At 38.8% G+C, this 72,089-nt stretch overlaps 3 protein-coding genes across 5 annotated transcripts in view; 2 read left to right on the forward strand and 1 right to left on the reverse strand.

Annotated features, from left to right (window-relative positions):
- Positions 1-12,600: 12,600 nt before the first annotated feature.
- DHRS7 (dehydrogenase/reductase 7) lies at positions 12,601-30,419 on the forward strand. Its single transcript, XM_027572222.2, has 7 exons — positions 12,601-12,855; positions 17,566-17,718; positions 21,333-21,439; positions 22,090-22,329; positions 25,298-25,420; positions 26,664-26,879; positions 30,194-30,419. Exons 1-7 carry the CDS (start codon positions 12,723-12,725, stop codon positions 30,239-30,241), a joined length of 1,020 nt encoding a protein of 339 aa, XP_027428023.1. The 5' UTR covers positions 12,601-12,722; the 3' UTR covers positions 30,242-30,419.
- LOC118357105 (ATP synthase subunit d, mitochondrial-like) lies at positions 24,523-25,184 on the forward strand. Its single transcript, XM_035728236.1, has one exon. The coding sequence runs from the start codon at positions 24,547-24,549 to the stop codon at positions 25,030-25,032; it is 486 nt and encodes a 161-aa protein (XP_035584129.1). The 5' UTR covers positions 24,523-24,546; the 3' UTR covers positions 25,033-25,184.
- Positions 30,420-38,235: 7,816 nt separating the features above from the next.
- The window catches only part of PCNX4 (pecanex 4), a 36,417-nt gene continuing 2,563 nt past the window's right edge, over positions 38,236-72,089 (reverse strand). Inside the window, exons 2-12 of one of the 3 annotated variants that reach the window (XM_027570611.2) lie at positions 67,880-68,624; positions 62,124-62,303; positions 61,522-62,036; positions 61,179-61,279; positions 60,939-61,061; positions 55,795-56,155; positions 53,130-53,233; positions 47,979-49,015; positions 47,399-47,585; positions 38,902-38,980; positions 38,236-38,666 (exon numbers count right to left, since the gene is read on the reverse strand). In XM_027570611.2, the coding sequence (XP_027426412.1) occupies positions 38,659-38,666; positions 38,902-38,980; positions 47,399-47,585; positions 47,979-49,015; positions 53,130-53,233; positions 55,795-56,155; positions 60,939-61,061; positions 61,179-61,279; positions 61,522-62,036; positions 62,124-62,303; positions 67,880-68,577 (3,393 nt within the window). In that variant the 5' untranslated portion in view covers positions 68,578-68,624 and the 3' untranslated portion in view covers positions 38,236-38,658. Of the gene's footprint in view, positions 38,981-47,398; positions 47,586-47,978; positions 49,016-53,129; positions 53,234-55,794; positions 56,156-60,938; positions 61,062-61,178; positions 61,280-61,521; positions 62,037-62,123; positions 62,304-66,874; positions 68,625-72,089 lie in introns of those variants that run through there. The other 2 variants (XM_027570610.2, XM_027570612.1) reach the window with 2 other exon arrangements.

The following is a 72,089-nucleotide window of genomic DNA, read 5'->3' on the forward strand; positions in this document are numbered from 1 at the left end:
AGAAATTTGAGGCTGCTTGTTTTTTTTAATTTAATTTTTAGACTCAAAGGTATGAATCTGCATTATTCTCCCCAGGGCGGCCTCAGGAGTGTGCAGACCGGGCACAGGAAGACACCCCCACCCCCCTCACCCCCCCACCCCTGCCGCCATCTGAAAATACAACTCCTCATTGACAGGTCAGCATGGCAGATTCATTTCTTTAAGCTCTGGTGTTTTTTCACCCTTCCAGAGTCTCCAGGAGGAATTCACAGGCCCTTTGGAGAAGCTTGCTGAGACTGGCACCTTAAACATCACCAGTTGTGATCTGCTAACACCCTGGTAGGAACAAAGGGGGCTCAAGATGAACATAGAAGAAGTGCAGGTAGGAAAGACAAAATGCCCATTTCTTAATTTTCCCTGAGGGCATTGCTTGATTTCCAAAATGGGACAAAAACCTCGGGAGGCTTTGTTTATTATATCATTTTATTTAACAAATACCCGTGTAGTGCCTGCTAGATCTTAGACACCATTCTGTGCATTTTACAAATCTCGCTCATTTGTTCCTCATGACTACCTTAAAAAGTAGGCACTTTTGATTATTTCCAGTGGAAAGATGAAGAAACAGGCACACACCTTGAGGGGCCCAAGGGGCCCCAAGCGGAGAGCTGAGATTTTGGATCCAAGTCCAGATACGGCTCCAGAGTACCCACTCTGACCTACTCCACCCTACTCATATACAAACCACAGATTTTTTCAGCTCTCTTGGAAAGCTTTGGTATTAGGTGATACGGATGAGGAGAGAGGTCAGTTTAATGGAACAGCTAGCCCCCAGAATTCAGCTTTCAGGTGGAGAATGTATAATGTTTACAGAAGACTCAGGAGACTTAGTCTGTTTTGTATAACATTTAGAGAGCTACAGCAACTCCTGCCTTTGTATTCATCTTTGAATGGAGATTTTGATGTTGATCAGATAACAGTTCTAATTTTCATATAAAAGAGAGGTTGAACTCCCCCAGGAGGCAATTGGGCATCAGCTTGATAGCCTGTGAAGGAAACCACTTTTTGTTCATTTGAAAGCTAGAGAATAGTGGGATGGGAGAAAAAAAGAGGATTCGAACTATTTTGTGGAATCTGAAACTTCTCTTAGCATCATGGGGATTGTCTTGGTCTGTGCTGTGAAGGTGGCATGACCCCTCTCTATGAAGGAGGTGAGTTATTCACTATTTCCAACCATACAATTGCTTCATTATGTCCACACCCACACTTTTCTGTTTACAACCAAAGAAAAGGCCCATTGTTGATGCCAAATCACTACCTGAAACAAGCATATCATAATTCACCTAAAATATCTCAGACTGTTCTGGGGAACAGTGGATTTTATTTGATGCTGGAAAGCAATTTTCAATCATCCTTTTCTTAAGAAAATAGTGTTAAATCTTTCTAGGTTTTAAAACGACCTAGATATTTAAATGTGCTAAATCTTTGAAGGAATTACAAATAATCCTCCACGACCCTCAAAATTTGTGTTTTACTTTTTAAAATATTATGTGTTTTTGCATATTTTTATCCACAGAAGTTTATCCACAGAAACCTGGGTTTCTGGCCTTTGAAAGCTACAGAAGACTGAGGCGGTTGTAAGCCATCGTTCAGAGGTCATTCCATTCCAACGTCTCAACGGAGAGCGATTTTGGTCCCCCAGGGGACGTTTCTTTGGCTGTAAACAGAGAACAGGGATGTTTTTACAGGCATTTGGTGGGTTGTGGGTAGAATGGTGCTAAAGATCCTACACTGCACCAGGCAGTTCCCTACAACAAAGAATATTGAGACCACAGTGTTAATAGTGCTGGGATCGAGAAATCCTTCAATAGAGATTTTCCAAACCTTATTTGTAGGACTTTTTACATAGACCCTTCATTTTACATTGCTTGCCTTATAAGCCCCTTGTATCCACAGCTGGTCAGTCCATCTCAGAACTTTCCAGCTTGTGATGGGTGCCTAGGACCATCAGGAACCCCATCTTCCCAGAGGGTCAGAGAAGCACTATTTCAGGGCTTAGGCTTCCAAACTGCACTAAAAACAATTTTGCAAACTTGCCCAAGAGCCTCACTTTCATGTATAGCTTAGAAAAAAAATATTTGCAAAGTTCTAGTCTTGGAATGAACTTTCAGAAGGTACCTGCTAGAAAACTGGCTACTGCCTCGATCACATTCCTCAGTTCACATCATTGGGATAACAGTTGTGTCTGTGTTGTTCAACTTCATGCCCTCTAGCTCCTGGGAGTATTAAAGAAGAAGTCACTGAGAGTAGGGTGTTCTGTTGGCAGAGTACAAAGTTTCAAGCAGTGGTGGTATGATGATGGGCTTTGGAGCCAAGTGTCATCACCTTTGTGGTCTTCCTGGCTCTAATTCTCAGTATATTCATCTGAAGATACCAACTTGTAGAGATTTGTTTGAATGACATGAGTTTATCCAAATCATGTGTTCCAGTGTCTGAGCACATAGTAGACGTTCAGTGAATGCTGATTCTCTTCTCCCTACCTATTTTTCTTAGGGAGAACTCCCCCCTTCTTCTCCTAGCTCATCAGAATGAAATGACCACCCATTTCACATGGAGCTTTGTGTCCCCTCTGGTAGATGCAGACCTCAGGGGGTGACCGCAGGGCTTGAGGAGCAGACAGTATCTTTATGCAACACAGACTCAAACCAGCATGCCCCGCTTGGTTAATGAAGTGTGGCCTGGGTTTCAGGCCCCACCTGCCCCTCAGTTGGCATCCTGTGCAGGGCACAACTTAAACTATTTTATACAGTCTCCTTTTTAGAACTCCCCTGACTGCAAAGAGCACACATTTTCCTCCACCCCTGATTCTGTGAGCAAACACAGCTGGGTCAAGTTCGAAGGGTGGGCTTCCAGAGGCAGGCCTGTCTCATCTCCATGTTTGACAGGTATGAGGCAGGTGGCTGCTCAGCAAATCTTGCCTAACTGCTGGGGTCTAGAAATCTAATCATGAGGGGAAGGAATAGGAAGCCTGATTTTGGCTCTCTGGGCCACATGAATGCCTCTATCTGGCTCCTAACTCTATTACTCTGTAGAAGAAAGAGGTAAGATTAGCATTTCAGAAACTCCAACAGCATATTATTAATCCATGAATCTATCTTTGCATTTATCACACAGATGTTTTTCAGCACGTTCATATGGCAGGTGCAATGCTAGAACTTGGGGGTATAACTTTGAAGAAGACACAATTTCCTCTCTAAAAGTACCCATAGCCCAGTGGGGAAGAGAAACAAGTCACAACAACATGGTATAACTAATTCTTTAATAGAGGTAAATATGGGGCACTTTGGAAACATGGGACCAGATCAAGAACTTAACTCAGCCTGAGAGGAGGAGAAAAATCCAGGCTCTTCTCAGGAGAAGTGACATCTAAACTGAGTCTTGAAGGCAGAGAAGGAGTCTTTCAAGTACATGAGGAGGTGAGCAGGAGAAGGGCATCTAGGGTGATGTTCAAGTGTCTGGCCTGGACAGTGAGGTGAATAATGGCGGCCGTAATTAGGAGAGAGGAGGGAGAAGGAGAAAAGTTTTAGACATGTTGCTTGGAAATAATGGCCTGTGTGTCACCTGGAGGTTGTCTAGTAACTGGGTGGATATAGGAGTTTGGAAGGAAGAGAAACAGAGAAAAGTATGTTTTTACTGAAAACCTAACATATGCCAGATACTGTGTTAAGTGATTTACATGCTTTATTTCACCCATTTTTGTCAGGTTCTGTGAGTTACGTATTATTGGCTCCACCTTACAGACAAGGAAAGCAAGGTCTTTTCAAAGCCACATAATGGCAAAGCTGCAGCTTGAATCCGGGCCATCTAGGCCAAAGCCTGTGTTCTTTCCAGGATCTCTGGGAGAGAAGGTAGAAGTGGGGGGTTGGGAGTCTCTAACCCAGAAATGATGGCTCATTCTGCATCCACATTTGTCTTATTAAGATTGCATCCAGGTGTTCTTCTCACGGTAATTTATGGCATATAGTTTCATTTATATTAGGTATTCCTCTTTTTTCTTTTTCTTTTTTTGTAAGTGCTATTCAAGTAATATCTTTTTTTTTTTTTTTTTTTTTTTTAAATATAAGTGGAGCCCAATGCGGGGCTTGAACTCACAATCCTGAGATCAAGACCTGAGTTGAGATCACGAGTCAGATGCTTAACCAGCTGAGCCACCCAGATTCCCCAAGTCGTAATATCTTTTAATGACTGTTTATTGTTTTCTTATCTTATAAGTCAAAATTCGGGCCAGATTTCAGTGGGTTTTAATGCTACTACTATGTCAGGTATAACAGTTGGCTGGCTGACTCCCAACCAACCACAATTTAATCTCCCTGACAGGAACATAACATTTTCATAGCAGGAGAACCGATCATTCATTACAGCTGACTAAACTCAGTTTACGTTTTGTCTCAAGAAGATAAAAGTTTACCCCAGGAGTTAGAATTAGCATGCACTTTAGAAGAACTGCAACTGGTAATGTTACAAAGAAAGCATTTACTTGAGTTTATTTTTGAGGTTGCCAGTCCCCACTTACTGTGATGAGAATTCATTTTCTCTCTCTCCCCTTTACCTTTTTGTCTCTCTGATATTTTCTTTCTTTGTTGTTAACATGTATGAGTTCGTTTTTTAAACTTATAATTCTCAAAACTGGAATATGAAGTCTTTTTTTGAGGAACTTTTTATCTGACCATATTACTAGGCATGGAGGAATATCCGGACAGCTCGGATGTCCTAGTTTCCTTTCGTTTTTCATTGAAATTAAGAAAAAATATCAAAACTCCTATTTTAGTCATCTTGTGCACAATTTGCTGAGTAATAGACATAGATAATCCAATAGAGGGCAGTGCTGACTTATTCATGGATGCCTTCACTAGAAGAAGCAAAATTTAGTGCAAATTAAAAGCCTTAAAAATTTTTTTAATTAAAGTAGAGTTAAGACACACTATTATATTAATTCCAAGCGTACAACATAGTGATTGGATCAATCTATCCCTTATGCTGTGCTCACCACAAGTGCAGCTGTCATCTGTCCCCATACAGTGCTATTACAGTATAATTGACTGTATTCCCTAACCTTTGCCTTTTATCCCATGACTTCTTCACTCCATAACTGGAAGTCTGTACCCCCCACGCCCCTTCACCTATTTTGTCCATCCTCTGCCACCCCGCCCCCACCACTGGCAACCACCACTTTGTTCTCTGTATTTATGTGTCTGTTTCTGCTTTTTGTTCTTTGTTTATTCATTTTTTATTTTAGTTTTTTTTTTTTTTTTTATTTTTTAAAGGAAGCCTCTGACAGACAATAAGTAGTTTTATCTACGATGCTTTGAATTCAGCAAAAGTGCCTTTGTTATAAAGGAGAAGCATGGTCATCAGCTTTGCTGTCTGAACACTCAAGTTTCTGGACTGCCCCAGCCTAGGTACTGATGAAAAGGTACCTTTCTGAGTGCTGAGCCAAGACTAAGGTAGGCTAGACACTGTGTCCCACTCTCCCAGGCCCAGTCCCCATCAATGTTCCTTTATAGACTTTGGCATGAGGCTTGTGCTGGGGAAGGTGGTTCAGAGTGTCAGTCATGCCTGTTGTCCCTAACTGGTCCTCAGGCTGGTCTCTGGCTCCTACGAAGAGAAGAGTTTGAGGCTGGTAGGATCTGGTGGGGTTAAACAAGGCTTTGTGCAACCAAGCCAAGAGAACAATACATAAGGCTTGGGGGAGGGAGGAGACTCTTTCCTCCTTTCCTTGGGAAACCAGTGACTACCCTACAGAATGGCAACCTTGGAGAAAGAAGCCTTGACACGGGACTTGATGTTCTTGCAATAGTGGGTGGAAGCAGTGAGGTTTCCACAGCTGATTCTGTAGGAGTCAGTCATGGACAAATGGGAGTAGAGACAAAAGATTAGAAGAGATGAGTTGAGGTTGTTGCTGACATTCTGCTTTGTAATGTCAAAGCATTACGTGTGAATTTCCTCTTTGGGCCCACTCAACTGTAGATGGGAGACATCATTTTTTTTTATAAGTACCTCATCATATTTTTTAAATTGAGATATAACTGACATATTAGTTTCAAGTGCACAACATAATGATTAGATATTTGTATGTATTGCAAAATGATCACTGAAGTAACCCTAGTTAACGTCTAACACCATATAAGGTTACAATTTTTTTTGTGTGGTAAGAACATTTAAGATCTACTCTCTTACCAACTTTCAAATACACAATACAGTATTATTAACTATAGTCACTATGCTATACGTTACAACTCCATAACATTTATATAACTGGAAGTTTGTACCTTTTGACTACTTGCACCCATTTTGCCCACCTCACACCCCATGCCTCTGGTATCACCAATCTGTTCTCTGTATCTATGAATTGGATTTTATTTTTTAAGATTTCACATATAAGTAAGATCACATGGTATTTGTCTTTCTCTGTCTTTTTTCACTTAGCTAACGTCCATGAGTTCCATCCATGTTGTCACAAATGGCAAGATTTCATTCTTTTTATGGCCAAATAATATTCCATTGTATGTGTATACCACATTTTCTTGATCCACTTATCCATCAATGGACACTTAGGTTGCTTCCCAGTCTTGGCTATTATAGATGATGCTGCAATGAACATGGGAATGCATGTATCTTTTCAAGTTAGTGGTTTTGTTTCCTTTGGATAAATACTCAGAAGTGGAATTGCTGGATGGTAAGGTAGTTCTATTTTTTTTTTAATGAATCTCCGTATTGTTTTCCACATTGGCTACACTGACTTACCTACAACCAACAGTGCACAAGGGTTTCCTTTTCTCTACATCCTTATCAACACTTGTTATTTTTGTGTTATTGATAATAGCCATTCTAATAGGTGTGAGGTGATAGCTCATTGTGGTTTGATTTGTATTTCCCTGATGATTAGTGATGTTATGCACTTTTTCATGTACTTGTTAGCCATCTCTCCGTCTTCTTTGGAAATGTCTATTCAGATCCTCTGCCCATTTTTAATTGGATTATTTGTTTTGTTTTGTTGCTATTGAGTTGTATGAGCTCTATATATTTTGGATATTGTCCCCTTATCAGACTTGGAGCAAATTACACCACTGATTTATCTGGTTCTTCAGCTTACAGATAGCAGATCATGGGACTTCTTGGTCTCTATAATTGTATGAGACAATTCCTATTAGTAGATCTGTTACACACACACCCATAATTTATTGGTTCTGTTTCTCTGGAGCCCTAACACACCCTTCTTTCTTAGCATATCAATTATACTTTTTAAAAAAGATTTCATTTATTTGAGAGAGGGAGAGAGAGAGAGCCTGAGCAGAGGCGGAGCGACAGAAGGAGAGGAAGAAGCAGACTCCCCACTTAGCAGGGAGCCCAATGCAGGACTCGATCCCAGGACCCTGAGATCATGACCTGAGCCAAAGGCAGCCACTCAACCAACTAAGCCACACAGGTGCCCTCAATTATACTTTTTTTAATTATGTTATGTTAATCACCATACATTACAGCATCAGTTTTTGATGTAGTGTTCCATGTTTGTTTGCATATAACACCCACTGCTCCATTCAGTACATGCCCTCTTTAACACCCATCACCAGGCTAACCCATCCCCCCACCCTCCTCCCCTCTAGAACCCTCAGTTTGTTTCTCAGAGTCCATAGTCACTACTTTTTTAAAACTTTTTTAAGTGGTTGCCCTAGAATTTGCAACAGACATTTATAATTAATCCAAATTTACTCTCAAATAACACTATTTTGCTTCACAGGTAGTGCAACCATCTTATAATACCAAATTATTCCTACTTTAAAATACAGATTTACAGGAAGTTGCAAGAACGGTACAGAGAGGTCCTGTGTACTCGTCACTCCATGTTCCCCACTGGTAACATTTGACATAATTTTAGGACAATAACAGAACCAGGAAATTGTTATTAGCACAATTCATAGACCTTATTAAAATTTCACCAGTTTCACATATATGTATCTGTGTGCATGTGTGTGTAGTTCTATGCAATTTTATCACATGTGTAGTGTTGAGTAACTACCACCACTGACTAGCACGTTTATTGCTCTATGTAAGGGGGAGTCTGAAATGAGGCATTTAATGAGAGAGAAGGGAGCAGGGAGAGAGACAGAGAAGGAGAGGGACAGAGAGAGGGAGAGAGAAGAGAATAATACAGTGAATTGTTCATGTCTAAGAGACTCAAGATAATGTGGAAATCAGCTATCTAAAGAGACAATCAATTCAATGATATGCAGAACTACATGTGGCCAACAGGGCAGTGAAATTTCCCTAGTGAGGAACCCCATAAGATTACTTAAGATAAGGAAATAATTTACACGAGACACAAGACTATCCAAGTAAGACCACGTCTGCCTGCAGAATATGAGAAGAGTGAACAATAACCCGAATGCTTCTATAATGAGTACAGGCAAACAGATGCAGAGGAATGCGGGAATGCTTCCCTTAGGCAGGGAATAGATCAAAGAGCACGTGTCCACCATGGCCAGGCTGTTAAGATTTCTGTACAGGGGCACTGTGGGCTTTTGGGGCCAGACAATTCTCTGATGGGTATGCCTTTATATGCGGCCCAGATTTTTAGCACTCCTGGCCCACGGCTGCCCGGCACTATGAAAACAAAGCATATCCAACAAATTTCCAAAAGTATCTATGGGTTGTGATAATAACCCCAATCAAATACCACAAAAGTCTTTCTCTTCTACAGGAAGAATATTCTTCTCCCTGGCTTCCTCCGTCCCTGTTTCTACTCACTGGGGCCTTCTTTTTGTTTTTTTCTCCAGAGACTGCCGATAATAGAGGCTCTGGATTTTTAAAGTTATTTTTATATGTGCTTTTATTATGGGAAGTGACAGTTTTCTTACACATGACTGCCTTCCATCCTGGCTGATCTACCCTGAGTAGGGCTGAGCCCATACCATCAAAAGTGACCATTACCAAAAGGAGGGAAGGGGGTACCATTCTATCACAGCTGAAATTTAAAACTAAGGGTACCAATTAGACAAAAGGCCTTGGTTGGGACTTTATTCAAAGCATTTTAATGACACTCAGGGAATATTGATTTGTTAAAATCTAGTAACTCTTTTTCTGTCAACTTAAGAACTTCAGGGAGGGGGCGCCTGGGTGGCTCAGTCGGTGAAGTGTCTGCCTTCGGTTCAGGTCATGATCTCAGGGTCCTGGGATCGAGTCCTGCATCGGGCTCCCTGCTAAGCAAGGAGTCTGCTTCTCCCTCTACACTCCCCTCCTGTTCATGCTCTCTCTCTCCCCCCTCTCAAATAAATAAACAAAACCGTCAAGGAGGTTTAACTTTCAAGGAAAGGAGAATGCAATTCAATGTGGGCTTATCGTTTGTTGTATTAACACTAAGCTAAGGACTGCAGACTTCAAAAGAAGCATTAGCTTTGCTACTTGATCTCAAGGAGCTTAAAGTTTCATTGGGGTAATAATATGTTAACCCTGAAAATAATTAGATATGTCAGATATAGTTCCCAACAGAAGTAATTATAAAAGAGATGAGACTAGAGAAGAGGTGATTATGGCTCCGGAGAGCCACAAACATCTTTCTGGAGAAGGATTGGGAGTGGGGAGCTGGGGTGGAGGTTTGCAATAGGATTGGAAAGGGAGAAGGTAGAGCTGTTAAGGAAACTTAATTATTACAAGTAATATTCTTCAATGCATTTCAAGACAAAAGAAAGGGGAAGCTTGGTATGCAGACTGGAAGATAAAACAATGAGGAGGGGAGCTGATGTCTCACTTTCATCAGTGTTTTAAAGTTATATTTGGCTGGGCGCCTGGGTGGCTCAGTTGGTTAAGCGACTGCCTTCGGCTCAGGTCATGATCCTGGAGTCCCTGGATCGAGTCCCGCATCGGGCTCCCTGCTCAGCAGGGAGTCTGCTTCTCCCTCTGACCCTCCCCCCTCTCATGTGCTTTCTCTCTCATTCTCTCTCTCTCAAATAAAGGAATAAAATCTTAAAAAAAAAAAAATAAAGTTATATTTGGCTTATGCCAAGGAACAGCCTTTGACATCAGAACATACAGGTACTCCAGGTATTACAGAGGATGGAAGTTGTATTGCATCAATGCTAGAATGTTCCCCATTAGACTCTCCATTGTTCTCAGTCATGACCTAATTTCTATGCACTTTAACTGGGTCCCTAAGAGGCTTGTGGATCAAAAACCTTCATTTTTAAATTCTTAATTTTTAACACACATAGGTATTTAGGAGGAAACAATGAAATGTTTTGAAGCTCATTTCTAGTGGAAATGAATCAAGAATAGCATCGACATTTTGTGCAATTATATCGACAAATTTGTGCTTTGATTATATTCTGTTTTTATTGTGTCGTTTACTTTGGGGGGTAAATCATGGCTTGGGAACACGGATGTTAAGCACCGAACTAAGATTTGTTTTGCCAAAACAGAGAGTCAGCTAAGAGTAAGTTTGTGTGCTGTCAGAAGCACATTGTGAGGTGTTGAAATAGAGCATATGGTGCTAGTCTTCTTCTCTAATTGTGAAGGACCCTGTCTCGAGGGACCATTGCCTTGGCTTGTGGGACTTGTGTGATAGCCACTTGACTTCAGCACCGTCCTGGCTTCATGAAAAGACACAGAGACGTGAGTACAGGGAGCAGCCGATGCTCTTTCCAAATGGGAATGAAGAAGGGGCTGAACGGAGAGTGTTTCCCTCCTTGACTCTGGCAGTTAAGTTTCTCTGTTCATCTGGAAATAATGTAGCTTATATTTGAATCCACTTTTTAAAACGTTTGTACTTTTATAAATGGTTGAAATTCTGTCCATTCCTGAACGGACGAATTCAGGAGAGGCCAGGGCTCCACTGTTCTGCCTATTGTGCCCCATGGGCCTCTGGGGAGTCCCTTCATTTATTCATCTTTTCTTTGTTTTGCACACTTTGGATCCAGTTTTGAAGAGGCAATCCTGACGGATGCTACTGTGACAAGAACTTGCTGAGTATCTTCACCAAAGGGGGCAGATTCTGAGGCTGGATTTTTCTCACTGGTGAACAGAACAAATGAGGACAATTAGGCACTGCAAAGATATTTGCTATAACAGTTGTTTTTCTGATCATAGTGACTGATTCTTTAAACATATAATTAAATTCCAAAATAAAGTATGCTTCTATTCAGGTAAAAGGAAATTCATGATGTTGAAATTTGTTATGTTAACCTGTTTTCATTTTCCAATGCAAGAATTGCTAGTGAAGAGAAATTACCCTGTGGTTTTATTACAGTTTGTGTTATTAGTCCCAGCTCTCCATAAAAACAGCTCTGTTCCCCCTTTTACCCTCCCCAGAGCTAGAGTTTCTGATGGAGAAGCCAGGTACACATCTATGGGATGGTCTGTCTTGGGACACTAAATCTAATTCAATCCTCACATTTTACAGAAACAGGCTCAGAGGAAACTCCTGGAATTTTATCAATGGAATGAGACGCAGTGTGGTATCTTTAAGCACCATAGTTTAAAAGTCATTTATCATCAGAAAAAGAAAACCCCTATTGCAAAGGTCACAAAGTAAAGAGGGCAACTCTTGAGCAGTATTATACCAAGTTGCAATTGAGGTAAACAGACGGTCAAAATCAAAGTTTAGCTAGTGTAGGTCTTCCTTGGAGAATCAGACCCATACCACAACAGTACCTGATGCATCACAACTGAAACATTCTTACTGCTCTCCGTGCAAGGGTAATTCTATAGGCCCAGAATATAGAAGTTTACGAACAAAGTCCCTGTCTTTCAGGCTGGGCTCTAAGAAGTGATCATTATAAAGGAAACAATAAATAACAATTTAAAATGACAATTCTCATAATTACAAAAGAATGAATATAATTACTGTGTATGAGCTACTGTGCCCTTCACAGGCATCTTCTTATTTAAACCTCCCCATTCTTTGTGGGTACCTAAAGATAAAGAAATAATTTACTCAGGTTGCTGAGGGCACACCAGCTAGGCTCAGGTCTCCAATCCTGCTCCTCGAGCTAGTACTCATGGACCATCTGGACTGAAACTGCACTTTCCCGTCCAGGAACCAGGCAAGTGTCTTTTGCAACTGCTCTCCAAATCTAAATCAACAAGGTGCTAACTCAGTCAGGGTTCATTGGGTGTGGGTGGGGGTGAGAGGATGGCGTGGGTGGAAAATTGATAGTTTGTTCCCTTCATTTAAAGAAGGAAAGAACGCGATCACAGGTCGGAATATCTGTGCTCTTCCTTTTGACACAACCTGAGCCTTGAAACTATATGCCCTCAAAACAACTGTTAAAAGAATTGTTCTTGATATGACAAACCTTGTGGCTACTGTACTAACAGCAGTCCCGCGAGTCCTAAAGTCCTCCATGCCTTCTGTCCCTACAGCACCCCTTCAATAGGCTCAGACGCAGGCGAACCGAGCGCACCAGTTGCGGGGTTCTGGACACTGAGCGCGGCGTGCGGGGGATTCCCAACATCCTCCACGCAGCCCAGGGGGCGGCTCTCGCCGCTGGGTGGTGGAGGCGGGGGTGGAGGGGAGGCGGTGCGAAACTGGGCGCGCCCGGGCCGCCCCTCCCGCCTGCCCACTATCTGGGCGGAGCCGGGGCCGGGAGGCTCTCCAGCCCTGGGGGAGGCGGCCGAGCTGAGTCCTGCGCGCTGCTCCGCGGCTCCGACGCGGTCGGTCTTTCCTCCCGCGAAGCCGGGCGCGCGCGGCCGCGATGAGCTGGGAGTTGCTGCTGTGGCTGCTGGCGCTGTGCGCGCTCCTCGCGGTCGTGGTGCAGCTGGTGCGCTTCCTGCGGGCGGATGGCGACCTGACCCTGCTGTGGGCCGAATGGCAGGGGCGACGCCCAGGTGAGGACCGGCAGCCGCGCCTCTGATGGGGAGGCCGGGCTCCGTGCGGCCGTGCCCGCTGTTGCCGCATTCCTCCGGGTGGCGTGGAGCCTCCGCGCCTTTCCCTGGGGCTGCCCGTGGGGGAGGAAAAAGCCGGGGCCAGTGAGGCTGTCCTGCTCCTTGGTCTCTGGTGGAGGTCAGCGGAGGACTTGCTCGCTTGCCAAACTAGGAGGGCCCTGGAATGGGCGGGGCGCCCTCGGGATTCTTACCCTGCCTCCCAGGGGTTCTGCTGCGGAGTCCTCGGAGGGCACCACTGGGACAAACAGTGCCCGTCCCCTGAGGTTGTAAGGAAGGCTCTTTTTCAGAACTGGAGCCCGGTTTATTTACTTTCAGAAGTTGTTCCCTCTTCCCGAGTGGTGAAATAAAAGGAGTGTCCAGACTTACCTCCCCACTCACGTCCTGGGAAAAAAGTATCACCATAGAAAGAACTGGATTTTGCCTGGGGCGAGATCATTACTGGCATACTGAGGGGCATTCTGCCTCTCCCACTTTCATCAGTACCCTGGTTAAAATTGGGTGGTCGTTTCCTAAACACGTTCTTTGTGCTCAAGCCATGTGACACGACCTCTAGCCTTTACAGACACTTACAAAGTAGGCGTTGTTAATCTTATTTGCCCGATAGGGAACCGGTGTGCAGACATTAAATGACCTACCCAGAGCTAGGCTTTGGATCCATAAGCGCTAGGGGAAGTGGGGTTTCCCTGGACCTAGTTTCCTGTGTGAAAATACCCAAAGCATGTGAGGAAGTTTACTTGGAAGTGAGAGCTAGCCGTGGAGAAGATAGACTCCGCTTTCCAAAAGGGCCTGGGAGGCAGGGCAGCCGTATGGCTCCCAGGGGTGTCAAAACTGGTCTTGAGGACCAAAGAAAAATCTTAGATGGTACAGTGTTTTGTATCCCTCCGAAGCTCAACCCTACTGCACAGAATCTTATTCCTTAATATTTTCATTTGTCTCGTTGCATTTTCTGGGGGATAACATCTGGAGTGCTGACATTATTGAGTTGGTGGGAAATACACCTCTGCAAGGTCAACGCTACAAAGCTATGGCAAATAGGTGACTGATTGTCAGACCTTCTCTGGATCAGTCCTTCTCTTGTCTGATGGCTGCCTTGTGGCTACTTTGTGGATATTTCCATTTGATCCTGAGTGCTTTTGTAGTTAACTTGGACTAGAGATTACCTAAAAATAGTTTTTTTTAATTTAATTCTGCAAAAGTTATTTGGTCCATTAGTTATGTCAAGTGCTGAAGAGGAAAAATGTTGACAGTGTCTCACAGCTAGTTAAAGTTATTATCTTGGGGGAGTTTTTAGGAAAAATCACGAGAAAGACCACTGGGGGTTGGGAGGGTGATAATAAAACAAAGTTAAAGCCACATGGAGATACACTCAGGTTCCTAGAACAGTTTAGACTGGAAAGACGGGCAGACTCTATTAAGGTAAAAAATAAATATATTTTATAAATAAGTAAATCCTCCTTGTCTTCTCCATAGGTTTATTATTTTTGTCACCTTAGAAAATAGACAATATACTCACATGCTACAAAACTCAATGACACAAAAAGATATGTGGTGAAAAGCTGCCCCAGCCACCAAGTATGCCTCTCTGGAGGCAACCAACATTTCCCACCTTTTATGTATCCTTCTAGAGAAATTCTATGTGTTTCTAAGGACATATATCACATGGTGAAATTGAAGGGCGACTAACTTTAGATACCGCACATAGATCCAGAAAAGTCCATGGCACAAGTCCAGAGGAGGAAGACTCCAGCAGCAGCACACCAGAAGAAAACTTGGGCTTTAGTTGGCAGTAACCGCCGTGTGAGTGGACTCTGAAATGACTGCCAGAAAAGATTCAGCAAGCCTGGGAGGCATGTAGTTTGTGAAGCAAACATGGCAGTCCACAACCGATGTCTTCTGAATGGCTGCTCGTATGTGTTGGCCTCTGTGCTGGACCCTGGGACACCCCAGTGGCTGAGCCAGCCATTGTCCAGACCCCACGGGAGTCCTGGATCCTTCTCTGGCCAGTTCTCTTCAGTAGAAGCATTGGCCAGCTAGAGTTTGTGCAGAGGGGTATGAGCCAAAGAGTGAGGAAACCTTAAGCCATGTCATATGAGGGAAGGTCACAGACTTTGGAGGTGTTTATTTAGCCTTAGAGAAGCAAGAGATGAGAGGATTTGGGGAAGACATGTAAGCTGTCTTCAAATACACAAGGCATTATCGTGTGTAAGCCAGGCTTGACTTTTCCTTTCTGTTGCCACGAGGCAGAGCTGCTGCCAACAGCTATGGAGCAGCAGAAGTTAAAGGTATATCACAGTGTAAGAAAGAATCCTTGACCGCTTGAATGATTAGACTAGTCCAAGGAAGGGGGGGTGCTTTGGAGAGATCTAGCTTCTGCATCCTGTGAGGGAATTAAGTAGACGTTCGACAACTTGAGGAGAGAATTCTCAAACAAAGCGCTGGGGGTTGAACTGTTGTGAAGTTTCCTTCCAACTCTTGAGAATCTGCTTTCAGAGACTCTGTAGGGGAGGCCTTTATGTCTGCTAGATTCTGTGGAATTGGTAAACAAAACTTGGTGCTAAATACCCAAGTTTTCTTCTCCAGGGTGGGAAGAAGGGGGCCAGAACTGCAGGTGTACTGAGGTAAGCATGAGCTTAGGGGTTTTCATCGTTGGTTTTAAGTCATATTTGCTTAGGGGTGTAAACATGAAGAAATTTTCGTGAGCTGTATACTAGTTAGTAAATAGTTACAATTATATTCACTCTGTAGTCTGAGTATTGCAGAACTTTGGAACAATGAGCTGTCGATGAGTGAATACATGATTATCTGAATATACATTCTGCTCTTCCTGATGGAGTCCTCTGTTGTGCATTTCCATAGAAGTACATCATATGATAGGAAGGCATTGTAGCCTAGAAGCAGTATTTGGGATGTTTCCCACCTTAGTTCAGACATGTACATGAAACCTCTTTCCTGAAGACAAGTTGTATTTTCTTGAATGGCTAAGAAACAGTTGGGTTTTAAAAGATTGATCATATTAAAATGTGGGCACCATAGGCTAGTGGTCAGAGTGTGGCTTTGGAGCTAGATGTACCTGGGCTTATATCCCAGTTCTGCTAGGGTTGTGGGGTGCTTACTCAACAGTTACTGATGGAGTCCTTTCTATATTCCGGTCTCTGTGCTAGGCACTGGACAGTGAACAAGGCAGATAGGGTCCCAGCCTTAAGGGAATTTATAGTCTAGTTCGGTAAATTAATGCCTGTAATCCTCAAGTGTTCTAATGAGATAATGTGTTTAAGCACGTAGGAAGTAATAAAAAATATTAAGCCATTACAGTTAGGAACCCCATTGCCCCTGGCTGGAGAAATTAGGACACACAAGTTAGTGGGTGAATATTCTCTGTGTTGCTGCTGAAAAGTCTATTTGTTAAACACTTTTAGCAATAAGTAGTTGACATTTTCTTAAGCACTGAGTATGTGTCAGACACTGCTCTGGATACTTATTTTAACTCATTTTTCTCAACAATGCTATGAGGGAGGTTTTATTATTAACCCAATTTTCCAGTTGTGGAACATTAAGGCACCAAGTTTTCACAGGGGGGCATTTCCTTGCTATGTGTGATGGAGCCAGGATTTGAACCCTGGCAGTCTCCAGAGCTCATACTATTACCCCCGACAGTTAGGTTTTAGAATGGTTTGACTAAAACAGTAAACTGATTTCCCAATTTTAATTTTTATGATCTCAAATCAGAAGTGTGTGTTGTGATTCCTTTTTTACTGTTTTTTTTTTTTTTTTAAAGATTTTATTTACTTATTTGAGAGAGAGAGAGAGTAAGCACGAGCAGGCGTAGGGCCAGAGTGACAAGCCAACTAACTCCTCATGAGCAGGGGGCGAGGGGAGCCTGATGTGGGGCTTGATCCCAGGACCCTGAGATTATGACCTGAGCTGAAGTCAGATGTTTAACTGAGCCACCCCGGGGCCCCTACTGTTTTTGATGAATAACACATATTTTAATAAAGAAAGCACACAGGAGTGTTGTACCACAGTGACTCTCTAGGAATTCAGATAGATGGTGGCTATCATGTCTTATAGTGCAAGTGAGTTTTTATTGGAGAAAAGGAGAACCAATCACTCCTCATTGCTTTAGTGTTGTAACATTTTTACAGTTTTTTTTGTTTTTAAGATTTTATTTATCTATTTGAGAGAGAGAGAGCGAGAGCAGGGGCTGGGGACGGGGGCAGAGGGAGAGAGCTGAGCAGGCAGCCTGATGCGGGGCTCCATCCCAGGACCCTGGGATCATGACCTGAGCTGAAGTCAGACGCTTAACCAACTGAGCCACCCAGGCGTCCTTTTATTCACACTTTTTTAAAAAAATTAGGTAGGAGGTGTTTCTGAGGATATTTAAAAAATTTTTAAATCACTTTATTGAGGTATGATTAGCATGTTAAAAAAACCATACATATTTAATGTATACAACTCAGTGAGTTTGAGTTAAGTGTATATGTGAGAGCATCACCAGAATCAAGGCCATAAATACAAGATATTGAAAATTTTAAACTCTACACATGATGTCTTCATATTTAGTGGTATGGTTTAAGACTATCTTTTTGGTAATCTTTAATTACGGGTGTAATCCATAGCTTATTTCCTGCTCACTCCACACTTGTTTCCCACTAGAATGGGAGCTGACTGATATGGTGGTATGGGTGACTGGAGCATCGAGTGGGATCGGCGAGGAGCTGGCTTGCCAGCTGTCTAAACTGGGAGTCTCCCTTGTGCTGTCAGCCAGAAGAGTGCAGGAGCTGGAAAGGGTGAAAACAAGGTGCCTTGGTGAGTAAATCTAAAATGACCGCAGTGCTTCCTAGAAATAAACCAGAATCCAAATTCAAATACAATTTTGAGAATTTTAGAGGGAAGCATAGGATTTTCCCGGGCAGTCCGCTCTGGTTCCAAATGTTCCAAGTGCTCAGATCCCAATCCTCTTCCTTTGGGCATCTCTTCATTAGCTGCCCTTGGCTTATTCTTCTTTTTCTGATGCCTTTCTAATGCACTTTTTTTTTTTAAGTTTTAGTTTTATTTCCAGCCAGTTAACATACAGTGTAATATTAGTTTCAGGTGTACAATATAGTGGTTCAATGCTTCCTTACATCCCCTGGTGCTCATCGGGATAAGTGTACTTAATCCCATCACCTATTTCAACCCCTCCCCCAGCCACCTCCTCTCTGGTAACCATCAGTTTGTTGTCTAGAGTTCAGAGTCTGTTTCCTGGTTTGTCTTTCTCTCTCTATTTTTTCCCCTTGCTTGTTTGTTTCTTAAATTCCTCATATGAGTGAAATGTGGTATTTGTCTTTCTCTGACTGACTTACCTCGCTTAGCATTATACTCTCTAGCTCCATCCATGTCTTTGCAAATGACAAGATTTCATTCTTTTTAATGGCTGAGTAGTATTCCATTAATGGCTGAGATAGACATATATATATATCACATCTTCTTGATCCATTCATCAATCACTGGACACAGGTTGCTTCCATATATTGGCTATTGTAAATAATGCTGCTATAAACTTAGGGGTGCATGTATCCCTCTGAATTAGCGTTTTTGTATTCTTTGGTTAAATACCCAGTAGTGCAATGACTGGATTGAAGGTAGTTCTATTTTTAACTTTTTGAGGAACCTTCACACTGTTTTCCACAGTGGCTGCACCAGTTTGCATTCCCACCAACAGTGCACGAGTATCCTTTTTTCTCCATATCCTCACCAATATGTGTTGTTTCTTGTGTTGTTGATTTTAGCCATTCTGACAGGTGTGAGGTGATATCTCATTGTAGTTTTGATTTGCATTTCCCTCATGATAAGTGATCATGAGCATCTTTTCATGTGTCTGTTGGCTATCTGAATGTTTTCTTTGGAGAAATGTCTGTTCATCTTTTTCTGCCCATTTTTTTTTTAGGTTTCTATTTAAACTCCAGTTAGTTAACATGCAGTGTATTACTAGTTTCAGGTGTATAATTTACTGATTCAACACTTATATATACTTGGAGCTCATTACAGAACATGCCCTCCTTAATCCCCATCACCTATTCAACTCCCCCCCCCCCTTACCTCACTTCTGGTGGCCGTCAATTTGTTCTCTATAGTTAAAATTCTGCTTCTTGGTTTGCCTCTCTCTCTTTTTTCCCTATACCTGTTTCTTCGTGCTCACTTCAGCAGCACATATACCAAAATTGTTTTTTCTTAAATTCCACATATGAGTGAAATTATGTGGTATTTGTCCCTCTCTGACCGACTTCACTTAGCATAATACTCTAGCTCCACCCACGTCATAGCAAATTCGGCCCATTTTTAAATTGGGTTGTTTTTGGGGGGGTTGAGTTTTTGTAAGTTGTTTATATATTTTGGATACTAGGCTTTTATTGGAAATGTCATTTACAAATATCTTCTCCCATCCAGTATGTTGCCTTTTAGTTTTGTTGATTGTTTTCTTGGCTGTGCAGAAGCTTTTTATTTTGATGTAGGCCCAATAGCTTCTATTTCCCTTGCCTCCGGAGACATAGCTAGGAAAAAGTTACTACAGCTAATGTCAAAGAAGTTACTGCCTGTGTTCCTTATTAGGATTTTTTTTTTTTCTTTTTTAAGTAGGCTGCACGCCCAGCCTGGAGCCCAGCATGGGGCTTGAACTCAAGCAACCCTGAGATCAAGACCTGAGCTGAGATCAAGAGTTGGATGCTTAGCCAACTAAGCCACCCAGGCACCCCTTCCTTCTAGGATTTTGATGGTTTCCTGTCTCACATTTAGGTCTTTAATCCATTTTGAATTTATTTTTGTATATGGTCTAAGAAAGTAGTCCAGGTTTCATTCTTCTGCATGCTACTGTCCAGTTTTCCCCAGACCATTTGTTGAAGATTGTTGTCTTTTTCCCATTGGACATTCTTTCCTGCTTTGCAAAAGATCAATTGACCATATAATTGTGGGGTTATTTCTGGATGTTCTGTTCTGCTCCATTGATCCATGTGTGCCTTTCTACTTTTCTTTTGCACTGACTCTAGGTATTAGGGAGTGACCACCAATTCTTTTAGATGCTGGTGGGTTTTCAGTGACCACGTATCTTATATTTTTGTCTTAGAGAAAGAACGGTTTGGTTGTTATGGCATACATGTATGTAACCATAGAAGTTTAATGATGATCCTTCATTTTGCTAACATGTCAGATATTAAAGTCATATGGGATGCTATAAAATTTTTGTTATAAAAATGAAAGAATGGGAATTGAATTAGGTTTTAAAATGCAGCTTGAGGTAATATTCATATTCATATTAGAGCAACAGTGCTAATTTTTAATTTTTTTGGCCTGGGTTTTGGTGTAGTTATGTTCACATGAAAGCAGTCCTAAGTAATGAAGTGATTATTTCTCATGGGACATTTAGTACCTAAAATGAGATAATTTTGCGTTTGCAAGCAGACCATTTTTTTGGTCATCTCTCTACCTGTCATTCTTTAAACATTAACCACCCAAAAAAGGGAAGCCCGTAGCCAAGGCCAGAAGGACTCTTTCAGGACATCACTCACAGAGGCCTCTTGTGTTTTGCACGGGGACACTCCCTCCAGTGGTTGTTCCTCCTGTGGAGACTTGCAAGTCCTGTACTGGCAGAAACGAACCATGTCAGCATTTCTTGGCTGGAGTGAGGCTGATTGTTTTCCTTTCTTCTGTCATTGGTGCAGGCATTTCCATCTCTTTAAACAGTTCATGTTTCACAGTTTAGACTTTGCCTGTAAAACTTTTCTACCTCTTTTATTTTTCTCTCCTTGCTTGTTTTTCGTATTGGCATTACTTTCAGGGTTAGAGCCTTATTCTTCTGATGAACACTAATAGAAAGGGCCAGTCTAGCTCCCCGTGTTTCTTGATTGGGAATTTCAGGATTGTGTCCTTTTGCTTGTTTGCTTCCTGGAATCGTTTTCTCTGGAAGGAAGCTTCTATGTGTCATATGATTGGGGAACTCTGAATGTTTTACTAGTATAAAGCATTAATTGTTTTTATTTTTTAATGTATGTAAAAGAGCAACTATATTTTGTGCACCTATCATTAAGACAGATGTTCCTCTGTTCTTCTAAAGAAATAGCTCTAAAATTTCTGTTTTGTTTTTTTTTAGCTTGTAGCGTAATCTTGATTTCTTTTAGAGTCTGTTCCAATGTTACATTGTATATATTCACATTGAAGAGAGCCATCCTTCTTCCTGTGGACCCAGCCAGCATTTTGTCTGATAAGATGTTGCCTCATTACCACCAGTCCTCTTGGTCGCTGAGAGAGATTCTTCCACAAGTTCCCCCAGAAATGAGTTTGTTGCCAAGTCCAGTTGTAGGGTGGGTGTTAAACTTAATGCAAGTAGCAAGAAGCCTGATTGAACTATCTCATGACTTCTGTACTAATTTTTAAATGTCTTTATCTAGAGAATGGCAATTTAAAAGAAAAAGATATACTTGTTTTGCCGCTTGACCTGACTGACAGAAGTTCCCACGAAGCAGCTACCAAAGTGGTTCTCCAGGAGTTTGGTAAAGTAAGGAGCCATTTTGAATCAATAAGTCTTGCTTTGATACAGCTACGAAAGAGAGTCCCATCTTTGTGCGATCACTGAAAGGGCTTTAGGTAAATGGGTCCGTGTAGTGAGATCAGTGCCCACGAGTCTCTTATACTTGAACTCTTGGGGTTATGTAGTTTGTACTTTCCATACCTTAACAAGTACTAATTCCTTGATGTGGAACAAAAGAAGGTAAAAATTCACTGTGCCTTTTATTTTTGTGACAAGTCACTTAAGATGGAAGTTAATTCCACAGGTGAATTCTGGTTTGCATTTTCTCTCTTTATTGCTGACTTCTGGAAATTCACCATTCCATTGATTTTTTTCTTTTAAAGATTTTATTTATTTATTTGAGAGAGAGAATGAGATAGAGAGAGAGCATGAGAGGGGAGAGGGTCAGAGGGAGAAGCAGACTCCCTACTGAGCAGGGAGCCTGACGTGGGACTCGATCCCAGGACTCCAGGATCATGACCCGAGCCGAAGGCAGTCGCTTAACCAACTGAGCCACCCAGGCGCCCTCCATTGATTTTTTTCAAGTTAACGATAAAACCAACCATCCCTAAGAGTTGCATCAATCCATTTACAAGTCATCCCCAAAGTGCCCGTTTTCTGATTTTTTTTTTAACTAGATCGACATTCTGGTCAACAATGCTGGAAGATCCCAGCGTTCTCTGTGCGTGGACACCAGCCTGGATGTCTTCAAGGAGCTCATAGAACTTAACTACTTAGGGACGGTGTCCTTGACAATGTGTGTTCTGCCTCACATGATCGAGAGGAAGCAAGGAAAGATTGTTATTGTGAATAGCCTCCTGGGTATCTTGGCTGTGCCCCTTTCTAGTGGATATTGTGCCAGCAAACATGCTCTGCGGGTAAGGCTGCTCAAACTCAACTCTGATGGTACTGATCTAAATATGTATATGGGGGATATGACCATCACTGCCAGAGGTCATGGGAACTGGGCAGTGATGTAGGGAGACAGCAAAAGAGACCCAAGGAGACCTTTGGTAGAGGACATCCCCAGAAGATGCTAAAAAAGACTGGAATCTCACAGGCCTCTTCCTAATTCAGCAAACATGTATTGAGTATCTACACTGTGCCATGCCATGCACTGCAACAGATCTTGGGGGTATAAAGATAAGAAATGGTCCCTACCCTCAAGGAGTGTCTAGTCTAGTCAACCTGTCACCCTTACCCTCATCTCTACCATATCTTCGTGGCAAATTTGGGGTCTACCCCTCATTTCTTCCACAGACACTTGAGGTTGTACTTGTCATGCTCATTCTGTGGCTTCTTTTTCCTTCCCCGTTGTGGTTCGTATTTGTTTTACCTGGTCTAAATATATATGCATGTCAGAAATAGGAGCTCCCCACTGGATGAATAGCCCTGGGCTTCATATCCCTACTGGGACTATGCTTGACTCTATTGACCGTGCCTTCACTGAAAGAAGAAAAGCTAGTCATGGCAGAGGCTAGAAGAAATGCTTGATTTGGGTTGCATAAGTTACTAGATGTAAATATTGAAAAGAAATGAAGTTTTAATGTTGGCTTGAGTAGATATGAAGAAATACTATTAAACTGTAACGTGGAACAGATTAGATCCTAAGGCCAATAGGAGACACATAATTTATAATTAATGCTGTTGAACGTCAATGTAAGTAGAATGTTGCACCGTTGGGATAATGAGATGCAACAGCTAGCTGAATGGTCCTCACAGTTTCATGAAGATCTGAAGCTGGTTCTTCAGGGGATCCTCTTTCTGCTGGGGAGAGCAGACAGTTGCAGAGTGGTGACCCGGATGCGACACTGATGATGTCCCCATAAGTGGGGCTGGGGTAGTAGTCACTTCCTGCAGAGCAGTTGGGAAAATCTCAGGCAGGCAGGTGAAGGAAGGCTGTCAAGTTTCTCATGACATGCAGAGTGCTTTCAATAAAACAACCTGAGTTATCTGGCCTGCCTTCCAGGACTCACTGTTTTATTACTGGATTTGATCCTCTGATACAGTGTGGCAGGTTGAGACTCCGGTTAGTTAAACCAGTAGCTGAACCCTGGGACTAGGAAGCACTTTTCGAAGAACGCTTCTTCCCTGATTCCCAACAAACTCTAGAGTGAATTTGTTTATCATTGAAAAGTTCACACTCCATACCAGATGTGATTTCAGACGAGGGGATGTATTAGCATCTGATGGATTGGCTCTCATGGTGTCCTCATCGTGTTTTGCTATAGAGAGGCAAAAGGTTAAGGGTATGAGAATCCTTGAATTTACAAAGCCTTTTTTCCTGTCCATCTGAGTCAGTCACTTTATTAATCTCTGACAGTGTGAACCCTCCCCACCCCTGTTTATTAGTGGTCAGCATTAGGAGCTGGTAACTGTTTAATGTTGGACCGTGAATGAACACACTCGGGGTTAGCTATTTAGACTCTTCCTTCAGTGGTTAACTCAGCTTATACCAATGTAGTCTTGGAACATTTCCTAACTTAGAAAAGAGATGAGGGGGGAAGTAGATGTTTGTTCCCTATTTGGTTTAGAAATGGCCAATATCTTTAAGTCTAGAAGGTCTAGCTTGTTTTTACAAAAGCCATCAAAGTAAGCAGTCGTATTACTTTTTTTAACCAGCCATGTAGTTTCTTGCTAACCCTAAAAATAAATGTTTGCTGAAATGAATTGTCTGTTAAAATAGTAATGTAAATAGAAAACATTGAGTTCTTCCTCTCTGATCATTTCCGTTAAGTATTACCAACCCCTCTCGCTCCCTCTGGAGCCAGCACTGGCACTTTAGACCACTTGGAGGGATAAAAGAGGCCCAACCTCAGTGATTCTCAATGGAGAACACGCACCTCTTTTGGAGTGGGGAGCTGGGGACTGGTGTGAGGAGGGTGTGTTGGAATAATCTCCAGGGAGAGTTTTTCACTTGTCTAGCACCTACCATAAAAAAATCACTGATGGCATGAGCCACCACTGCTAAAAGGGGTGAACTATTCCTACCGGAAGATGATGATGCCTGAGGATGCCTGTTCTAGATTGCCTCCAGTCTTAACAATTAAAAATGTTTAATAAGGAGGCCACCAGGGTCGGTGAAGGATCTCAAGATGTCTGTGCGAAAACTTGCTCTAAAAACCATTGACTGGGTAGCTTTTGGGAAGATCATACCCCGAAACCAGAAGGCCATTGCTAACTCCCTGAAATCCTGGCATGAGACACTTACCTCCAGATTGGCTACTCTCCCTGAGAAACCACCTGCTATCGACTGGGCTTACTACAAGGCCAATGTGGCAAAGGCTGGTTTGGTAGATGACTTTGAGAAGAAGTTTAATGCCCTGAAGGTTCCTGTGCCAGAGGATAAATATACTGTTCAGGTGGATGCTGAAGAAAAAGAAGATGTGAAAAGTTGTGCCGAGTTTTTGTCTCTCTCAAAGACCAGGATTGAGGAATATGAAAAAGAGCTGGAGAAGATGAGGAACATAATTCCATTTGATCAGATGACCATTGAGGACCTGAATGAAGTCTTCCCAGAAACCAGATTAGACAAGAAGAAGTATCCCTATTGGCCTCACAAGCCAATTGAGAATTTATAAACTTGAGTTGAGGAGAAAGCTTTGGCCCTCGTATTGTAAATGTTGGACATTAAAAATACTGATACGGTGAAAAAAAAATGTTTAATAAGCTTGCCCAGTTATATTTCCCATCCTTTACTTGGCATTTCAAAACATATTTTGATTATGTGCCACTATTGTCCCCCATGAAAAGTTGAAGAAAAGTAATTTCGTGCTAAGAGCAAATATGAGATATGTGTATTTAATTTTATTTGTTGCTTTTTTTTTTTTTTTTTTTGCCTATTAGGGTTTTTTTAATTGCCTCCGAACTGAACTTGCTGCATACCCAGGTATAGTAGTTTCTAACATTTGTCCAGGACCTGTGCAATCAAATATTGTGAAGAATTCCCTAACCGAAGAAGTCCAAAAGGTAAAAATGTCTAGTTTGAGAATAATTTGAATGCCTTAGTAGTTATATATTGGTATTGTATCACTATGTCTCAGGGTTTAGAATTTTTTCTAACATGTTAGAATAACATGTTACCATGTTATGAATTATTTACAAAACTTCCCTCATGGCACTGGGAACACTGTTAAGGTTAGCTGAAGGTGCTTTGGCATTCAGTTTTAATAAAGGCTAAAGAAATTGAGAAAACACTGGTTATAAGTAATCCACTATTATTTGGGCTGTCAGTATTCTTAAAGCCCAGCTTCTGTCAATTCACAAATTATAGCAACATTGAAAGATTCTGTGTGGCTGAATTTTAGTACTTTACATCTTACTGGGATTTTCAAGAGGGGCTGTGGTGAAGGAGCTTAGGAAAAGCCTTGCCGAAGTGAGATAATTCTAGGTTAGCTTCACCTGTGCTCCCGTCAGCTCATGGATTACACATAGTGAGTTACCCAGTGGATGACAGATGTCCTGTGAAGAATCCAGTCTCACTCAATTATCCAAAATCCCACTAAAGCCCATGAAATTTTCCTTCTTCTCCATGAGGATCAATTTCTACTGAGACATAAATCTATTTCTGCTTGTATGTAAAAGTTTACAGATACCATTTATATTTTCACATTTTCTGTGGAGGCTCTAGGGTAAAACAGTGAGCATGCTATTCTAGGAATCACGTGACTTGGACTGTAGAACTGGTTACTGCTAATGATCTTTGTGAGCACAGCTGAGTCACTACCTTTCTGGGCCTGTTTGTTTATTTGTAGAATGGTAGGGGGTTAACTAGATGAGCAGTACCAGGTTTGTTCACTACCAGAAACTGCTTTTATCTTCTTCCTCCATTTTATCCCCATGGAGTCTACATCTTCTAGAACTTCTCCTGCTAAATGGATTAGTAATTTGTTTAAAAACTTTTGTTGCTAAAATGACATATAATTATCAGTAAATACATTAAAGGTGATCTAAGGAAAAAGCAAAGAACCTTCATCTTTTGTTGAGCCTGCACAATCTTATCTGGTAAGCGTATGATTTCTCTTAGGCTTTTGGAAATACTACAGATAGCTTATAGACACCTATTAGTAACTATGGGGATACAAAAGGTCATGAGGTCCCCAGAGGTCACTCCACTAGATGACCTCTACGTCCTTTCCAGCTTAAAAGTTCTCTTAAATCACTTGGATAAATACTCAGCATTCACTTAATTATTTTTTTAACGTTTTCTCAGACTTTAGGCGTTGATACAGTCCAGTCCCACAAGATGGCGACCAGTCGTTGTGTGCGGCTGATGTTAATCAGCATGGCCAATGATTTGAAAGAAGTTTGGATCTCGGATCACCCTTTTTTGTTAGTAACATATTTTTGGCAATATATGCCAACCTGGGCCTGGTGGCTAACCAACAAATTAGGGAAGAGAAGAATTGAGAACTTTAAGAATGGTTTGGTAAGACCCATTTATGCACTTCTTAATATATATCAGTCTTGTAGGAAAGTATGAAATCTTCTAGTACTTGAAAACTTTTCTTACTAACCCTCCACCAACCTCATGATATAAATACAAAAGAGAAAAAAAGAATTGTGTTCCCCATGCATATCTGTTGGTTTACTATAAATTACCACTGGTCTTGGAGAAAGAAGTTTCTCCAAGGTAAAATCAAATCAAGGATTGCCATTTTCTCTTCTGCACTTCCTGATTGATCAGTGTATGGGTCAAAATACTCTTTTTCCACTGCTTTTCACCACAAGTTCCTACCTGGTATGGTCTCCTTGGGTTGATACCTGACCTCCCCTCCCATTTCTCCCCAGGATGAGGTATATCTCAGCCCCATGCTTAACTCTGTCAAAGACTTATCATGCTGTTAAAACTCATGCACATTCTCTGTGTAGTGCTGGTTCCTTTGGCCTCATTCTGGAAGCACTGTGCACATATGATATGTGCCAAAAGCCCATGTCTGAAAACATATGGTGATTATTCATTCTTTTGGCACTCATTCTTATAGAAAAGTGAGGTATATTATGAGATATTTCTGAGAAAATTGTGACCATCTGTAATGTATAAAGATCACAGAAAATGTAATGAGTAAAAGCCAAAAATTATTGATATGATAATGCAAAAAAAGGCCATTTCTGTGGATGGTTTTTATTGTTAAAGCATTTTTTCAATGACTACTACCTTCTTTTAGAAATAAGGTAGCAGGGATTGATCTATAAAGAGAATTATTCAGTGGAAGCATACTATATGTATCATTATATAACCTACCACTATTTAAGCAATCCACAGTTTGTTAGGTACTTAATTTGTTCCCAGTTTTTGCAGGACAGTGAACATGAATCTGTAAAAAAAAGCAAACAACCAAAATGATTAAAGAGATTTAAAGGTTATAAAACTAACATGATGCACTAAACAAGTCCCAAGCTTGAAAAACCCTGAAGGAGGCTATTCATTGGCTACCAAGTTGTAATGTGGACGATTTATATGTGTTTTGGTAATGTTGGGATGTAGTAGTGTGGGATGGTTCCAAAGGTAGAGCTTCATCAAAGATTTGCATCTGAATTTTAAACTCGGAGGATAGCTGATAGAGTGGTATTGTGTCCAGTGATGGATAAGTGTTGAGAAAGAAAGGGCTCCATACTAGGGAGGTGACATAGCGTCCTGGTTAAGAGCATGGAGCCTTGGGCGCCTGGGTGGCTCAGTTGGTTAAGCGACTGCCTTCGGCTCAGGTCATGATCCCGGAGTCCTGGGATCGAGTCCCACGTTAGGCTCCCAGCTCAGTGGGGAGTCTGCTTCTCCCTCTGACTCTCTCCCCTCTCATGCTGTTTCTCGCTCGCTCTCTAATAAATAAATAAATAAAATCTTTAAAAAGAAAAAAAATGATTAAAAAAAAAAAAAAGCATGGAACCTCGTATCAGGTTCCCTGGGTTGAAATCCCAGCTCTATCCTGTGACCTCATCCCTCAATCTCAGGCAGATTTTTCTCTGTAAGTCAATCTCCCCATCTACAAAATGGAGATTAATGATGCACTTAGTCATAGGATTGTCATGGGGAGTAAGTGAGTGAGTATATGGAAAACTCTTAAAACATGTCTTGGAGTGTTATGCTTTTTAATTATTAGCTCTTAATGCTTTTGTTTGGATGGTAGCAGGATATTTAGCTAACAGATAAAGATGAAAGAGTTCAGCAATAGGGTGGAGAGAGAATACATTATAGAAGTGGTTGGGTTCAAAGAAAGAAGGGACCAGGGGCTAGAGTTCCGGTGCCACTAAAGCAGTTGTGCTTTTTGGAATGTCCACAAACGTTATTTTGTTTTGTTTATAGATTATCTAACTGTAAAATATAAACATTACTCAGTAAATCAAGCATTTGATTACATCTAGTTTCTCCTAAAATGATGGCCCTTCTCTTCCAACTACCATCTTTAATATATTGCTTATTACATGGTCTTTTTTTTTCTTAAAGATTTTATTTATTTGAGAGAGAGAACATGAGCAGAGGGGAGGGACAGAGGGAGAGAAGCAGGCTCCCCACTGAGCAAGGAGCCTGATATGGGGCTTGATTCCAGGACCTTGAGATCATGACCTGAGCCAAAGGCAGATACTTAACCAACCAAGCCACCCAGGTGCCCCCGCTTTTACATGGTCTTATTGCTAATCACTTTCTTATGATAAACTGGGCATCCTTTCATTTCCCAAGAACATTTCTGAGATAAAATACCTCATTCTTTATGCAAAACCACATGAACTGAAGAAATTGTTCCTCAATTTTTTTACTCCGTTTTCTCCTCCCTGCTTTTTTCTCCCATTATTTTCAATTATATATCTATGTGTGTATAGATATATCCATCTCCTCATTGAAATTTACTTATAAGGCATCTACGTTAAGATAATGCCAATATAGCTTATCAAGCTAAATGTACCTATTGATAATACTTGAATTTATTTCTGTTGTTTAGGCTAGGAACATTATATCTGGAACTTTGTTTTTATGAATATATATTATTTTTCAGGATCAAGAACAATAGCTGCACTGAATTGTGTTCTTTATTATTTTGTCTTAGTGCACATTCTTAGAAGTGGTAAATGCGTATCTTCCCAAATGAAATGTCACATCTTAAGGATTATCGAGTTGCCTTGGTTTACGCTTTAAGCGATGTACTAGAAGTTCACAAATCACTTTAGAATTATCTGTCAGATACTTCAATTCTAAATACCCTGACCTATTCTTTTTATTTATTTATTTTGTTTTTCTAAGGATTTATTTTATTATTATTATTTTTGAGAGAAAAAAAGGGAGAGAATCTCAAGCAGACCCCTGCTGAATGTGGCCCCAATGTGGGGCTTGATCTCACAACCCTGAGATCATAACTTGAGCTGAAATCAAGAGTTGGAGGCTTAACTGACTAAGCTACCCAGTTCCCTAATTCTTTGTATTTATTATAGGCATAATATGCTGGTCCAGAAGAGTAATAGTAGAAATGTCAGCATTTAAGAAATGCTGTGGGCAGATGCTAATCAATGATATTTATATCTGATAGAGGGACATAATGATGCTGAGTCCTACAGAGATATTTTTGTGTAGATCTAGAATTCTAGCTATGACTTTTATTCTAATTTAAGCATTTGCCCAGGTTTTATAAGGATTCTTAATGGTGAGGAATCATAATGATATAGCTCCTGAAAACAGAAGGAATTTGTAGGAAAAAAATAAACTAGGGTAACTATAAGGAGGGTCTGATTCATGTTACTGTCACTTTATTACAGGATGCAGATGTCTCTTACTTTAGAACCTGGAAGACAAAACATGACTGAAGGAGGAGTACTTGTATTTTTTAAGCCATGGAGGTAGAAATGAAAACAGCAACCTTCTTATACACTGAAGACTAACTTCTGATTTTACTTTTCAGTAGATACAACTTTTCTTTGAACATGTAAGAATTAATAAAAGATTCTCATGAATCATGCAATAAAGATATTAATACATACTGCATTCTTGGATAAAAAAAGCATTTTTTGTATTTTTTAAATTAATTTCAGAGGTAGAGTTTAGTGATTCATCAGTTGCATATAACACCCAGTGCTAATTACATCAAGTGCCCTCCTTAATGCCCATCACCCAGTTACCCCTTCCCTCTACCCACCTCCCCTCCAGCAAGAAAGCATTTTGAAATACTCTAGCATATATTCTTAAAATCTAGGTTAGTAGAATGCTAACCAAAGAATTATAGTAAACATAAATGTAAATAGAACATTACATGAAGCAGAGTGCAGGATAATGAGCAGATAATAAAGAAGTATCTGAAATGGACCTGCCTCTGAGGTACTCACACTCTTAGAAGAGCTGACAGGTACAAATGACTACAATTTGAAGGAGTAGATAGGGCTCATAGCAGCCATTATTAGACCACTGTCATATGCCGTTTTCTGTACTAAGGTGCTTTGAGTGAGTTAATTCATTTATTCCTCATAATAGTCCAGTAAGGTATGTAGTATTATCCATCTTTATAGAGGAAGAAAGAGATGCTCAAAGCAAGTAGGTATTACTTTCCCAAAATCACAGAGCTAGTAAGGGGTAAAGCCAGGATTAAACTCAGCTCAGGAAGACCCCATTGGCAACACTTTACTCTAGTTACTAATTTTACTTTACTAGTAGTATTACTTTAAGATTTTATTTATTTATTTGACAGAAAGAGACACAGTTAGAAAGGGAGCACAAGCAGGGGGAGTGGGAGAGGGAGAAGCATGCCTCCCGCGGAGCAGGGAGCCCGATGTGGGGCTCGATCCCAGGACCTTGGGAGCATGACCTGAGCCGAAGGCAGATGCTTAATGACTGAGCCACCCAGGTGCCCCACTAGTAGTAGTTAATCTTTACCACTTGACAGTAGAAAACATACATAGGCCACAACAGAAAACCAGCAAATACTCCTTGCCTGTCTACTGTCAAGAGGGGTGTAGCAGAAGAAAAACGTTCCTGTTTTATAAGCAGTTAGTTTAGCTATAGTCAACATACATAAAAGAACTAGAATAGTTGTTGGGTAAGTTGGAGGCCCCTCGGGTGGCTATCCTTAGAAAAGGGGGAAGGTGACAGGTAGACCATGGGGTACAGCAGCAACGGAATAAAGAGGGTACAGTATAGGGGTAAAACAAAATTCAGAAGAGGGCTCTTGCACAACCAGTGGTGAAAATGGGCATTATGACTAATTGGATACACTGCACCTGGGGTAAAAATTAAAAAGATGAATTGTTGGAACAATTCTAGAATGCTACAAAATAGCATTGTCATGTGGCATGGTATAGACTGTCAGCACAAATAATTCAGAAAAGGGAGAGATTTGAATATAGAATAGTGCGAGGTGAATATGCTAACCACTGCACTGTGGAAACCCCTCCGTAGCATATAGAATAGTGTGGAAATCCTTTGTGGAGAAGATGATTTGCACTGAGCCTTGAAAGGGTGGAATTTAGACAAAGGTTCCAAGAGATTGGAGTGCAGGTCAGTTTTGTTTTGTCACAAAAACTCTAGACCTTGTCATTGTGCTTGCCAAGGTTTAGGGTTTGTTGAGGGTATGTCAGCCTTCCAGAATATCATGAATGAAAACTCATAGAGACTGAAATTAGCGTGGTATGAGGATGAAGGAAAAATGAGTTTAGTTTGCTCAATTACTCCTGCCAATGAAGGGTAGAAGAGGTATAAATAAAGTGATCTTTAAAAATTCACCCGTATGGTGTTTTTCTGTGACATGTACAATCATATACTTTTCTGTGTATAAACCCCCTCTTCCTTGATCTTTTTTGTGAGCAACCCAAGATGGAAAGGCAGCTTTTTGTCAAAGTTCATTTTGTCAAAGATAGTCAAGAGCTGTGAAACCAAGTGTTCACATACTGAGTTTTTAAAAAGTTTATTATTTTGCCCTGACCTCTCATTTCCTAACCATTATCTCAAACGGCCCTTGGAAATAGGAAGGAAATGGTGTGCTCATTCTATCAATGCTGCAAGTGGGGCAGAGATGGGGTTGTGCAAGGTGACAGCTGGTGAGGTGGCTAGAAGAGTTACCAGGAGAAGCTATGGCTTTAGGCTCAGTCTGTTCAACTACTGGGTGCACCAGTAAGGCACATGAGACTTCAGTCACAATCTGTTACTCCAAGGCTAAATAACATATCCTACTAAGTAAACAAAATAAATATCCTATTTTTGACACCTACTATTATTTTAACACTGAAGTATAGTTGATGTACTGTGGACTGCACATATTTAAAGTATATAATTTGATATGTTTTGACATATATGGTAACACTTGTGAAACCACTAGACAATAGAGCAAACATATTCATCAGTCCCCAAAGTTCCTTCGTGCCCCTTGTAATTACTTGCCCTGCCTAACCCCGGTCCAGGCAACCAGTGATGTACTTTCTGTTACTATAGATTTGTTTGCATTTTCTGGGGTTTATATAAATGAAATTCATAGTTTATACACAGATACTGCTGGTGGGAATGTAAAATAATCTATACAACTGATTTGAAAAACAGATCGGCAATTTCTTAAAAGTTAAACATGCACCTAACCATATGATCCAGCCATTCTAGTCCTAGGTATGTTCCCAAGAGAAATGAAAACATATGTCCCTACAAGGACTTGTAAATGAATGTTCATAAAAGCTTTTAAATAGTGCCAAACTGTAAAAAACCCAAATGTCCACAACAGATGAATGAAATAAACAAAATGTAGAATATTCCACATAATGGAGTATTACTCAGCAACAAAAAGGAATGATCTATTGATACATGCAACAACATGGATGAATCTAAAAATAAAGAAACCAGAGCATCGGAATCTAGATTCTTTCTTTCTTAGGGGATTTTAAATTAAAAATTCAATTTCTTTAATGGTTATAGTATATCAAGATTTTCTATTTCATCTTTTTTTAGTTTTGGTTGAGTTTTAGGAGTGTGTAGCTTTCAAGAATTTATTTTCTAAGTTATCAAATTTATGAATGTAAATTACATTCAGAGTAACTATGGAAAGATATGAATGTGGTGCCATTGTATTACCTGTAAAGTCACTATTTCTGTATATTGTCTCTGTTCCCCTTTTTGGTCTGTGTTACTTTTGGTCTCTCTCTTCATTTACAGGATCCCTTTTAATATTTCTTGCAGGGCTGGTTTAGTGATCACAAATTCTTTTAGTTTAGTTTCTGTTTGTCCTGGAACATCTTTATCTCCCCTTCCATTCTGAATGACAGCCTTGCTGGATAAAGTATTCTTGGCTGCATGTTTTTCTCATTTAGTACCCTGAATATATCATGCCAGTCCTTTCTGGCCTGCCAGGTCTCTGGATAGGTCTGCTGCCAGCCTAATGTTTCTACCATTGTAGGTTAAGAAGCTTTTGCCTCGAGTTGCTTTCAGGATTTTCCTTTTATCTCTGAAATTTGCAAGCTTCACTAGTATATGTCAGCATGTTGGTCTCTTATTATTTTTGAGGAGGGTTCTCTCTACCTTTTGGACTTGAATACCTGCTCCCTTCCCCAGATTAAGGAAGTTCTGTTATGATTTGCTCAAATATACCCTCTGTCCATCTCTCTTCTTCCTCTGGGACCCCAATAATTCTAATGTTGTCTCACTTTATGGTAGTGCTGATTTCTGAAGTCTACCCTCATGGTCCCATTAGTTTTTCTCTCTTTTCCTCAGCTTCCTTCTTTTCCAGCATCTTGTCTTCTGTTTCACTGACTCTTCTGCCTCATTTACCCTAGCTGTTGGAGCATCCAATTTAGATGGCATCTCAGTTAAAGCATTTTTAATTTTGGCCTGATTAGATTTATTTCTGCACTAAGCGTTTCTGTAGTGTTTTTTTATGCTTTTTTCAAGCCCAGCTTTATCATCGTTTTCCTGAATTCCAGCTCTGACATTTTACTTATATCCATATCATTAGATCTGTGGCAGACACTATTACCTCTGGTTCTTTCCTTTGTTGTGAATTCCTCCTTCTAGTCATTTTGGCCAGAGAAGAATGGACAAATGAGAGAACAAAATAAAAAATACCAACCAGAACCCAAGCGAAATACACACCAGACAAATCCAAAGAGGTCAGAAATCAAAAAATAAAAGGAAAAAAAAAAAGGGAGAAAAGAGAGAATATAATCTTCCAGGTGGACAAAACAGGGTGATCCACTTGGTCCTGGGTGTATTTTTTTTCTTTTTTTTTTTTAGTTTATTTTTTTTATTTATTTTTTTTATAAAGATTTTTATTTATTTGAGAGAGAGAGAATGAGAGAGAGAGAAAGCACATGAGATGGGGGGAGGGTCAGAGGGAGAAGCAGACTCCCTGCCGAGCAGGGAGCCCGATGCGGGACTCGATCCAGGGACTCCAGGATCATGACCCAAGCCGAAGGCAGTCGCTTAACTGACTGAGCCATCCAGGCGCTCGGTCCTGGGTGTATTTTGGTCTGTTTGTTAGAAGACACTAAATCCCAGAATTGTAAAGAAAGCAAAACTCATATATATATATATATATATATATACAAAAATAAATTGAATACAGGGAAAGGAAGCCAAAAATGAAGAATATAAAATGTAAATGTAAAAATAAAAGTTAAAAAAAGACTTAAAAACAAAGAGTTGATAAAATAAGAAACTAGTTGAAAAGGAAAATTTTAAACTGAAAGAAAAGAATCATGGGAAAAAAACCCTCAAATTCTATATACTATTAGAATAGTGCTGGAGTTTTGCAGTTCTGTGTGCTTGGTAAAGTTGGTATTTCCCTGATGTTCCACCTGGTCCTCTGGGGGAGGGGCTCTCAGGTGTCTTTGCCTAGGTGGAGTGGCACCACCCTTGCCAGGGGGCAGGGCTCTGTGTAAGCTGCTTGGGTTGTTCTATGTTGCTTTTGCTCCCTGAAGGTTTTCTGGGCCACTTTAGAGGATGAAAATAAACATGGTGGCATCCCAATCTCCAGCCCCAGAGCTCAAAGATCATCACCCCCCCTGTTCAGTATACCCTCAGGGAAAAGCAGTCTTTGTGTGCACCAAACTCTTCAGACTTCTGTGGTGTGCACTTGTGCCATTCCTCCAGGAAGAGGAAGGAGGAAGATTGCCATGGGCCTATTGTGGGGAAGGCGGAGGGTCACCACGTTTCTGTCTTTTGCAGGTCCCCTGCATGGAGTGCAGTCGCTGGATTGTGCCCTGGTTCGCGGTTTATGGCAAACCAAGCTGAGAGCCCCGTCCCAGGATTGCTGACCGTATCTGGTTTCCCCACTCTGATGCTTGGGAACTCTGCTGGCTCAGGCATCCCCGTTCTTTCTGTGACCCTGGAGATCCTGAGACCACATGGTCTCACCTAAGATTTTGCCCTGCTTCACCACCTGAGCGCCTTTCAGGCAGGGACGTCTCTCATTGGAGCAGACTTCTAAAAGTTCCTATTTCGTGTTCCGGAGCTATGTCACTTTCTGGTAGCTGGTTTAGGGGAGCTCCCTCACCCCCCTCCTCCACCCCGCCATTTACCTTCCAACATATGCCCTCTAATTCACTTCTCCACACCTCCTACCTTGCAATAAGTGGTTGCTTTTCTATGTGTAGAATTCCACCAATTCTTTTCTTACATCTCAGGTTGAATTCATAGGTGTTCAGAATGATTTGATAGTTATCTAAATTCAAGGAACCAGATGAAACAAGGTCCCCTACTCTTCTGCCATCTTGCCTCTCTCCTCATTCTTTTTTAAAAAATTTTTTGTTATGTCAATCACCATACATCATTAGTTTTTGATGTACTGTTCCATGATTCATTGTTTGTGCATAACACCCAGTGCTCCACGCAGAACGTGCCCTCTTTAATACCCATCACCATCTCATTATCTTTTTAATGGCTGCTTGATTTCTAGTGAGTTCTTTCATTCTATCAAATTTTTTTACTTTTTCAAAGAACCACTGCTTTTAAAATTTTCTCTATTGTTTTCCTATTTTCAACTTCATTGATCTCTGTTCTTTATTCTTATCCTACTTTTGCTCACTTTTGGTTTATTTTGTTCTTCTTTTTCTAGCTTCTTGAGGTAGGAACTTAGGTTATTATGTTGAGACCTTTCTTAATCTTTTTTTATAGCCATATTCTAATAAACATCTATGTCTTCCTTCTTAGCATCCCAACTGTTCATTCTAATATTATTTGCCATTGCCTCGTAAAAGTTGGTTAAGTATACTTTTTAGGGAAAAAAAGCATAAAACAAATAAAATCTTATAATGATTTTTTATTATTTATTTATTGACAGAGACACAGCGAGAGCAGGAACACAAGCAGGGGGAGTGGGAGAGGGAGAAGTAGGCTTCCCGCTGAGCAGGGAGCCCGATGTGGGGCTCGATCCCAGGACCCTGGGATCATGACCTGAGCTAAAGGCCAATGCTTAACGACTACCCACCCAGGTGCACCCCTTATAATGATTTTTTAAAAGATTTATTTAGGGGCACGTGGGTGGCTCAGTCATTAAGCATCTGCCTTTGGCTCAGGTCATGATCCTGGAGTCCTGGGATCCAGCCCCGCATCAGGCTCCCTGCTCTGCAGAGAGCCTGCTTCTCCCTCTCCCACTCCCCCTGCTTGTGTTTCCTCTCTCACTGTGTCTCTCTGTGTCAAATAAATGAATAAAATCTTAAAAAAAAAATAGAAGATTTATATTTATTATTTGAGTGGGGGCAGGGATGGGCAGAGGGAGAGGGAGAGAATCTCAAGCACACCCCCTGCTGAGCATGAAGCCCAATGCAGGGCTCCATCCCATGACCCTGCGATCATAACCTGTGCCAAAATCAAGAGCCAGATGCTTAACCTGGAAGCAGCCATGTTTTAATATTTTTATTGGCTACATTGAACATGGAATTCAGAAAATGCTTCCTTATTTTTTTAAATTAAGATAACACTGACAGATAACATATTAATTTGAGGTGTATATAATGCTTGAATATTTATATATATTATTGTGAAATGATCACCAAAGTCTAGTTAACATCTGTCACCACACAGTTATAAAATTTTTTTTTGTGATGAGAACTTTTAAGATCTACTCTTAATTAACTTTCAGATATAGTCACCATGCTCTACATTATATCCCTATTACATTATATCCCCATGACTTAATTATAACTGGAACTTCGTACCTTTTGATCCCCTTCATCACTTCATCCACCCCTACCCTCCTCCTCATGCAACCACCAATCTCCTCTGTATCTATAAACAGCAAAAGAATGAAAGTCCTTATTGTGTCATGAAAATTTTTCTCCCATTTCTTTCCGCCTTTAGATACCTAAGACACTAGTAACCACTAGTCATTTGGGTTAAATCATTCTTCAGAAGCAGTATATTCAACTGAAAAGAAATGCTTAAGGAGCCAGATCTACGGAATGGCCTCTAGCAGTCACTCATTATGTCATATCCAAACATTGTTAATCCTGATGAACAAGATAAACTCATTTCCTTTCAGATATATCAAAAGGATACTGGGAAAGGAAGGAAAAAGATTTTATTGGAAGAGGTTTTATTAAAAGTTTTTAAGGTTTGGGGCGCCTGAGTGGCTCAGTTGTTAAGCGTCTGCCTTCGGCTCAGGTCATGATCCTAGGGTCCTGGGATTGAGCCCCGTGTCAGGCTCCCTGCTCTCCCACTCCCCCTGCTGCTTGTGTTCCCCCTCTTGCTATGTCTCTCTCTGTCAAATAAATAAATAAAAAATCTTTTAAAAAAAAGTTTTAAGGATTCTGAATTGAAACCTTATTGAAGTATATGAAAAGAAAATGAATAGATTATATGAAAACACTCAGACCATATTAAATGTCAAAACAAAACAGCACAAAGTTTTGAAAATACTATAAAATTTAATATTTCAAATAAATAAATACACATTATGCAACCTTCAGTAGGATCCATTATCATTACATGAAAACACTGATATGTGTGTATATCTTCTAGGAATGTAAAAATTACATAGTTGTTGACTTCTATAAGGCAAGCCACCTATGACATATTTAAGAAAGCATTAATAAATTCATTACCTAATCTTATACAAATGATTTATATTTGCTAAAGCCTACCACAATCCATAGGGCGCAAATGTTGGCCAACTATTTCTAACTTTTATGTTAGACAGTTTGTTTTTTAAACATTAAGATAGCTGAGAGAATCAACTTTACAGAGCTTAGCTTTTCTCAGGTATCTGACTTGTAGGAGGAGAAAGAGAAGTCCAGTGAAGTTATGAGGAATCACGTTGTTACTTTTCTAAAATGAAAAAATAAAAACATCTCATTTGATGACAATACACTTATAAGTCAAAATGGGCTCTAATACAAATGTATGGGAAGAGGTTTTGAAGAATAAATTGGATATCCCAGGGGAGGATCAGCTGCTTGTACCGTAAGGTTTCTTAAAAGTAGTGGATGAGCTTGTATACTATATCGCTCCTCATCATCGTTTGTGGCATAAAGCAATTCCCATGACAGATTGGCCCACTGACCTCTAACAGCTTCAGCATTTAACTTCCCAACTTGGATCAACAATTCTTGAAGGGTAAGTACTCTCCCAGTGTAAACTCCCTTTAAAGTATAAAAGGGGGGTGGGGGAGGAGAAGAAAAAGTTATATTCAGGCCTTCACATTTTATTTATAAACTTTGAGAAAAATTCCATTGTAGTTAGGCAAAGTTAAACAGAAAATGGTGTATTAAAATATACACATGAGTTACTTGTCTTCAGAATCAAGAATCACCTCTATTTGGTAGCTCTCTGAATAAGCTTGAAATGACAGCCATTCATTCAATAAACCAAACAGCAAAATCTCATCTACTTCTCTTTCCTTCTCTATTCCTTCACCCCATCTGGCCTCAACAATGCATTAGTCATAGATAGTAGACAGTGGACAATCACACAATAGGCTTTTTTTTTAAAAGATTTTATTTATTTAATTGACAGAGAGAGAGAGAGACAGCAAGAGAGGGAACACAAGCAGGGGGAATGGGAGAGGGAGAAGCAGGCCTCCCGTCGAGCAGGGAGCCCGGTGCGGGTCTTGATCCCAGGACCCTGGGGTCATGACCTGAGTGGAAGGCAGTCGCTTAACGAACTGAGCCACCCAGGCGCCCCCACAATAGGCTCTTTTTAAAAGTTTTATTGAGATATAATTCACATTCCATACAATTTACTCATGTAAAGTGTGTAATTCAATAGTTTTTTTATTTTTTTTATTTTTTAAAGATTTTATTTATTTATTTGACAGAGAGAGAGAGAGAGACACACAGCGAGAGAGGGAACACAAGCAGGGGGAGTGGGAGAGGGAGAAGCAGGCTTCCCATGGAGCAGGGAGCCCGATGCGGGGCTCGATCCCAGGACCCTGAAATCATGACCTGAGCCGAAGGCAGACGCCTAACAACTGAGCCACCCAGGCGCCCCTCAATAGTTTTTTTAGTATATTCAAATATATATAACTATCTCCACAATTTTAGAACATTTTCATGATCTCAAAAAGAAACTTGTGCTCTTTAGTTATTACTCTATCCTTTCATTCTCCCCGTCATAAGCAACCACTAATGTACTTTCTAGTTCTATAGTTTTGCCTTATATGGAGTTATCATATGAATGGGATCATAATGGTCTTTTGTGACTGGCTTAACTTAACATAATATTTTCAAGGCTCATTCATGTTGTAGCATATATCAGTACTTTATTCCTTTTTGTGGTGAATAAGCCACATTGTATGTATGGATATTGCATACATATTCCATTGTATGGATAAACCACAATTTGCTTTTTGATTCATCAGTTGATGGATAGTTCGGTTGTTTCCACCTTTTGTCAGTTATGAATAATGCTGCTATAAACATCCATGTACAAGTTTCTATGTGGATCTATGCTTTCATTTCTCTTGGGTATATACCTAGGAGTGGAATTACTGAGTCATATGGTAACTCTAACTTTAATCATTTAAGAAACTGCCAAAATATTTTCCAAATGGTTGTACCATTTTACATTTCTGCCAGCACTGTATTAGAGTTCTAATTCTCCATATCCCCACCAATACTTATTTGACTTTTTGATTTCAGCCATTGTAGTATGTCCTTGTATAAAGTGGTATCATATTGTGGTTTTGGTTTGCATTTCTCTCATGACAAATGATATTGAACATCTTTTCATGGGCTTATTTATTGCGCCATTTGTATATCTCTTTTGAAGAAATATCTATAGAGATCCTTTGCTCATATTTTAAATAAAAATGTCTTTTTTATTATTGCATTGTAAGAGTTCTTTAAATATCCTAGTAACAAGCCCCTTATCAGATATATGCAAATATTTTTCCCATTCTGTGAGTTGTCTTTTCACTTTCTTTTAAAAGATTTTATTTATTTATTTGAGAGAGATAATGAGAGACAGACAGCATGAGAGGGAAGAGGGTCAGAGGGAGAAGCAGACCCCCCACTGAGCAGGGAGCCCGATGTGGGACTTGATCCCTGGACTCCAGGATCACGACCTGAGCCAAAGGCAGTCGCTTAACCAACTGAGCCACCCAGGCGCCCGTCTTTTCACTTTCTTGATTCTATCTTTTGAAGCACAAAAGTTTTTACTTTTGATTAAGTCCTATCTATTTTTGTTTTGTTTTCATGTTTTTGGTGTTATATTTCAGAATCCACTTCCATATTTGAGATCATACAGATTCACTCCTATTTTCTCTTCTATGATTTTTATGGTGTTAGCTCTTATATTTAGGTCTTTGATTTATTTTGAGTTCATTTTTGTATATAGTATGAAGTAACAGCCTGCAGTTGGTTGAATGGTATCCCTCAAAGAAGATATATCTCAGCCTTAATCCATGGTATCTGTAAATCTTGTTTGAAATATGTCTTTGCAGATATAATTAAGAATCTTGAGATGAGATCATCCTGAATTTAGGTGGCCCTAAATACAGTGGTTGGTGTCCTTAGAAAGGGACAGGAGAACTGACATAGGGGGATATAGGAAAGGTGTCCGTGTGAAGACAGAAACAGAGATTGGAGTTATGCTGTCACAAGCCAAGGAATACCAGGAGTCACCAGCAGCTGGAAGAGGCAAGATTCTCCCCTAAAGCCTCTGTACAGAGATTGGCCCTGCTGGCATCTTGATTTCAAGATTTTGACCTCTAGAACTGTGAGAGAATAAATTTCTGTTGTTTTAAGCCACCCAGTTTGCAGTAATTTGTTGCAGCAGCTCTGAAAACTAATACAGGGTCCAATGACATCCTTTTGAATGTGGCTATCAGTCTCAACACCATTTGTTGAAAAGACTGTTCTTTCCCCTTAGAATGGTCTTGGCACCCTTGTTAAAATCAGTTGATCACAGCCACATGGGTTTATTTCTAGATTTTGATTCAATTTCCTTGATTTTTATCTCTATCTTTATGCTATTGCCATACTGTCTTAATTACTGTTGGTTTGTACAAAGTTATGAAATTTGTGTTAGTCTGACAATTTTGTTTAAGATTGTTCTGTATAGGGGTGCCTTGGTGGCTCAGTCGTTATGTGTCTGCCTTCAGCTCAGGTCATGATCCCAGGGTCCTGGGATTGAGCCCGGCATCAGGCTCCCTGCTCCGCAGGAAGCCTGCTTCTCCCTCTCCCTCTGCCCCTGCTTGTGTTCCCTCTCTCACTGTCTCTGTCAAAGAAATAAAATCTTAAAAAAAAAAAAAAAGATTGTTCTGTATATTCAGGGTCCTTTGAAATTCCATACGAATTTTAGAATCAGCTTGCAATGTCACAAAAAAGCCAGCTGAGATTCTGATAGGGATTGTACCAAATCTGTGAATCAACTGGGGAGTATTGTCATTGCATCATTTTGAGCCATGAACATGGGATGTTTTTTCATTTTATTAAATCTTAAATTACTCCTTTCAACAATGTTTTATAGTTTTCAGAGAACATGTTTCGTGCTTTTCTTGTTAAATTTCTTCCTAAGTATTATTAAGTAGAATTGTTTTCTTAACTTCGTTTTTAGATTGTTCATTCCTAGTGTATGGAAATACAATAGATTTTTTTATGTTTATCTTGTATCCTGTAACCATGCTGAACTTATTAGTTTTAAGTTTTTTAAAGGATTCCTTAGATTTTTCTATATGCAAGATCAGAGATAATTTCACTTCTTCCTTTCTGAGTATCTTTTTTTTCTTGCTTAATTACCTTGGCTAGAATCTCTAATATGATGTTTAATAAAAATGGTGAATGAAATCCTTGTCTTATTACTGATCTTAAGGGAAGGATTCAGCTTTTCACCAATAAGTATGATGTTAACTGTGGGTTTTTCATAGATGCCTTTATCAAATTGAGGAAACTCCTTGCTATTCCTAGTTTAATTATTTTTAGTACGAAAGGGTATTGGATTTTGTCAAATGCTTTTTCTGTGTCTACTGAGATGATTACATGTTTTTTTTTAATTCAATTGATATGGTATATTACATTGATTTTTCGATGTTAAAGAAACCTTGAATTCCTGGGATAAATACCACTTGGTCATGGGGTATAATTCTTTTTGTATGTGGCTGGATTCAGCTTGCTATTATTTTGTTACAAATTTCTGCATCCACCTTGATAAAAGATATTAGTCTGTAGTTTTCTCTCCTTGTAATGTTTTTATAAGCTTTTGGTATCAGGGTAATACAGGCTTTAGAGAATGCATTGGTTTGTTCCTTTTACTTCTTTTTTTTTTTTTGGAAGAGTTTATGAAGAACTGGTATTATTCTTTAAAATACTTGGGGCGGGGGGAGCGCCTGGGTGACTCAGTCATTAAGCGTCTGTCTTCGGCTCAGGTCATGATCCCAAGGTCCTGGGATAGAGCCCGGCATCAGTCTCCCTGCTCAGCAGGAAGCCTGCTTCTCCCTCTACCACTCCTCCTGCTTGTGTTCTCTCTCTCGCTGTCTCTCTGTGTCAAATAAATAAAATCTTAAAATAAAATAAAATAAAATACTTGGTAGAATTATGTAACAAAGCCATATAGTTTTCAGATTTTTTTTACAGTTAGTATTTTGATTACTAATTCAATCTCTTTAGTTGTTATAGATCTGGTCAGATTATCTACTTCTAATTGAGTCATTTTCGGTAGTTTGTATTTGTAGGGATTTTTAATATTTTATTTATTTATTCATGAGAGACAGAGGGAGAGAGAGAGAGGGAGAGAAGCAGAGGGAGAAGCAGGCTTCCCACTGAGCAGGGAGCCTGATGCGGGGCTTGATTCCAGCACCCTGGAATCATGACCTGAGCGGAAGGTAGACGCTTAACGACTGAGCCACCCAGGCGCCCCTTCAGTTTGTTTTTTTATCCAGTCTGACAATCTCTGCCTTTCAACTGTTTAATCTTTTAATGTTGCTATTGATATAGCAGGATTTAAGTCTGTCATTTTCCTTTTGTCTTTTATATCTCATCTTTTTTTTTGTCCCTCTAGTCCTCTTTTACTGGTTTCTTTTGCATTGAGTGTATATCTTCTAATAAAGAATTTTAATTTAATGATTTTTTTTACTTAAAATAAGTTATTTCCTCAGTGGTTGCTCTAGGGCTTGCCATAAATAACTTATCAGAATCAGCATTAGTTTACACTAATTCTGGTGAGATAAGAAACAATAATCCTGTACAATTCTATTCTCCTTTTGCCCCTTTTTGTGGTATTGTTATACATATTACATCTATAATGTTCCAAGCCTAATAATATATTATTATAATTATTTTACATACTTTTATGTCTTTTAAAGAAACTGAAAGGGAACAAGTATATATTTACTGCTTTTGCTACATTAACTTTTTATCATTTCTGGTTCTCCTTTATTCCTATGATTCAAGTTATCATCTGGAATCATTTCTTTTGCTTAATACAGCTTTGTTTCCACTGACTTCCATTCTGCAATTATTGGCAAATATATCACATTTCTATATGATACAGGCCTAACAATACATTGATATAAGGGAGCATGATGCTTCCAGCTTTGGTCTTTCTCAAGATTGCTTTGGGTATTAGGGGTCTTTTGTGGTCCCATATAAATTTTAGGAGTCTGTTTATTTCTGTGAAAAATGCCACTGGAGTTTTGATAGGAATTGCAGTGAATCTGTAGACTGCTTTGGGTAGTATGCACATTTTATTTTTTTTTTTTTTTTTTTTTTTTTTTTAAAGATTTATTTATTTATTCATGAGAGAGAGAAGCAGAGGGAGAAGCAGGCTCCCAAGGAGCAGGGAGCCCGATGTGGGACTCGATCCCAGGACCCTGGGATCATGACCTGAGCCGAAGGCAGACGCTTAACCATCTGAGCCACCCAGGCGCCCTGCACATTTTAATAGTACTAATTCTTCCAATCCATCTTTCCATTTATTTGTGTCTTCTTCAATTTCTTGAATCAATGTCTTACAGTTTTCAATGTACAGGTCTTTCACTTCCTTGGTTAAACTTACTCCAAGGTATTTTATTTTTTTGATGTAATTGTAAATTGTTTTCTTAACTTCTTCTTCTAATAGCTTGCTATTGGTGTATAGAAACACAACAGATTTGTGTATAGGTGATTTTGTATCCTGTAACTTTACTAAATTCACTTATTATTTCTAAGTTTTTTGGTGGAGTACTTAGGACTTTTTATATATAATATGACATCTACAAATAGTAAGAGTTTTAATTCTTCCTTTCCAAATTGGATGACTTTATTTCTTTTTCTTGCCTAATTGCTGGAGCAGGACCTATAATACTATGTTGAATAAAAGTGGCAAGAGTGGCATCCTTGTCTTGTTCCTAATCATACAGGAAAAGCTTTCAGCTTTTCACCACTGAGTATGATGTTGGCTGTGGGCTGTCATATGTGACCTTATTATTAAGGTATTTTCCTTCTATATCCACTTTGTTTTCTTCTTTAAGCATGGTTTCTTTTTTTTTTTTTTAAAGATTTTATTTATTTATTTGACAGAGAGAGACACAGTGAGAGAGGGAACACAAGCAGGGGGAGTGGGAGAGGGAGAAGCGGGCTTCTCGCAGAACAGGGAGGCCCATGCGGGGCTCGATCCCAGGACGCCGGGACCATGCCACGTCCAAGGCAGATGCCCAACAAATGAGCCACCCAGGCGCCCCTAAGCATGGTTTCTTTAAGTCCTTTGAACATTTTTATAATGACTACTTTGAAATCTTTGTTAAACCTGACATCTAGTCACTCATAGGCAATTTTCCCTCCTGGTGTTTGGGTCTGACTTTCCTGTTTCTTTTTATGTCCTATAATTTGTGTTCAATATTGGACATTTTATATAACACCACCACAGTTCTGAGCATTGACCCCTGCCCTCCCCCACCCCAGGGCTTGTTATTTATTTGCTTATTAGTTTAGTAAGCGGCTGGATGACTTTAGTGAAGTTAATCCCTACTTCCCCCACAAGTGTGAAGCCTTTGATTTTGGTTCCTCAGGGACTGCAGCCTTGTGAATGTCCACAGTTACCATGAGATGGCAGTGGTTTTAGCTGGGCTCTCTTCATCTATTAATTTCTCACCCAGCTGCTAAGCTCCAATGATTGCCAGGTGGTTGCTTTATGTTTTCAACAATGACCTGGGAAGTGAATTGTTTCACAGACTGTTCCAATTAAACGTGGGCACATTTTTTTACCCCAGGAGGGCTCTTCTCTACTGTTTCTTTCCCTGGTTCTATTTACATATTCAGCCTACAGTTTAGTTTATGTCTCTAACAAATTTACCAGTAGCCCCTTAATTACTCTTTACCACAAGCTCCGTTGTTTTTGAGAGCATCTTAGGTGTCTATGTATTCACACTGTTGCAAGTAAAATAATTTCCTTTGGGAGACATTTAGAGTTCTCCCTCTGTTTTTAATGGTCTGCTTCCCCCCACTGGGCAAAATGTCTTAGCCAGAGCTCCGTATCTGGGGGTGAGACAATGGCATGCTTCTCTCCGAGAGACACCTCTGCTTTAGGAGGTAGAAGGGGAGCAATAACCACAGGTCTTCTTGGCTTGCCTCTCCCAGTGTGGAACCTCCATCTTCCAAGGAGGTAAGGGTGGCCAGGGCCCCATTATTCTCAGTGGCACCAAGTCCAGAGTAAAGCCTCTATCCAAAGAGATGGGTTGGCCAGAAAGGAATTCTCACCTCTTAACGACACATACCCAGAACCCAGCCTCAGAACAGGTAGCTGGAGGTAAGATAAGAAATGTGAAGCCCTGACTCTCCCAGGAAAACAGTCTTCCAACTAGGAGCTGAAGTGAGAGGAGACCCTTCTTGTTTAGATCAATCTGAGGAGTTTCTATCTTGTTGAGTTGGGAAGGAATAGTCTCTCACTATTCTTCCTGGGTTTTAGTTGAAACTTTTGAATAAATGTTTCTTCATTTGCATATGCCCTTAGGACCATTTCCAAGTCTTTAAATGGTTGTTTTTTAAAACCGACTTTCATTATTTTTGATGGGGAGCACATCTATGGAGCTGCAATGCCAGATATGAAACCTACAATGAGCATGTAACATTGAATCACATTGTGCACACCTGATGACAGTTTAAATGTAATGAGAACAGCTACTGATTTCTTTAAAAAAAAAGTTATTCCCTATTTGGAGTCTCTGAATTTTCACAGGTCAGATTTGCTTCAGATAAAACACTGATATCAGCAAAAGGAATACTTTGACACTTATAATTTTTCTTCTAGGAGTCAAATCCAAAGTGATAATTCATGACTCAAATTTGGCATAGGAATATAATCCATTCAGTCAAAGATGTTATAGAAAATTAAGTTTACTTGGTTACCTTATAGGTCAGTTACTGCACAATGGCTACACATTTTTAATTAGCGCATATTAGGTTTGCAAAAGTAAATAATCAGTTATTCTAGGATTGTACTCTGTTGGCCATAAAGTCACAAAATGCCTTAATGATATGATTAATATATCCATACCCAGAATGTTCTATCACTTACACTTAGTTCAAATACTTTAGTTCTTTAAGGTCAATATATGAAAATGTTTAAAAACACATTTTTAACCTTACCATATTAGGGTCATATCCCAGAGAAAACAAGTATGGTTTTTCTTGTAAAATTGCTTCCTTCCACTTTTCATCAGATACCAAACCAATGTACCAGTCAGTTTCATATTCTTCAAGGCAGTTAATCAGCTCTTTAAAGTCTTCTATTGGACCTAAGCTTGCTTTATCAATCATTAGTTTCAGAGTATACCTTGAAAATGAAGAAACAAAGAACTTTAGAATTTTTAATAAAATTTATAAGATCAACTTTATAGATGAAGTTTGTTCAACCGATATTTTTAAGACATTGCACTAAAATCATACATATTCCAGATAAAAAGATCAGGGAGAAATGATGGAGTGAAGTGAAAGTGAAGAAATCCAATAAGCCATATGAAAAAATAGGTTCTCCACATAAACAAAAAGGAAGTAGAAATTAAAATGTACTCCTGATATAATCACAGTACATACTAAGCATTTTTTTTTCATTTTTAGGAAAGTGATTATTTTCTAAAGTTAGAAATGAAGACGTATCTCCTTCTAGGTTAAAAAAAATCAATATTTTTCTGTCAGTCATAGTTTATGTATAATCAAAATGAATTACCTGAAAGCTTTCAGTGCTAGCTGGAACAGTTCTGGCTTTTCTGTGAGCCAATCCAAGGCAAGAGACCAAGGCAAAACACCACTGTAAACTCTCAATATATGACCAGGACTGGGAACCATATTGTCTACTCCAAATAAACTAAAATAACAAGTCATTACTGCATGAACATAGAAGTCTTTTAAAACTTTGTCCTTTGCAATTTCTTCCAGTACATTTGAAGCATTTTGTTCTGAATGTAAACATTCCAACTGCCTTAAAACAAATTGGTACCACTCTTCTGGAAATAATGAGCTCATCTCCCTCATTTTGGAATTAGGCAAACAGTTAGATGTCCACTCTTCAGGTAAGCTTAACAAGTGAGAATGAGAACAACTGAATTCCATGAGAGGGATATATGCCACATCTTTTTGTTTTCCTTTGTCAACAACAGGGTATCCCAATATAACTGACTCGTAAAGACTGTTTTCAGGAACTGTGCCTATAGAATGATCACCAACCCCCTGTGATTCTACTGATCCTGGAATAGGCAAATTTATACCTGATACAACTTTTAATTGATTTTTTTCTTCTTTTCCTTTTCTGATAGTTGGCTCAACCCCAAAAACATTATCATCAGACCAATCATCCAAAATTTCTGAATTTAAACTATCTGTGTCTTCTGGGGATTGGGTTTGTGGTGAAGCATTCAAAGCAGGCAGGATTGTTAGAGATGCTTTCCCTTTATTTTCAGTTTTGTGAACAACCTCCTGCACGCTGGGCTTTCTGGAACAGTACTGGACGAGTATCCACACAAGTACTTTAATAAGGTCACCTTTAAATTCTTTTAAATTATCATGAGAATCAATTATGCCAGATAGAACGTTCCTGGCATCAGAATAGAGTTTTACTGGCAAAACAGTACAGGGTGTCAAGACATTTCCAAAGTGTTCATTAATAGAACATATTCTTGAATATTCTTGTTCAAAGGCACTTTGAAAAACTTCATCAACTCTTTGAGCTTCAGCAGTATGACAGGATGTCTCTTGCAATTCTAACCCCTAAAGAAGAAATAAGAAGTACTTGAGCTTATGATCACTTATTACACAGAGAAAAGCAACTACTTTTGTATATGCCCATGGGTTGGATTCTCATAATGAAAATATGGAAAGTGCAAAAAAATTTCTTTAACTGAAGAGCTACACCTTTACTCAAACTTATTGGTACTTTAGCACATTTGGTGCTGCACACAGAGATGAAAAATTATGCTATCTTAAAAGAAATTATAGACATGCCACTAGAAATTGGCAAAATTGGCTATGACCATAATTTTGAAAGACTCTATGTATAGTGAAGGTTGAATCACACTTACAAAAAACTTTTAAGATTTTATTTATTTATTTGACAGAGACAGAGGGAGAGAAAGTGAGAGACCACAAGCAGGGAGGGTGGCAGAGGGAGAGGGAGAAGCAGGCTCCCCGCTTAGCAGGGAGCCTGATGCAAGGCCTGATCCCAGGACCCTGAGATCATGACCCCAGCTGAAGGCAGATACTTAACTGACTGAGCCACTCAGGTGCCCCCCAAAACTGTTTTAAATATAAAATTTTTTTGGAGGGTAAAGGCAAAATTGGAATTATATAGCATACACAGTAGTTTTGTATCCTACTTTATATGACAGCATTATTCTAATGTATGGATATGCCATAATTTATTCAATCATTTTCCTGTTCCAGTTTTTTAATTATAATAACATTATCATCATACAGATTTATGTATTTATGTGTTTGGTTACTGTCTGTCTCCTCCAACTATAATGTAAATCCCATAAAGCAGCTCTCTTTTGGTTGCTACTATGTCTGCAGTGCCTAAACCAGTACTTGACACAGTACTGGTATGCAACAAATATATGTTGATAGAATGAATACCATGAATGTGTTTATTTTTTAAAGATTTATCCATTTATTTGAGGGGGGCAGGGGTAGGAGAGGGAGAGAGTCCCAAGCAGACTCTGTGCCCAGTGCGGAGCCCAATGTGCAGCTCAATCCCATGACCCTGAGATCATGACCCAAGATGAAACCAAGAGTCTGGGGTGCCTGGGTGGCTCAGCTGGTTAAGCGACTGCCTTCGGCTTGGGTCATGATCCTGGAGTCCCGGGATCGAGTCCCACATCGGGCTTCCTGCTCAGCGGGGAGTCTGCTTCTCCCTCTGACCCTCTTCCCTCTCGTGCTTTCTATCTCTCATTCTCTCTCTGAAATAAATAAAATCTTTAAAAAAAAAAAAAGAAAGAAACCAAGAGTCTGATACGCTACTGACTGCATCACCCAGGCACCCCTGAATGTGTTTTTATGTGAATTTTAAACACATTTTTATTACTTCTTTATGAGGAATCACTTGAAGAGGATGTATCCGATCACTGTTTACTATTATTATTGCTCTCATTGTTTACTTATTTATACATTTTTACAAAATTACCAGTGTCTTTAATAAAACACAATGCTGTCAGGTTGTATTAGGATCCAGAGAAAGAACATGGAATGTGAACATCAGAAGCCATTTTTAAATCATGGCTTTCTTTACCAGGTGTTTGCACACAATCTTGAGTAGATCACTTATCCTGAGATTCCTTTTCTCTTTCAAAGAAAACTAATCCTAGCACATAGGGTTGTGAAGATTTAAGTAATAAAAGTGCTTTGTTGGGGTGCCTGGGTGGCTCAGTCAGTTAAGTATCGGACTCTTGATTTTGACTCAGATCATGATTCCAGGGTTGTGAGATCAAGCCCCACATCCAGCTCTGCACTGAGCATGGAGCCTGCTTCACATTCTCTCTCTACCTCTCCCTCTGCCCCTCCCCCCTCACAATCTCTCTCTAAACATAAATAAATAAATAAATGAATAATTTTTTAAAAAGTGCTTTGTAAACTTTAAAGCACATAACATATAAATGTTGGTAAGATGGTACTGCTAAGCCACCTTGTGTCCAAAAAAATGAAAAGAAAAAAGGACTGCCATCAAAAAGTGTATTCTTACACATATAATAGAGCACAAAAGATCAATAAAGGATCCACTTTATTAGGCATTATAAAACATACCATTTTAAAAATAGAGCCTAAATGAAGCAATGAAAATGCCCTCAATATTTTTTTAAACATTTTTTTTTATGCCCTCAATATTTTGTATGAGATTTTGCCTTCTCTCACTTATACAGGTAGACTAGGTTCTCAAACTTTAGGTGAGTCAGAATCACTGGAGGGTAGTTAAAACCTAGGTTGCTGGGCCCTCCTCTAGTTTCTGATTCAGAAGGTCTGAGGTGGTACCCAAGATTGTCCATTTCTAATAAGCTCCAGGAGATGTTAATATTCCTAATCTGGAGAACTGAATTTTGAGAACCACTGGGCTAAAGAAAAAGCTTATTAGTCACCAGTAATTTTATCCCATCTGTGCTAAGACAAAAAAATTCATTCATTCACCACTATTCATTCAACAAATATTTATCAAGGGCCTATTATGTGCCAGACACTGTTCCAGGGGCTTGGGATATATCCCTTCAAACAGAGATCGCTGCCGTTGTGACAATTACATTATGGAGTAAAGGGACACAGACAATCAACAATGAAAATAAATAAATTATATAGTTTGTTAGAAGGTATAAGTGCTAGAAAAATAGAAAAAGTAAAGCAAGCCAAGGGGTTCTGGGAGTGCCAGAACGGGAGTGGGAATACAATTTTAAATAGGCTAGCAAGAGCAGATCTCACTGAGGTGACATTTGAGCAAAGACTTGAAGGTGGTAAGGGAGTTAGCTGTGTGGTTATGTAGGAAGAGCATTCCAGGTAGAAAGAACAGCCAGTAGGCTGGAGCAGAGTGAGAGGATTCAAGTAGTAGATGAGGCCAAGAGGAAATAGAGAGCCTGACCATTTAGGGCCTTGGCTTTTACTCTGAATTAAAAAGAGATCCATTGTAGGGTTTTGAGTAGAGAAGTGACATGAAATGAGTAAGATACTAAAGATTACTCTAGTTGAGAACAGACTATAGGGAGGAACAGGTAGAAAGAAGCAGGGAGACCAATTAGGCGGTATTGCAATTACCCAGGGAAGAGATAAAGATAGCTAATAGTAGGGTGGTGAGGAGTGGTGGGATACAGGATATGGCTTAAAGACAGGGCCAACAGCATTTCTTGTTGGACTGCCTATGGGGTATGAAGGTCAACAGGAGGGAACTATCACGGCACTAAAGCCCAAATGTTTTGCGGCTGAGCAACCAGAAGGATGGAGTTGTCACCAAGGACTGCTAGGCTCTGGGGTAGTCTGATGTTAAGAGGTCAAGGAAAAAAGGAGCGCCTGGGTGGCTCAGTCGGGTAAGCATCTGCCTTGGGCTCAGGTCATGATCCCAGGGTCCTGGGGCTGAGCCCCGATTCTAGCTCCCTGCTCAGTGGGGTGGCTGCTTCTCCTTCTCCCTCTCCCCCTTTTTCGTGCTCTCTAATAAATAAAATCTTAAAGAAAAAAAAGGAGGTCAAGGAAAAGAGAAGGACCCATGAAAGGAGACTGACAAGGACTAACCCATGAAACAAGCTAAAAGGCACTGTGTCAAATGCTGCAGACAGGTCAAGCAAGACCAGGTCTGAGAACTGATCATTGGATTTAGCAATGTGATAGCCATTAGAGACGCTGACAAGAGTAGTTTTGGTACAGTAATAGGTAACAGGGTCAAAAACAGAGTAAGTTGAAGAGAAAATGAGAGAAATGAAATTTGAGATTTGATTATAAGCAATTCTATTAAGGCACCTTGCTTTAAAAAGAGGAGAAAGACATGGTGTAGCAGGTAGGGTAGTAAGGATCAGAAGAGGTTTTTTATTAAGTTGAAAATGCTTATGTGATATAGGAGAGAAAAAATATTACTGAGTCATACTTTTGAGATGTGCAACTAGATAAGGTTATAAAGAACAAGCCTGGACAGAAAGGGGGCAGGTACATTTTGTTACTATGCTCTATTATACAATCAACACTAGTCCACCTATCAATATGTGCATACTGAAATACACTTTAAAAATCCCTAGGTGTTTTCACAGGTAATTAATTGATACTCTTAAGTTGAGCTATTAAGTGTATGATGTGTCTGTAACAGGTAAAATTGTACACGTGTGCTATGAAAATACTAGAGAGGTTTCAAATGTATATTGACCTTAATGTTAATACAGCAGTAAGTATAACCACATTCTAGAATCATTATCCATATTAAACGATCCTGAAAACGGCCCAAGTAATGAGACCCAGGTAAGAGGAGACCTAAAACAAATTAGAAAAAAAAAAAATTAAGTAATATTCAAGCTTGTTTTATTCTGCCATGTGAATCTTCAAAACTGATAAGACACTTGGAACTGATTCATAGCTCCTTTTATTCTCTATGTCAAGAATACAAACAATTGTTCATTGCGTACCGGGGGCATTAAATTAAGCTCTTTACAGGAATAGGAACAGTTAAAAGAGAAAATCTATAGGTAATACTACATAAAAATTCAAGGATATATTTTCCAGAGAAACAACAAATTAGAACCTTCTATATAAAATACTAAATACAGTAGGAAAAGTATAAAAGTACTAAATGTAAAAAATGTATAAAAGCCAACTTCAAGTTATTTATTTAAAGCATTTTGGACATTTTTTATAAACACGCAAAGTATTGTGTACTAAAAAATTCACATAAAATGCTACTACCACACTATACAAAAACTTTAAAAAATTAGTTTTCTCTCAACATTACATCTCTGAGATCTGCGCATGTTGGCTGCAAATAGCTCAAGTCACTCGTACCTACAGTTGAGAATTCACTGTATGAATATAGCTAAATTTGAATATTCATTTCTTATTAATAAACACATTCCATATATTGCCAATTTTTTTTCTGTTTTACATAATACTGCAGGGATTACCTTTGTGCAAGTCTGCTTATACAACATGCTGTACAGTAAAGAGTTAACATAGCAGAACTGACTGCTACCCTTTAGAAGTCCTGCTTGCAAAGTTGGTTGATGGCTGGCATCTGGGAACTTGCATTTCGGGAGAATTCTCACCACCCTTCCTGATAAAAGTTTCATTGTGTCTAAAGAGTTTGTACAAACAATACAGTTTATACTGTATTGTATAAACTGCTTTCCTTCTGGGAGACTGGTATCTTGGTACACGCTAGGCAGAGGGTGCCTACGTGACCATGCCCCAATAAAAGCCCTAGGCACTGAGTCTCAAATAAACTTCCCTGGTAGCCACCATATCACACATGTTGTGACAATGTGTGGCTGGGGAATTAAGCATGTTCTGTGTGATTCCATCGGGAGAGGACATCTGGAAGTTTGCACCGTTTTACCCCACGTAATTTTTCTCTTCATTGATTTTGTTCTGCATCCTTTCACTATAATAAATCGTAGCCATGAGTACAAATATATATTGAGCTCTGTAAGTCCTCTTAGTGAATCATCAAACCTGGATATGGGCTTGGGGGACCCCAAAACACATGTGCAAAAGTTTCTCTAGAATTAGAATCTAATTAGAATTATGGAATCTAAAACTGAATCCCTAGGCCATGGAATACATACACCTTTACTATAGACTATTAGTTTACTCTTCAAGGTGGTTATACGAATTTATATTCCGTTCCAGCTGGGTGTGAAAAGTTCCTGTTCCTCATACCTAGCCAATACTTGGTAATGTCAGACTTTTACATTTCTGCCAACCAGATGTGTGTGAAATGTTATCTCATTGTTTTTTTCCCCCCAGGGATACTTCATAACACACTTCTTGGCTGAGTGTAATTGATTTGATAATAAAGTATAATTTCTACCTCAGGTATTTATTACTTTAGATGTGAGTCAAACCTCACAGGTATTTTTACAAGTGACACAGTATTATATAATAAACATTAATTAGAACTGGATGAAAAGATTAAAAGTGTAGAATATTTTCTATGAGAAAGAAAAATGATTATTCATTAAAAAATTTGTACGACAAAGTTTTTCCTAAATTACCTCACATATTTAGATAACAGATAATTAGAAAAGTTCAATCCAAGTAAGCATATCATTAAAATTCTAATTTGAAATTGCTATTCTACCTGGAATCAGTTTGCCAAGATGTCACTGGGTATTTCTAAAACAAGTTTCAAGGGCTAACGCATATGGTAGGAGACAACACACTACTGTCATCAGCTTGGGCATTATTTAAAACCAACCTCGAGAAGTACAATATAGTTGAATTTGTAGTTAGCATCCAATGAAAGCATTAACTTATAAAATTAGTTCATCCTCATAAAAAAATTTTTTTCTTGCTGATACTTGCATAGTACTTCACTTTGGGAGGCTACTGATCACTGACCATAGCTTTTGTTATCTTGCCCTGTACTCTTGTCAGACTGCTTACATTGCTATATAGTAACTAATAAGATACGAACAAACTCCCTTAAGCCCTTCAATCTGATATTATATAAAGCTAGTTTTTACTGTTTATGGACCTAAGCCATTGCATCTACTTGTAGTGAACTCACTATAAATTCATGGAAATTTGGAGAGATAAGGTGTTTTCATGGTTCAGTGGTGGAACTATAACCTGATTTTATTCAAGAAAATCTTCTTTAAAAAATGTCAAATCACCTTAATGAAACTTCCCCTTACTATTTTTATGACTTTATTTACCTCAAAATAAGGAGCAAGAGAGATACTTCTATTTCATAGTCCTTCTGCCATCTATCAAAGTATTAGAATCTATATAATGGTTGGATCAAAAGACTTCTGCATATTCACTTTTTTGTATTTTAAATGTATTAATGAGGATTTTTGAAGCACAACCCATTTACTTACCTAAACTCCCACCAGCCATTGCAGCCTGCAGTGCGGTGGTCAGACTTGGGACCATGTGGGCGTAGTACACTGTGTCTGCACACACGCAGGCTGTGGTGCCCACTGCACCTGGCCAAATCCGAACAGGTCGGGGAAAGCCCACCAAGAACAAAGGAAGGGAGAAGAGGGGGAGTAAGGGAGAGGAGAGCAGGGTAGAGAAAATGATTAAGACCAGCACGAATGGACAGAAGACAATGTTGAGTATACATAAAGTGGTGGTTGACTTTCGACGTTTTTTCTCAGTCAATGATGCCAAAAGTATGGTCACAGCAAACTGCAGCTTAGAGATGAACTGAATCAGACGATCACGCATGATACCAACCTGTAGAGATGTAAAAATGATTTTTTTTATTCTGAAAGACTTCATGAATTTTCTTTTTTTTTTTTTTTTAAGATTTATTTATTTGACAGAGAGAGGCATGGTGAGAGAGGAAACACAAGCAGTGGGAGTGGGAGAGGGAGAAGCAGGCTTCCCACGGAGCAGGAAGCCCGATGTGGGACTCGATCCCAGGACCCGGGGACCATGACCTGAGCTGAAGGCAGACACTTAACGACTGAGCCACCCAGGTGCCCCAAGACTTCATGAATTTTCAAGATCATATAAGGAAAACTGTATAATTTTATTATTGCTGCAATATTTTTGAGGAAATAGCCCTTATATGAGATTCTTTGTTATAGTTTTCTCTAACCTCACAAGTAATAAATGAGTCTACATTTTTAAAAGTCTGGGCTCTCTTAGAAAAAAAGTAATACCAAAGAGAACCAACAGAGTACTAGGATATCTTAAGGCTGACTAACTTTTGCATTATGTGCTTGTTAGGTCATGAGAACCAGAAGTGGTAAATAGTTAACTATCCTTAATTCATCCTTATTTTAGAAAGTATTTTATAGATTAAGAAACAGAGGTCATAAGACAAATCTTAATAGACTGAAATCATATAAGTATGTTCATACATATCATGTAAAGTATGTTCTTTAACCAAAACAGAATTAAATCAACAATAGAATAAAAAATAATAAAGGAATCTTGAAATTAAAAGACACATTGCTGGGGTGCCTGGCTGGCTCAGTTGGTAGAGCATCTTGGGGTTGTAAGTTTGAGCTCCATGTTAGGTGTAGACATTACTTAAAAATAAAATCTTACCAAAAAAGAAATTAAAAAACACATTGCTAAATAACCAATGGGTCAAAGAAGACATCACACAAAAAAATGAGAAAACATTTTGAGATGAATGAAACAAAAACACAACATACCAAAACTTGTGATTCAGCTAAAACAGTGCTCAGAGGGCAATTTATAGCTAGCTTTAAATGCCTATATAGAAAAAAGATCTTAAATCAATAACCTAATCTTCCACCTTAGGAAATCAGAGAAACTAGAAAACAAAGCACAAACTGTACCTCAAATACGCAGAAGGAAGGAAATAATAAAGATTAGGGCAGAAATTAATAAAATAGAGAATACAAAAACAATAGAGAAAATCAATGAAACCAAAAGCTAGTTTTTTTGAGATCAATAAAATGGAGAAACCTTTAGCTACAATGACCAAGAATAAAACAGAGAAGACTCAAATTACTAAAGTCAGGAATGAAAGAGATAACTTTATACCACCAATCTTAACAGAAAAAAATTAGAAGGGTTATAAGAGAATAATATGAACTGTATGCTGATAAATTTGATCACTTAGATGAAACCAACAAGTTCCTTGAAAAACATAAAGCAACTCAAGAATAGAAAAACTAAACAGACCTGTAAAAAGAAATTGAATTTGTAATTTAAAAGCTACTCACAGAGAAAAGCTGAGGCTCAGATGGCTTCCATATTACAAAATACTACATAACACAAAATATTTAAGGTACATACGAAATATGATCAAACATTTAAGAATAATTAATATGAAATTCCTCACTCATTTTATGAGGTCAGTGCTATTTTTATATCTAAACCAAAGACATGACAAGAAAAGAAAGCTACAGATACATATAAATATCAACCACACAAAAATACCAGCCAGTCAAATCTTGTAACATATAAGCAGGATTATACACCATGACCAAATGGGATTTAGTTCTAGAATGCAAGGTTGGCTTAACAACCTGAAATCAACGTATTATACCATGTTAACAGATTAAAGGACAAAAACCACATGACTATTTCAATAGACACAGAAAACACATCAGACAAAATCCAACACCCTTCATGATAAAAAGGCTAACCAGAAACATAAGGGAACTTCCTCAACCTGATAAAGAACATCTACAATAGGGACACCTGGGTGGCTCAGTCGGTTAAGCCTCTGCCTTTGGCTCAGGTCATGATCCCAGGGTCCTCGGATCGAGTCCCACATTGGGCTCCCTGCTCAGGGGGGAACATGCTTCTCCCTCTGCCTGCTGCTCCCCCAGCTTGTGCGCTCTCTCTCTGACAAATACATAAATAAAAAATCTTCTTAAAAAAAAAAAGAACATCTTGGCTCTTTGAATGGATAAAGAAGATGTGGTATACATATACAATGGAATATTATGCAGCCATCAAAAGGAATGAAATCTTGCCATTTGCAACGATGTGGATGGAACTGGAGAGTGTTATGCTGAGTGAAATAAGTCAATCAGAGAAAGACATGTATCATATGACCTCACTGATAGGAGGAATTCTTAATCTCAGGAAACAAACTGAGGGTTGCTGGAGTGGTGGGGGGTGGGAGGGATGGGGTGGCTGGGTGATAGACATTGGGGAGGGTATGTGCTATGGTGAGCACTGTGAATTGTGCAAGACTGTTGAATCACAGATCTGTACCTCTGAAACAAATAATATATGTTAAAAAAAAAAGAAGAAGAAGAAGATAGCAGGAGGGGAAGAATGAAGGGGGGGTAAATCGGAGGGGGAGATGAACCATGAGAGACAATGGACTCTGAAAAACAAACTGAGGGTTCTAAGCGGGGGAGGTGGGAGGATGGGTTAGCCTGGTGACGGGTATTAGGGAGGGCATGTTCTGCATGGAGCACTGGGTGTTATATGCAAACAATGAATCATGGAACACTACCTCAAAAACTAATGATGTAATGTATGGTGATTAACATAACATAATAATAAAAAAATAAAGAGACACAGCCTCATTAAAAAAGAAAAAAACATCTACAATAGCTGATATCATATCTAACGGTAAAAGACTGACATCAACTTAATGGAGAAAGACTGACTGCTTTCCTTTAAGATGTCCACTCTTCTATTCAGCATTATACTGGAGGTTCAGGCCAGGGCAAGTAGGTAAGAAAAAGAGAGGAAAGACATCTAGATTGAAAAGGAAGAAATAAAAATATCTCTACTATCTCTAATTTGCAGATGATGTGATCTTATACACAGAATGTCTTAAAAAAAATCTACTAACAATCACCAGAACTAATAGAAGTGAGGTTTTAGGACACAAGATTAATATTTTAAAAAATTAATTGTATTCTATACTCTAGCAATAAACAAGCCAAAAACTGAATTAAGAAAACAATTCCATTTATAATATCAAAAAGGATAATATACTTAGGAAAAATTTAATAAAAGCGTAAGACTTGTAACACTGAAAACTACAAAACATTATTGAAATAAAGATCTTAAAAAAATATAAAGACATGTCATACTGATGGATAGGAAGAATTAATATTTTTAAGATGGCAATACTCCCCAAATTGATCTACACATTTGAGGTAATCTCTATCAAAGTTTCAGATGCCTTCTTGCAAAAACTTAAAAGCCGAAACTAATATTTACATTGTAATATAGGGGCACTGAAAGAGTCAAAACAATCTTAAAAAAGAACAAAGTTGGAAGACTCATACTTCCCGATTTCAAAACCTACTACAAAGTATAGTAATAAAGATAGGATAGTACTGGCATAAGGACAGACATATAGATAAATGGAAAAGAACTGAGAGTCCAGAAATAAACTCTCACATCTGTCATTTGATTTTTGAGCAGGGTGCCAAGAAAAGTCATCAAGGGAAGGGTAGTTCTTTCAATAAATGGTGTTGGGACCACTGTATATCCATATATAAAAGAACGGATTTGGAACCCTACCTCATATCATATACAAAAATAAACTCAAAATAGATCATAGACCCAAATGTAGGAGTTACAGTTTTAACTGTAAAACTCTTAGAAGAAAACACAGTAAATCTTTATGATTTTGGAATAGACAGTGTTTATTAGACATGACCCCAACAATTCAAGCAGTGAAAGAAAAAAGAGATAAATTGAACTTCAGCAAAATTAAAAACTGTTTTTGCTTCAAAGGACATTATCAAGAAGGAGAAAGACAGCCTACAGAATGGGAGAAAATTTTTGTTTATCATATATGTGTCAAGGAACTTGTATCCAGAATATATAAAGAACTCTTAAACTCAACAATAAAAGGGCAAGCCACATAAAATGGACAAAGGATCTGAATAGATATTTCTCCAACAAACATACACAAATGGCCAATAAATTTATGAAAAGATGCATAATTAGCATTTAAGGAATGCAAATCAAAATTACAATGAGATAGCAGTTCACACCCACCAGAATGAGTATAATGAAAAAGTTAGATAATAACAAGTATTGGTATGGATGTAGAGAAATCCTCAGACATTGTTGGTGGGAATGTAAAATGGTACAATCACTTTGGAAAAATGTCTGGCAGTACCTTGAGGTGTTAACATAGACTTACTATGAACTGAAATTCCAGTCCTAGGTAGATATAGTTAAGAGAAATGAAAACATATGTCCAAAAAAACAAATGTCCAAAAACATGTACACAAATGTTCATAGCAGCATTATTCATAATAGTCAAAGAGTAAAAACAACCTAAAAACCCATCATCTGATAAATAAATCAACCAGAGAAACCAAAAATACATTAATGGTTGCTGGCGCTGGAGTGAGGGGTGGGTGGGATGGAGAGTGGAAACAGGGAAGGACATTGATGTGCATAAGGTTTCTTTGGGGGATGTTGAAAATGGTCTAAAATTAAACTGTGGTGATGGCAGTAAAATTCTGTCTACTACTGAACTGTGTAAGTGGATGATTTTATGGTATGTGAAATACATCTCAAGAAAGCTAATAAAGCATATGCTTACCAGTAAGAGTCTGATTCCTGTATCCAGGCTTCTGTTCCACCACACATCTGTACTAGAGATCAACAAGTGTACTACTGATACAATGACTGTCTCCAATAAAGCATTTTCTGTATTCTGCCACACCTGCAGTACACAAATTATCAGGTAGAATTTGACAAATTTAAGTAAAGTATTAGGATAAGCAAAACTGCAATTAAACTTAGCAATACAAAAATACTATTAAGTGCTTATTAGGATTACCATTCTAAAAGCTCTCGTGAATCCAATGGAAACAGACACAGAGTGGAGCCCCTGTAAGGAACTGTCCAATGAAAGAAATGCAATCATAGCAAAGGGTGACACTAGGACAAACACAAAAAATAGACAAATTTAATTAAGGCAAAGTAACCTCTTCTACCATATTTTACCTTGGCTAAAATGATTTTTATGAGCACATTTAAGCAGTTAACTGAAAAAACTAATAAATAAACCAAAACATAAAAGAGTAAATGCCTGTATGCTGTACACTGCAAAAACATGGGAATTCAATAGTTTTACATACTTCCTAAATAAAACACAAAGTTAGCAGATTTTATGTTCTTACCTAGATTTAGCAAAATCCATCTGACAACACCAATCTTCACAAGCCTTGTTTGCTTCTCTAAGAATAAAGTCACAGTTTGCACATCCTTTGGATAGAAAGGGTTTCGGAAAATTCCAAAGATACAGACACTTTGAATTTCTCTAAGTATCCACAGTATGATAAGCAGTATCATCAAAACATAGCCAACGATAGCCTGAGGACTGTTTTTGGAAATCTGTGAGAAACCAGCAAAATGATGCAGCAAACTAGTTTCTATGAGAGCCAAGACTAATATGATGATGTAGAAAAGGCATTCCTTCCAAGTAAAATGTTTTTCTGAATCACTGGGTAAAGGCTTAGATTTGGTTCCAACTCTGTGTCTAGTCACACTGTGTTTGAAGGCAAGACCCATGTCACTTAGGTTAAGACTCAGTAAGAACCCAAGTCCCGTCATGAAAAGAACCACACCAACAGTGCTGGGAATGAAATAAGATGTTACAGCTGTTCCAGCAGAAATGATGAACATTAGTAATAACCTGCAGAGAAAAAGAAAGATTTGCTCAAAAAGGAAAATTGCACTTTAAGAATAAGTTATGCAGAACTTTAATATTTAAAATAATTACCGTAGGCGCGTTGACATAGATGAGCCTCCAAGGCCAAACTCTAAAACTTGCTCCATTGCCCATAAGAAAAGTGCATCAGGTGGGGGCAGAGTCCCGAGTGCCCACAGAAAGGGTAGAAATATAAACAAGATGTGTAAAATCTGATTCACTTGTTCTAGAGCTGGTATATTTACCATAAACCTGTGAGAAAAAGGAAATATTTTAATCATTCCAAATAATATTCAGAAGAGTATCTTCCCAGGAAAAAGAAAACAACACATGCAACCCACTCCCTGAAACAAAGGAACATTTACAAAAAGATCCTAGGCCCAAACTGCAAAAGATCAACATTTATAAATTGTGACCATTGTCCTTCCCCCTTATCAGCAACTATCCCTACTCAAATGAGATTAGCACTTAGAGAATATGTGGATTCAAATGTGGAAAGAAGGAAGAAGTACTTAAAAGCAATTTACTGAATAAAATTGAATTTAGGGATTTGTAAAACTGAACTGAGCTCAGAGTAAAAATATTTCACCCTAATTGTCTAAACTACATTGGCTGAAATTCTACCAATGATTCTTGAAAGTTTAAAATTTTCTAATTTAAAATTATAAGTGACTCTGGGAAAGCCACAGCCTTCTTGGTGTTCTTACTATTAGTAGCTAGCAGAGACCTCTTCTTGTTCCCCTACTATATCCTCCCCTTGCCCATACTGTCTTAACCCCAGGTCCCAGAATTTGAAGTCAGTATAATTCATACCAGAAATAAGCAACATTAGGTTATGAATGTGTCTCTGTGGGTTAGCCTGGGAACTTAACTAGCCATTTATAATATTGTTTTTATTTTATATAAATAATGGTATGGATTTGAGAGTACAAACCTGTAAAATACAATCTCGTAAATTAGAGATGGCTTTTATAAAGTGGAAAAATTGGTTCTTGGTATAGCACTTACCAGTTAAATATAAAATATTAGATGGTTTTAAATAATTTAATAAAAACATAAAGCATAGAAGAATAAGCACTATCAATATATTACTAATTTTTTTGGAATAAAGCTGACCACACACTTTGGAAACCAGTAATGTCCTAATACTTACAATGTTCCAAAGATAACTTGCAAAAGAGAAAACTAAATCTCAAAACTTGTAACATAATTATACTTGAATACCTGAGCTGTTAGGAATCAAAGTCAAGGAGAAGGCACCTCCTGTAATAATTATCCACTTAAGTGTATGTTAACAGCCCAGAAGCAAATGTAGAGCAACTATGGATATAATAATGACATAATGTGTCTGCTCGTATAGATATCAGGACCATGTCAGCTAATGCGCTGTCTCATAATGTATGTCCTTCAAATTTTTATAAGCAGAGAATTAATGAATACAAGGTTAACATGGTGATGCTAAGTTAGAGGACAATATTTTTTGTAAAGTAGTTTTAAAATACATTTCATTCTGGGAAGAAAATACTCAAGTATCAAAAAGGAAAATCAAACCACACACAGTAAACTGCAGGAAGGTCAAGGAAAACATGCAGATCTTAGTTATTTTTGTTAAAGACTGTTAACATTTCTTTCTAATATATTCAAGGATAGTATAATTTGTGTAAAAATAATGTATACTCAAGAAATATTTTACCCAAATTCGATTAAACCTCCCCAAATCTTTTTGTTCTTAAGTAAAGACATACAAAATCTACATATATACAAGAATATCACACACAAATACAAGCCTATGTAATTTAAGCAACCAAACATTTTGATCACTTTCTTGTATGACTCAGACTCAAATAATATGATTATTGTGGTTAAGTCTTTTATATGGAAAATACATTTGAACTCTATTTCTGATAACGTAACATGAATTTTCTAGGGCAAAATATCTAAGCTCTCAAGAAAAAAACTTTGTTTGAGTCTAACAACCATAAAAACACTCCAAATTCTGTATACTCACTAAGATCCACATACCCAGAAAAAAAGATGTTTATTGTGGCTAAGATGACATAAATATGCACCATTCATTGAAACAATTCCTGAGAGTCTATGAACTAATAAGCACTTATAGGTTTAACACCTGTCTTTAATAAAAATGCACAGAAAAGTCATTTAAAATTCTTAACACACAAGTGTACTGGGTAAAATAAAGAATGGGGAAAGAGAAATTATTATACTGTGAGGCTTGTCTCTTCAACTTTTACATTCTCTGAAATAAAATTAAGACACAATTTGATATATTTGACAACTGTCCAAACTTAAACAGTGCATACATTTCACATATTATTTGCAGTATCATACCTACTATATAAAGATCATCTTGATTCTTATTTTGTTGACCAAATTTTTTTTAATTTAAATTCAACTGGCCAACATATAGTACATCATAAGTCAAGTGGGAGGTAATTGTTCTGCACAAACATGTCATCTTTTTCTATAAAAATAGATTTGGGCTTGCTTTTGTCTTCTCCTTTTAGTTGAAAAAAAAAAACCTCTTTGTAATGATCAAACTGTAAACATTAAAACTGTATATTAAATTCAAGTAGAATCAGTAAAAAAACATTAATGTTCTTTCATTTAGAAATGAATAATGCAGAAAGTCAAGGTAACCAAATTATAAATTAACAGATGTTTTTAAAATTAAAGAACCTAGGGCATCATTTTAAATGCAAAGGTGTATTACAGCAGGTATATAATTTCTGATTTCAAAAATAGCACAGTGAGACAGTAACTCAAGAATCTAAATTCTGAAAATAATCTTACAAACTTAAATCTTTTAGAAGGGGATGAATGTGTGTATATATATATAATTGAAAATCAAATTTACTAACTTTTCAAAATCAAGTATTTAACTGTAGTATATTTTACAACTAGTAAATGGTAGCGGTACTAACAAATCCATTATAAATGAATTTCCTATAAACTAATTCTCCCCTTACAGATTTGATTAGGTGAAGAACAACAAGGATATTATAGTGTCCTCTGGTCCATAAATGTAGCACAACTAGAAAAGATTAAGATTTAAGGAATAGCAAATGGCCCCTTAAGAATATGGGCACCCAGGGGCGCCTGGGTGGCTCAAATGTTAAGTGTCTGCCTTTGGTTTGGGTCATGATCCCAGGGTCCTGGGATCGAGCCCCACATCGGGACTCCCTGCTCAGCGGGCAGCCTGCTTCTCCCTCTCCCACTCCCCCGATTGTGTTCCCTCTCTTGCTGTGTCTCTGTCAAATAAATAAATAAAATCTTAAAAAAAAAAAAATAGGTCAGTTTCAGTACAAAAACTGGCCAAGTATTTTTAAATGTCTTATTTTAGGCTGCCATAATAAAATAACAAAGACCAGGTGGCTTAAACAATAGAAATTTATTTCTCATGGTTCTAGAGGTAGGAAGATCAAAGTGCCACCATGGTTGGGTCTGGTGAGAACACTCTTCAAGGCCTGCAGACAGCCAACTTCTCACTGCATCCTCACATGGTGGAGAAAGAGAGAGATCAAACTCTCTGGTCTCTCTTCTTATAAGGGCACCAATCCCATTAGAATAGGATCACTCTGATGACCCACCTACCTCTCAAAGACCCCCATCTCCAAATACCATCACACTGGGGATTAGGGCTTCAACATATGATTTTGAGGGGGCACATACATTTATTCCTTAACATTCTACCCCAGTCTCCCAAATTCATGTTCTTCTTACATGCAAAATACATGCATCCCATCCCAACAGTCTTAACAAATTCCAGCATCAACTTTAAAGTCCAGTTTATCTAACTACCATCTAAATCAGATATAGGTGACACTCGAGGTACACCGAATCCTGAGGCAAAATCCCTCTCCAGCTGTGAACCTGTGAAATCAGATAATTCATGTGCTTCCAAAATAAAATGGTCGGGCAGCCCCAGAATGGACATTCTTATTCCAGAAGGGAGAAACAGGAAAGAAGGAAGGGGTGACATGCTACAAAGAAGTCCAAAATGTAGCAAGACAAATTCCATTAGATCCCAAGGCTGGGAAAGAATCCTCTTTGGTTTCATACTCTGCCCTCCAGGCCTCCAGGGTAATAATAATCACCCAAACAGCTCTAGGTGGGGGTCCCACCCCCAAGGCTCTGTAGGGCAGTACCAGCCCCAAGTCTTCCAGATTTTAATTTGTTGAAACCAAGGAAGTAGTCCTGACAATCTCTGAATCACTTTTGGGGTCATTTTTCCTGTCAAATCTAAAGTCTAACAGCCTTGGTTCATTTCATCTTGTCTCTGACCCTTTTCGTTGAAATTGGCAGTATTTTTCATCATACAACCCCATAAACTATTTAGTGGTAGTCCAGTCACACTCTTGGTGCTCACTTCAGAACATGCCTTCTCATTTTTTTTCAATATGGATAGGTCAAAAATGTTCAAAACCTTCAAGTTCTGGTTCATATTTGCTTATCAATTCCTTCTTCAATTCATCTCTCCTTTCGTATAAGCAGTCAGGAGGAATCAAGCTGTTCTTTGAACCACTTGCTTAGAAATCTCCTCAGCTCTATATCCAATTACATCACTCTCAAGTTCTACTTTCCACAAACCATTAGAAAGTGGTTCAGCCAAGTTTTGTGCCACTTGATAACAAGAATCACCTTTCCTCCAGTTTTCAATAACAGGTTCTCATTTCTAAGACCTCACCAGAAATGCCTTTAAGTCCGTATTTCTAGCATGCACCTCAAAACTCTTCCAGCCTTTATCCATTACCCAATTTCAAAGCCACTTCCACATTTTTAGGTATCTTATAGGAGCAACCCACCTCTTGGTATCAAAATCTATCTTAATCAGCTTGGGCTGCCATAATAAAATACCAGACTGGGTGGCTGATACAACAGAAATTATTCTGGAGGCTGGAAGTCCAAGATCAGTGTGCCGGCATGGTCAGGTTCTGCTGAGAACTCTCTTCCTGGTTTGCAGATAGCACCCTTCTCACTGTATCCTCATATTGTGGAGAAAGGGAGAGATCAAGCTCTCTTCTTGAAAGAGCACTAATCCCATCAGATCAGGGTCCCACCCTCATTTTCCTAATTACCTCCCAAAGATCCCATCTCCAAACACCCGCACACTGGGGTATGGGCTTTACCATATGAATTTGAGGGGGGACATGAATATTCAGTTCATTACATGCCTATACATTTCTACCTGGACACGAACCAGGTGTGAAAGAGAAAGCTGTAATCTACAGAAACAGAGAAATAAAAGTCAGATTTAGAAAAGGTAAGCAAAGGGGGTTATCCAACAATTTTGTAAACAGTTTGGTAAACAATTTTGTTTAAAAACTCTATTTTCTAGTTTTCTACTATAGCAAATCAAAAAAATTAATATTCCTTCTATATAGTTACTACAAAATTAGAAATGTTATTCATCTTAAATTCACTCAATCTGTACATAATATTTATGTGTATAAATTTCAAATTCTTCATTAGACCCTCATAGGAAAGTTCCATCTCTTTTCATAGGTCTCAGCCAGGCTAGCTTTGGATTCATAGCTTGTTTTTGAAAGTGAAACACAGAATTGAAGTTTTGCTTATTTATCTTACCTTATAAAGGGTTTTCTTTTTACTCTCCAATAAGGTTTAATTACTGCTTTAGTATAAATGTTTAATAGAGATCCTAAGAGATTAATCATCAGAACAACCCATCACCCAATGCTTTGGTCTTGCTGACTTTCAATTCATAGATTCATTTTTTTAATACTAAGGAGAACTCATACTATGAATGCTTAAAAATAAAGCAAGTTATAAAGTATCAGATAGCTTATTACCTGTGTGCAAGATCTACAGAAACAAAGGAAAAAATATAAAGAGGTCTCATAAGAGGAGTGATTTCGTAAGTATCCTGGGGTTGGAAAGTCGCAGTCTCTGCGGCTGTGTTTACAATTAATGAATATTCTCCAATACATAATGTCAACCACCCAAAGGCGAACAGTGGAACAGTGCCTCCTGTACTGCCATACAGCAGGGATATTCTCTTCGGGAGCAGATACCAGGTTCCAAGACCACACATTAACCCAGCAAGAAAAGAATGAAGAACTGTATTGGCTATATATTTCTTGCCAGGAATTAGAAATTTGATAGTCTCAGTACCAGCACAACTTGTAAAGTCATGTTCATCTTCCTCTGTTAAGATATCTGTGGTTAGCATTCTTTCTACTGTCACTGATTTGTTTCTGGCATATAAACTTGTGAACTGGATGATAAATGCAGCGAAAAGCATTAGTCCTCCTGAAAGTGCTGCTGTGTAATAGTCTTCCAAAATGCCCAACTGATACAAGAGTGTTCCTAGTCCACCCCAAACCCATGGCATCAGAAAAAGGATAACTTGATTAACATATATGTAAGGAGGGGCGCAATAGCCTAATTTGAAACGAGGGCCTCCAAGAACAGTCTGCGGAAAGCGCTTCAGAAAGAAGTCCTGTTTGTAATCATTCAGCAGAGGCACATCTGGACTCATCCTTCTCATTCAGGATTATTCTGAAAGTCACATCCTCTTCTGTAACACAGCAGTCTCTAAGAAAAAGAAAAAAGTCATTACTTGACAATATCATACTTAAAAGATGGCGGGGGGGCACATTTCTATTTTTCTCTCCTTAATTCCTTCAAGGGCAGGGTTTAGAACTTCACGTCTCTACCTCCTCCCCATTGCCTGATGCACACATGGCACTAAACAAATAGTTGTGAAGTTGTTTTTTACTTGAAAAAGAATCATATTAATTATTAATTTATCTAGAACTTAATATTTAGGATTCGATCTTAAATTAACTAACATTTTTAGATTTTAAAGTCAAAGAAAAGTTCAAAAAGCCAGTGCTCTCAACTCAAATCTGCCAGTGGTTTAACTAATTGTTTCCTAAGAGTTTTTGATGTTTGTTTTTAAACTTTTCCTCTATTATAAGGGTCAGCAAAATTTTTCTATAGGGGCTGAAGAGTAAATATTTTAGACTTTGTGGACCATATGATCTCAGCTACAATGATTCAGTTCTGCTGTCACAGCAGAAAAGCAGCCACAGATAATACATAAATAAATGAATAGTAGGAGTAATTGTGTTCCAGTAAAGCTTTATGGTATTTTTACCTGTACCTGTGGGCCAGATTCAGCCTGTGGGCCATAGCTGGCCAAACCCTGCTCTATAAAATGAGGACATTTTCTTTAATTCCCTTGACTTGGAATGAAAATAGAAGTGGAAAAAGAAATAGAAAACTTAGGGGGGTGGGGGGATGGGTTAGCTTGGTGATGGGTATTAAAGAGGGCACATTCTGCATGGAGCACTGGGTGTTATGCACAAACAATGAATCATGGAACACTACATCAAAAACTAATGATGTAATGTATGGTGATTAACATAACAATAAAAATTATTTAAAAAATAAATCTCTAAAAAATAAAAAAATAAAAAAAATAGAAAACTTAGTCACATCATTTAGCAATTACAGTAAACTTAGGATTTTCTGAGAATTTAAAAGTCAAATCCTGCTAAAATAGTAACATTTCAATAAAAAGCCACTGGCAGCTCAATATATAGTAGAAAGAACAATAAACTGGAAATCAAAAGACTCCAGGTGTCTGCCTAAATGCTTATTATTAGCTATGTTACCATAAGCAAACCACTTTCTGATTCAATTTTTACTTTCCCTGTTATCAGTTTCCAAAATCTACCCAAACCAGGAAAACATGAAACAATAATAGGACCTGTATGTGCTGTAGTCTAGATTATTTCCATTTAAGGGCCACAAAATCTAAGTATTGGGGGGCCAGCCTGGCTCAGTCAGTAGAGCATGTGACTCTTGATCTCAGAGTCATGAGCTCGAGCCCCACTTTGGGTGTAGAGATTACTTTAAAAAAACAAAATATTTTTTAAAAATTTAAGTATCAAGGGGCACCTAGGTGGCTCAGTCGTTAAGCGTCTGCCTTTGGCTCGGGTCATGATCCCAGGGTCCTGGGATCGAGTCCCACATCGGGCTCCCTGCTCTGCGGGAAGCCTGCTTTTTCCCTCTCCCACTCCCCCTGCTTGTGTTCCCTCTTGCTGTGTCTCTCTGTCAAATAAATAAATAAAATCTTTAAAAAAAAATCTAAATATCAGATAACATAGATTCTCTTCTCTTCAACTTTTCCTTTTCCTGGGATATACTCAGTAGTTTATTCTGAAAACGCATTTGCCTGACACAAGATAGCTAACAAAGTATTACTCAGGGATCATATATTGGGCTGGAAAAGAAAAACTAAGTTTAAAGCTATCTTCATAAAGCAAGACACAAAGGCCAATGAAATAGAGAACCCAGAAATAAATCCTCACATGTATGGTAAAATATTTGACAAGGGTACCAAGACCATTCAATGGGGAAAGGATGGTCTTTGCAATAAATGGTGCCAGGAAAACTGAGTATCCATATGCAAAAGAATGAAATTAGACCCTTAACATCAAACACAAAAATTAACTCAAAATGTCTAAGGTAAGACCTAAAACAATAAAGCTCTTAGAAGAAAACATAGGACAAAAGCTTCTGATACTGGATTTGGCAGTGACTTCTTGGATATGACACCAAAGGTACAGGTTACAAAAGGAAAACAAATTAGACTTCATGAAAATTTAAAAATTGTGTGCATCAAAGACACTATCAACAGAGTGACAAGGCAACTCACAGAATGGGAGAAAATATCTGCATATCGTATATCTATCTGATAAGGGATTGCTATCCATAATATACAGAGAACTCCCAAGACTTAACAACAAAACAAACAAAACAATTCAAAAATTGGCAAAGGACTCGAATAGACATTTCTCCAAAGAAGATATACAAATGGCAATAAACACATGAAAAGATGCTCACCACCACTAATCATTAGAGAAATGCAAATCAAAACTGTAACAAAATACCACTTCACACCTATGTGGATGGCTACTATCAGAAAAACAGAAAACAACAAGTATTGGTGAGGATGTGGAAAACTGGAACCCTTGTGTACTGTTGGTGGAAATATCAAATGGTATAACTGTTGTGGAAAACAGTATGGTGGTTCCTCAAAAAATTAAAAATCAGATTACTGTATGATCTAGGTTTTTTTATTTCTGGCTATATACACCAAAGAACTGAAAGCAGGGTATCAAAGATATTTGTAATTCATGTTCACAGCAACATTATTCACAATAACAAAAACATGGAAGCAACCCAAATGTCCACCAAAGGATGTATGGATAAGCAAAATGCGGTATATACATACAATGGATATTTTTTCAACCTTAAAAAAGAAGGAAATCCTGCAATATGCTATAACATGGATGAACCTTAAGGAACTTATGCTAAGCAAAATAACTTAGTCACAATAAGACAAATACGCATAATTTCACTAAGACAAGGTACTTAGAGTTGTCAAAATCATAGAAGGTTGAATGGTGGTTGCCATGGGCTGAGGAAAGAGAATGGGAGTTACTGTTTAATGGGCATAATGTTTCATAAGATGAAAAGAGTCACAGGGATGAATGATGGTGATGACTGCACAACAATGTGAATGTATTTAATACCACTGAACTATATGCTTAAAAATGGTTAAGACAGTAAACATTATACGTATTTTACCAAACACGCATAAATTTAAAGCCATCTTAAGTCTTTCTTTTCTTTTTTTCCCTCCCTTCCTCCCTCCCTCCCTTCCTTCCTGTTCTTTCTTCAGTTTAAAACAGTCTTCCTACAGGTCAGTTCTACCCAACCAATATCAGTCCTAGAGAGAGCTTCCAGGCATCACGAAAGGTTTGGGGGTCACCATTAAGAAATACTACCTTAGAGCATATCTTGTTACACTGTTAGGGTAAACACCATTTTTTATCTTCCGGCCATTGGTCTTAGTTCTACACAGAACAAGTCATAGGTTTTACTTAACATGAGAGCCCTGCAAGTACTGTGTATTTTACATAGAACGTTTTGATACCTCTTCAAATTACCAAATAATCTCTAGAATTCTCAGCCCCATGCCCTACA

Source organism: Zalophus californianus, chromosome 6 (genome assembly GCF_009762305.2).
Source record: "Zalophus californianus isolate mZalCal1 chromosome 6, mZalCal1.pri.v2, whole genome shotgun sequence".
NCBI classification, from domain to species: Eukaryota; Metazoa; Chordata; class Mammalia; order Carnivora; family Otariidae; genus Zalophus; species Zalophus californianus.

What these genes read in the sequence shown, in the direction of transcription:
- DHRS7 (XM_027572222.2), top strand. Translation starts at nt 12,723, where the DNA reads ATGAGCTGGGAGTTGCTGCTGTGGCTGCTGGCGCTGTGCGCGCTCCTC. An exon ending in TTCTCCAGGAGTTTGGTAAA is followed by an intron (nt 21,440 to 22,089) that starts GTAAGGAGCCAT and finishes TTTTTTAACTAG; the next exon opens with ATCGACATTCTGGTCAACAA. An exon ending in TAACCGAAGAAGTCCAAAAG is followed by an intron (nt 25,421 to 26,663) that starts GTAAAAATGTCT and finishes ACGTTTTCTCAG; the next exon opens with ACTTTAGGCGTTGATACAGT.
- LOC118357105 (XM_035728236.1), top strand. Translation starts at nt 24,547, where the DNA reads ATGTCTGTGCGAAAACTTGCTCTAAAAACCATTGACTGGGTAGCTTTT.